This window comes from Entelurus aequoreus, linkage group LG02, assembly GCF_033978785.1.
Source record: "Entelurus aequoreus isolate RoL-2023_Sb linkage group LG02, RoL_Eaeq_v1.1, whole genome shotgun sequence".
Lineage (NCBI taxonomy): Eukaryota > Metazoa > Chordata > Actinopteri > Syngnathiformes > Syngnathidae > Entelurus > Entelurus aequoreus.
In genome coordinates, this window is record NC_084732.1 from 65013500 (window position 1) to 65082701 (window position 69202).

The 69202-nt window shown below is 42.0% G+C and overlaps 1 protein-coding gene across 1 annotated transcript; it reads left to right on the forward strand.

The window, feature by feature from the left end:
* The first annotated feature begins 4048 nt into the window (after positions 1 to 4048).
* On the forward strand, positions 4049 to 15199 carry LOC133664223 (low choriolytic enzyme-like). Its single transcript, XM_062068724.1, has 10 exons — positions 4049 to 4057; positions 4126 to 4191; positions 4276 to 4303; positions 4424 to 4471; positions 5467 to 5598; positions 9060 to 9180; positions 9428 to 9606; positions 14331 to 14412; positions 14678 to 14802; positions 14983 to 15199. Coding segments are annotated over exons 2-10 (771 nt in total). The 5' UTR covers positions 4049 to 4057; positions 4126 to 4137; the 3' UTR covers positions 14985 to 15199.
* Positions 15200 to 69202: the final 54003 nt, after the last annotated feature.

Genomic DNA, 69202 nt, shown 5'->3' on the forward strand with positions numbered 1-69202 from the left:
TAAACATGTCTGTTACTACATTATATATATACTTGCACTGTGTATATAAAACATAGATGGATGGTTTTGTAGTTGTTATAGATAGATAGATAGATAGAAAGGTAGATAGATAGATAGATAGATAGATAAATAGATAGATAGATAGTACTTTATTGATTCCTTCAGGAGAGTTCCCTCAGGAAAATTAAAAATCCCAGCAGCAGTGTACAGAAAATATAAATGTATAAGATCTAATAAATAATAATAATAAATAAAGATACAAGATAAAGATAAAAGATAAGTTTAGAAGATCTAGAACTACAGAGCTACTGGAGATGCAGCCGCCTTCCACAGCGCAAGTCAATAAAAAGAAATAAATAATTAAAAAACAAAGGGCTTCGAAGACTACAACGGTGACTCCCATTCACCGCAATTTTCAAGCGCTTCTTTATCATCTTTAAAACTGTAAAAAAAAAATAAAAAAATGTGTGTCCTTGTTTTTCATAATGATTGTGAATGACAGGCAAAATTCCAAAAAACTGCAGTTCCCCTTAAAAATGTATATTTGTGTGTACTATTATTGGACATGTTGTGGGGGGATCAACAAAGACTGTTGGCCTGATTGACTAAAGGTTTGCGTGTACTAAAACTTGTGCAAACTTGAAACGTGTGCAAAGTGGATTGAGTTTGTTATGTGAGCAGAATGAAGCGTGCAATCCATTTTGCGTCTCCGTCTTCATAATATGCAGAACATATGCTAAATAGCAAAACGCCACTGGGAGGAGAAGATGCAATTTTATTATACAGCACGTGCAATGTGATTCATCAACACTCATCACTCTTTTGCAAGCGCTATTTACAGTTACACACACACGGTTGCAGGATCAGTGCTCACTCTGTGCTTGCGCCGCAAAGACAGACAAGGAACAGAGAATGTGTTTGTGTCAACATATTTGCATGGTCTGTCAAAAAAAAAAAAAGAAAACACATTATACATAATGTCTGTACAGCAACATCCTTTTATATTGTTGGGTGAGATAAGGGGTTGATTAAAACCAATTCAATGGACGCGTTTTCGTGTCTCCAGGTATTTTTAAATTTTTTTCATTTAGAATATATATGATCATATCACCTACATGAAAAAAACTCCTTGAAGTATGCGTTTTTGGCGTCTTGAGCACAGTAAGTGCAGCCTCTCTCACACATGCAGCGCACAAAACATACTAGTGAGTTTAATTGTGGATGCCTTGGACTGCTTATAAAATGCCCATAAAAAGTGGTTAATTGCTGCTGTTTGATAGCAAACCACCACAGATAAGAGCATGACAACATGCATGTGCAGTGAATGATTTAGTGTCTCCATGGTGAAAGCTACATAGTATATGCAAAGACCTCATTTAGGTAAGGCGGTCTTCACGAGTTATAAATATCACGTGCAATATTAGTAGATCGCATGCAACACGCTGTATAGCACGTGGTATTTGGATCTTAGTATTCAGGCCGTGTGTACAATTAATAAGTATACTTAAATGAGGTGTCTGTGTGTGTGTGTGTGTTACCGTGGAAACACTCGTATCCCTCCACATTTATGGGATTATGGTCCAACCATGGTGGTGGCAGCATCATGCTGTGGGGATGTCTTTCAGTGGAAGGAACTGGGAGACTAGTCAGGATATAGGGAAAGATGAATGCAGAAATGTACAGAAACTTACTGGATGAAAACCAATGCTTCTCATCTAACCTGATGGAGCTTGAAATGTGCGGCAAATAGGAATGGGCGAAACTGCCCAAAGATAGGTGTGCCAAGCTTGTGGCATGATATTCACACAAAGACTTGAGGCTGTACACTGCAAAAAGTCAGTGTTCAAAAACAACAACAAAAAATACAAAAGTTAGGGGCATTTTACTTGAACTAAGCAAAATTATCTGCCAATAGAACAAGAACATTTGGCTTGTCAAGACTTTCCAAAACAAGTGAAATTAGCTAACCTCAATGAACCCCAAAATACCTTAAAATAAGTATATTCTCACTAATAACAAGTGCACTTTTCTTGGTAGAAAAAAACAAATATGAGACCCTTTTTCTCAATATGTTGAAAAATATTCTTAAATTAAGTAAATGCTAGTGCCATTATCTTGACATAATGATATGTGCTCGGCATTACATTTCTTGCATTTTCCCATCGATAACATGACATCATCGCGCCAAGTGCGTGCTCTTTCAGTCAATTAGTACGCAAGGAATATACATATATATATATATATATATATATATATATATATATATATATATATATATATATATATATATATATATATATATATATATATATATATATATATATATATATATATTTACAGCCCGGCCCCCGACCAAATTTTTTGTTATTGTAATTTTTAAGAATTTATCTGAATGTGCATGAACTATTTCTGTTCAAAATTGTTTGAAATGTCACATGTTAAATGTTTGAATATTAACTGTCTGTTTACTGTACTGTGCCAACTGTACTACTATATGAGTACGTGTTTTCTATCGTTTCATTGAAAATAAAACAGCAAAGTCCATTTGGCTGTCATCCGTTTTAATTATGAGACACAATTGTGTCAAAGTCATGATTTTTTATTTCATGCTTGAAATAAGAAATTGTTACTTAAAAAAAGCAGTTTTATACTTGTGAGTGTTGATGACACAGCTTTGCAACAGTTGATATTCTACTTTCAAGCATGTTTTACTCAATATAGGTCATAAAATCTCAGCAACAAGCTGTAATATCTTACTGAAATAATTTAGGGCCAAAACACTTAAAACAAGTGAAACACTCTAACATACAATCTGCTTAGTGAGAAGAATTATCTTATCAGACAGAAAATAAGCAAATATCACCCTTATTTGAGATATTTAATCTTACTTAGATTTCAGTTTTTGCAGTGTAATTGCTGCCAAATGTGCATCAACAAAGTATTGAGCAAAGGCTGTGAATACTTACTGTATGTACAAGTGATTTTTTTTTAAAGTTTTTTATTTCTAATAAATTTGCAAAATCAAAAAAAAAACAACTGACTTTGTCATTAAGAGGTATTGTGTGCAGAATACCAAGGATAGAAATGAATTTATTCCATTTTGGAATTAGGATGTAACATGCAATGTGGAAAAAGCGAAGCTCTGTGAATACTTCCTGGATCTACTGTATTTCTATTCACAGCCTATTCAATTTCCCTAATTGATGGTTGACATTTACCTCAAGGCAAGTGAGCAAAGCGTAAAAGCTTGACTGAGATCACTGTCATTACTAAAAACTGAAAAAAATAGAAAAAATACCTTCTGCTGGATTCCTGGATTCATATAGGGTGTAGGCCTACCCTACTCTTTGTGTCATATTATTACTTAAAAATAGGGCTGTAAATCTTTCGGCACCACACAATTTGATTCAATTAGATTCTTGGGAGTAACGATTCGATTCATAATCAATTCTTGATTTAAAACGATTCTCAATTCAAAATCTATACTTTTTTTTAATAACATTGGATGCCAGTTCTACAATGAACTACATTCCTCCATAAAATAGATAAACAGCTCTGATAATTTTTTATATCAATTAAAAGAAAACTGGTTTTGTTTAATAAAATGCTTACAAAACATTTTATAAAGTCAAATACAAATAAAGCAACAAGAGAAGTATCCAACACTTTTTTTTTTTTTAAAGTAAATCTGTAGAGCAGATATAGGCAATATGATTTGCCTGAGTGGCTGGACAGGAGAGGTTGAAAAAAACACAAACAAATTATTTTTAATTTTTTGTAATCGATTAAGAATTGTTACAAATAAGAATGGCAATTATTCTGAAAATCAAAATGTTTTGACACACCTACTAAGAATTATCTTTTCTAAGTAACCTTGCCTGCATATAATTGTGGCTCTTATGCAATCTGATTCCTGCACAAAAATGTTCCGACAATATTTGTTTTTCCGCTTCAGTTTGATTGACAACATAAATGAACGGAAATACCCTTTGTGGAACTTATATAAAGCGTTAGAACTGAGCACCTGCATTCAAGCATCGGGGCCCAGTTGGGAAAGGTAAATATTGCTTTCTGCATAAGACATAATACTCCCTTAATACTCATACTTTTTTTTTTTTTTTACAGACTTTAAGAACCATGACTTCAATCCGTTCTATCATCCTGTTGCTGTCGCTGATAAACGCGTTTCCAGTAAGAATATCATAACAATACCTGTATAAACAGAAAACATAACATATTTTTAGAGAAAACAAGTTTTATATTTTTGTTTTTCAGACAGCGTCCAAGGCTGAAGATGACACCGGTAAGTAAACCTGTGCAGAAAAGTGTTGACCCGTTCCAGTCTTTGAGATATATAAACCTCACAAGGACAGTCCATATTGTTCTTGTATTTTTGATATGTTGTCTTTTCTTTTTCATTTAGATAACATGGATGTCAATGAAATGATTGCAAGGACAAATGAAAACACAAGTAAGAGCTTAGACACACACACACACACGCACACACACACACACACACACACACACAATGTTGTAGTTAACTAATTATTCATTGATGCTAAAATTATATAAAATGTTTGTTTCAATTATTGAGTTATATTTTACAATTAGAGCTGTAAACTTAACCCCTTATTGCATGCGACTGTTAGGCAAGCAAACTGTTTATACTCATTATATTTTAATTTTTTTATCCTGTAAAGCATCTTTGAGTACTTTGAAAAGCGCTATACCAAATAAAATGTATTATTATTTATTATTATTATTATTATTATTATTATTATTATTATTATTATTATTATTATTATCACAAAAAAGTATCGCATTAATCATGTATAAAGAGAAAAATCACACAATTTATTATGACTGCACATGTTCCTTTACTTTATTTTTGGATGTTTACCTGAAAGGCGGCGTGGGTTGCTACCTGAAAGGCGGCATGGGTTGCTATACGCTCAGTGATCAGGTCAATGCATTCAAATAAAACATTTAAAAAATATATGATATTCTGAAAATATCATTGCAAATATTTTGCAGAACCTACTCTGATATTAACAAAAGAAACAATAATGTAATACAAAATTATGTCTGTTTAGATAAATAAATAAATAAATAAATAAACAAATTGTGTCAAAATAATGCGTAATTTCTCAAAGTATATTATAAAAGCAAGTAATTACCTACAATTAATCACCATAAATTACAATTTGTAAGTGTGATTACTCTGATTTTAGAAAATAATTGCTTGACCGCACTACTTATAATAAACCCTAAAGCCATTAATTTGACTACATGACTCATTTTAATTTTCCTGAGGGAACTCTCCTGAAGGAATCAATAAAGTACTATCTATCTATCTATCTATCTATCTATCTATCTATCTATCTATCTATCTATCTATCTATCTATCTATCTATCTATCTATCTATCTATCTATTATGAGTGTTGCTTTTGTTTGCTCTTTGCCAGCATCACACCTGACATTTGGCGACATTGCGCCGACTCTGCAAAGGAATGCTGATCCCTGCACAGCCACAGGATGCAAATGGCCGAAAACGGGAGATTTTGTCTACATTCCCGTCGATATCTCCCGATCATTCTGTAAGTAATCATCCATATCTCAATCAATCCCATGTCACTTTCTTCAAAATTTTCATATTGAAAAAAACAACATTCACGCAGAGAGCACAATTCACACTGTTTCAAGCATATGTAAAGTAACATTACATCAGCTTGTTGTTAACTGGTGCTTAAAAGGGAGTTCACTTTGCCTGCCTGATTAGGTTCATTAAGTGCCTTATTATACCACATGCTTAAATCAGAGGTGTCAACCTGCCCAACAGGTTAAATATTGCCTGCAAGATGAGTTTGCTAGGTATAAAATTGAGCTGCATTTTTTTTGGGAAAGAAACTTCTGTTCTAGATGTGTCCACTGGATGTTGCAATAGCAATTCTGTTAGGCAAGCAAACTGTTTATACGGGGGCCAAGCAAATAAGCCTAGAAAGAGGTACACAGTAAAGCAGAGCTGCGGATCCTCTCCCTTGGCATAAATGAAACATAAAACTTGCAGTTTTACATCTTCTGTTTCAAACACATCGTGCTTTGGCATCCTCATCGTTCCAAAATCTCAGAGTGTAATTTAACTTTACTGAATAGTTTCTACCCACCTTTGTGGGGTTTGTTGAGTTAGCACAAGATTAATGCGTGGAAATGACAAATGAGGTATTTGCTACCGAGACAAGTTTTTTATCTATTTTGTATTTTGTTCAATCCATGATAGGTTGCGACTTCAAGTTTAATGACTTTGTAGATACAACGTTTGTTGTGCTTTTAATTGTGTTTTTGAAACTCCACCCATTTTTACCTCAGAATTTTAAACTAACTTGAAATGTTTTGTCAAGACGCTTATTTGTAACATGCATACATTTTCAGAATGTGCTCGTTCTATTTTTGGCCAAAGTCAAACAAAGAAAACAATCTGAAGTTTTTTAGGTTTTTTTTAGTTACTTTGCCGTGGTTTTACCAGTTTTACCATTTTCCTCCATGTGGCCCCTTGAGCTAAAATGAGTTTGACTCCCTTCTGGCTTAAGTGAAAAAAGATGTGCAATTGGGTAGATTCTGGCTGTGCAGCATTCTCCGTCTCGACTTAAGTCTCGCAGTGTGTGCCTTCATCCAACACAGCAAAAAGTCAGTGTTCAAAAACGAGAAAAAAACAAAACAAAAATTAGGGGTATTTTATTTGAACTAAACACAATTATCTGCCAATAGAACAATACAATTTGGCTTGTCAAGACTTTCCTATAAAACAAGTAAAACTAGCTAACATCAATGAACCCAAAATTACCTTTAAAATAAGTATTTTCTCACTAATAACAACAGTACTACTATATGAGTACGTATTTTCTATTGTTTCATTGAAAATAAAACAGCAAAGTCCATTTGGCTGTCATCTGTTTTAATTATGAGACACAATTGTGTCAAAGTCATGATTTTTTTTTTTACATGCTTGAAATAAGAAATGATTACTTTAAAAAAGTAGTTTTATACTTGTGAGTGTTGAGGACAGCTTTGCAACAGTTGATATTCTAGTTTCAAGCATGTTTTACTCAATATAGGTCATCAAATCACAGCAACAAGCTGTTATATCTTACTGACATCATTTAGGACCAAAACACTTAAAACAAGTAAAACACTCTAACATCAAATCTGCTATGTGAGAAGAATTATCTTATCAGACAGAAAATAAGCAAATATCACCCTTATTTGAGATATTTAATCTTACTTAGATTTCAGTTTTTGCAGTGAAGATGCACACTTTAAGTTTGTATTTGTTTATTTGAAGGACACTGTGCAGTTACATTAAAAAGAGGGCTGCCCCAGATTTAGCACCATGCTAATTTCCATCTGTAGTCCTTTTATGGTGGATCTTACATCCACAATAAAATTAAACATGATTGAAAATACACAACAATATAAAAATGACATAATGATAAACAATTTAAAATACAAGTACAATACATAGAGGGTATGTGAATTACAAATCCGTGGGCGGTCAAGTTTCAGTATTTTAACAGCTTCATTTAAAGTGCAGAAGTATATAAAGTGCAGCAGTTTTGATCAAAGTCCACATACAGTGCAGTAGCCATCAGATGATACCCATAAGGGTATTACTCAATAGCCATATACCCCATTGATATTGCATACATAAAAAAGTTTGCGATGTTACCAGACTGGAATGGTACTCTGGTGGTTATCAGACTGCTCCCGCCAGGGTATCATCTGATGGTCAACTGCCTGACTGGTATTACTAATATAAGCAGGACTGGTGGTCTGAACGCCAGTCTTTGACTGCTTGTGAGAAGCTGTGAAAACTAGAGTTGTTCTTTAGATTCTCTGGGTGGAGCAACCCTCAAATGTGGGTGCTCCCTGTCTGCATATTCCCCCATCAATTTAAGTACTTCTGCTCCTACACGCTTCTGATGATGGAATAAGTCCAGTTTGGTTGCAGTGAACGCCACATGTACTAATATGACAAGAGACTCTCAGAAAGGTATCAAATCGATTCTGATAGCTTCAAAGGAGACACCTGGAAACATCCATTGAGATTAAGTTAGCCTGAAGGAATGCAGCCACATAGGCCGGCTGGGAAGCTAAAAAAAACTTATCAGCTTCAGCAGCTAGTTCGCGGCAGTCCAAAATGGTGGTGTTGGCTAAAGCAGCCCGCACCTGAGAAGGCAGGAGTCTCAGGAAAAACTGCACGAAGAAGAATCCAGGTCTGTGCTCACCTAAGAGTCCTAGCATGTTGTTCATTAGTTCAGAGGGCTTGCAATCGCCAAGCCCCTGCAACGAAAAAAGGCGGTTAGCTCGCTCCGCGTCGGAAAGTTGAAATGTCTGTAAGAGGTGAGCCTTCAACGTGAGGTACTTGTTCCTCTCCGGTGGGTGCGTAAGGGCGTTAACCACTTTGGTCGCCGTCGCGCTGCCGAGGGAGGACACGACATAATAAAACTTAGTGTCGTCCTCGGTGATACCACGCAGGGCAAACTGTGCCTCCGCCTGGTCAAACCATGCGGTCGCGGAAGTTTCCCAGAACTCGGGCAGCTTTAGAGAAACCGCATTCGCCGTCATGGTCGATAAGAATCACTGAATCCGTACAGTGAAGCGTCGGGGTCACCAGTGTTGTGCTCGTAGCGTGAAAGATAGACAACTTGACGTATAGTTGACACACAAAAACGTGTGCGTCGTTTATTTATCAAAGCACAAGCAAGAATGAACGCTTTCATCACAAACACTCAAATATCGCGGGAACAACAAACCCCCATCTTTGTGAGAATCTACTGACGGCCACTTAAAGGGGCCGCGCCGAATTACTCGCTCTTAACTGCACACAAAGAACAACATTGTCATGTACACAATAGAACAGTACGGTGAATGATGATGACAAAGTCAAATAACAGGTGTGGTGAATTATGTCCTTAAATCAACCGCTGCACTATCCCTTAATAATAATGTCATTGTTTTCTGCCTTGAGAGAGCACTGATGAGCATTACAATGTGTCCACAGCCTCAGCACAGCGCAGAATCATCATCGATAGCTTGGTGAGTTTCTACGAAGACACCTGCATTCGCTTCCAGTGGAGACATCGGGTTCATCGAAACTACTTGTACTTCTTCTCAGGATCTGGGTAGGAACACACAAACAAAACATTGAATTCATTATTATAGACTGGTGGACAGACTCAAATCTTTGGGGGGATGTGTGCTACAAATAAGATGGGGTTATCTGTTTATCCTATGGCAAGGAGGAAGTGGTAATGGTCATTAAAAAGTCGGTGGTTTGACTTTCAACAACTGACAGCAGACAATGTAGTTATTTGGTCTTTGGTTAATGAGCTCCCGAAAATAACCCGTGTCTGTCTCTGTCTGCGTCAGGTGTTGGTCGTACTTGGGTCGTCAGTCGAGAGGACAGGCAATCTCCTTGCAGAGCAACGGCTGTGTGTTCCTGGGCACTGTGCAGCATGAGATTCTTCATGCTCTTGGATTCCACCATGAGCAAGTTCGCTCTGACAGGGATGAGCATGTCACGATTGAATTTGATAACATCATAGCAGGTTAGCTCGACCTCGAAAGATCATATTTTTCACATTTCAAGATGCAAAGGGGATCAATGTAATGCACACTGTGGAGAAATGATAACGGTGCTAAATGAAAACAATTCACATCTGAATCGCCATTTTTATTTATTTGGATTGTAAATCAATTCATATATATATATATATATATACATATATATATATATATATATATATATATATATATATATATATATATATATATATATATATATATATATATATATATATACACGTATATCCATCCATCCATCCATCTTCAACCGCTTATCCAGAATCGGGTCGCGTGGACAACAGCTCCAGCAGAAACCCCCAGACTTCCCTCTCCAGAGCAACATTAGCGACTTCCTCCTGGGGAATCTCGAAGCGTTCCCAGGCCGGAGAGGAGATGTAATCCCCCCATCTGGTCCTTGGCCTGCCGCGGGGTCTCCTCCCAGTGGGACGTGCAACTAAGACCTCCCTAGGGAGACGTTCGTGAGGCATCCGCACGAGATGCCCGAACCACCTAAGCTGGCTCCTTTCCAAGCGAAGGAGCAGTGGCTCTACTCCGAGTCTCTCTCGGGTGACTGAACTTCTCACCCTATCTCTAAGGGAGATGCCAGCCACCCTTCTGAGGAAACTAATTTCGGCCGCTTGTATCCGCGATCTTATTCTTTCGGACATGACCCACACTTCATGACCATAGGTGAGAGTAGGAATGTAGATAGCTCGGTAGACCGAGAGCTTTGCCTTCTGGCTCAGCTCTCGTTTCGTCACAACAGTGCGGCAGAGAGACTGCAATACTGCCCCAGCTGCTCCGATTCTCCGGCTGATTTCCTTCTCCATCTTTCCCTCACTCGTGAACAAGACCCCAAGATACTTAAACTCCTCCACCTGGGATAGAGTCTCGTCCTCTACCTGGACTGTACAATCCATCTGTTTCCTGCTGAGAACCATGGCCTCAGATTTGGAGATGCTGGTCCTCATTCCAGCCGCTGAACACTCGGCTGCGAACCGATCCAGTGAGAGCTGAAGGTCACGAACCGAAGGTGCCATGAGGACCACATCATCTGCAAACAGCAGTGACGCAAACTTTAGCCCCCCGAGACGTATACCCTCTCCGCCATGGCCACGACGCTGCCTAGAAATCCTGTCCATGAAAATCACAAACAGGATAGGTGACAGAGCGCAGCCCTGGCGGAGACCAAGCCCCACTGGAAACGTATCTGACTTACATCCAAGCACCCGGACACAACTCTCGCTTTGGTTGTACAGAGATCGGATGGCCCTTAACAGGGTTCCCCTCACTCCGTACTCCCTCAGCACCTCCAACAAGATCTCCCGGGGGAACCCGGTCATACGCCTTCTCCAAATCCACAAAGCACATGTTGACTGGATAGGCATACTCCCAGGCCTTCTCCAGGATTCCCGCAAGAGTAAAGAGCTGGTCAGTTGTTCCACGACCAGGACGGAATCCACATTGCTCCTCTTGAATCTGAGGTTCGACTATCGGCCGGACCCTCCTTTCCAGTACCTTGGCGTAAACTTTCCCAGGGAGGCTGAGTAGTGTGATACCCCTGTAATTAGCACACACCCTCTGGTCCCCCTTTTTTAAAAGGGGAACCACCACCCCAGTCTGCCACTCCCTTGGCACTGTCCCTGACTTCCATGCAATGTTGAAAAGGCGTATCAACCAAGACAGCCCATCAACACCCAGAGCCTTTGGCCTTTCTGGACGGATCTCGTCAACCCCCGGAGTTTTGCGACTGTGGAGTTGTCTAACTACCTTAGTGACTTCACTCCGAGAGATCGACGTTGATCCCCCATCATCCTCAGGCTCTGCTCCTAACAGGGAGGGTGTGTCTGGTGTAATTGGGTTCAGGAGTTCCTCAAAGTGCTCTTTCCAACGCCCTACGACTTCCTCACTTGAAGTCAGCAAAGTCCCATCCTTGTCGTACACAGCTTAGATGGTTCCCTGCTTCCCCCTCCTGAGGTGCCGTATGGTCTTCCAGAACAGCTTTGGTGCCGCCCGATAGTCCTTCTCTGTGGATTCCCCGAACCGCACCCACACCCTCTGCTTAGCCTCGTCCACAGCCACGGCCGCTGCCCTTCGGGCCTGTCGGTACCTTGCAACTGCCTCCGGAGTCCCCTGGGATAACATACCCTGGTAGGACTCCTTCTTCAGTTGGACGGCTTCCCTGACCACCACTGTCCAACAGGGTGTTCGAGGGTTACCACCCCTTGAGGCACCTAAGAACTTCTGGCCACAGCTCGCAGCTGCAGCTTTAGCAATAGAGGCTTTGAACATTGACCATTCCTGTTCAATGTCCCCAACCTCCACAGGGATAGCAGAGAAGTCCCGCCGGAGGTGGGAGTTGAAGTCCTTCCGGACAGAGGACTCCTCCAAACGTTCCCAGTTCACCCGCACTACACGCTTGGGTTTGCCAGGTCTGTCCAGAGGTTGCCCCCGCCATCTGACCCAACTCACCACCAGATAGTGATCAGTTGACAGTTCAGCCCCTCTCTTCACCCGAGTGTCCAAAACATACGGCTTCAGATCAGCTGATACGATTACAAAATCGATCATTGATCTTTGGCCAAGGGTGCTCTGGTACCAGGTACACCTAAGAGCATCCTTATGCTTGAACATGGTGTTTGTTATCGCAAGTCCGTGACTAGCACAGAAGTCCAATAACAATCCACCACTCAGGTTCAGATCAGGGAGACCGTTCCTCCCAATCACGCCAGTCCAAGTATCCCTGTCATTGCCCACGTGCGCGTTGAAGTCCCCCAGCAAGACTATGGAATCCCCTGCCGGCGCCCCATACAGGACCCCATGCAAGGTATCGAAGAAGGCCGAATACGCTGAACTCTTATTTGGTGCATACGCACAAACAACAGTCAGAGTTTTCCCCCCTCCAACCCTAAGGCGAAGGGAGGCGAACTCCAGCGTACAGGCACTCAGCCGGGGACTCGTGAGTATCCCCACAGCCGCCTGTGCCCTCACACCCTGAGCAACTCCAGAAGTGAACAAGGTCCAGCCCTTGTCCAGGAGTGTGGTTTCAGAGCCCTTGCTATGTGTAGAGGTAAGCCACACCAGATCCAACCGATAGCGCTCCACCTCTCGCACCAGCTCAGGCTCCTTCCCCACCAGCGTAGAGACGTTCCACGTCCGGAAAGTCAGCCTCTGCTTCCCCGAATTGGTCCGTCTGGAGCCTCCAATTTCACTGCCATCCACTTGGCAGCGCACCCGACCCCACTGGTTCCGACCGCCGGTGGTGGGCCCACGTGGCAGAGAAGATGGTGTGTCCACGTAGCTTCTTCGGGCTGTGCCCGGCCAGGCTCCGTGGCTAGCCCGGCCACCAGGCGCTCGCTGGCGAGCTCTGCCTCCGGGCCTAGCTCCGGAGGAGGGCCCCGGGCTTCCTCTGGGCCGGGTAACGCATCTTCTCTTTGTGTTTTTCATGGGGGGTATCGTAACCCTGATGGGGGGGAGGGCATTCGGGTGCTACACCTTGCCCAAAAGTGAACCGGAACTATGTAAAGCAGGGGCGTTCAACTCCATCCATCCATCCATTTTCTACCACTTATTCCCTTCGTCGCGGGGGGCGCTGGCGCCTATCTCAGCTACTATCAGCCAACTCCCTGAGGCTTAATACAGGTCCACATACCATACGTATATATATATATATATATATATATATATATATATATATATATATATATATATATATATATATATATACATATATATATATATACATATATATATATATATATATATATATATATATATATATATATATATATATGTATATATATATAAAAATATATATGTATATATATATATATATATATATATATATATATACCTGTATATATATATATATATATATACACATATATATATATATATATATATATATATATATATATATATATATATATATATATATATATATATATATATATATATATATATATATATATATATATATATATATATATATATGTATGTGTATATATATATATATATATATATATATACATATATATATATATATATATATATACATATATATATATGTATATATATATAAATATATATAAATATATATATATATATATATATAAATATATATATATACAAATATATATATATACATATATATATATATATATATATATATATATATATATATATATATATATATATATATATATATATATATATATATATATATATATACATATATAAATATTATATTAAAATTATAATCAAATATTTTTTTAATAGGTTAGAGGTTACAAATGCTCATCTTGGCTGCTGAAGTATGACGTGTATGCCAGAGATGGTCTAAAACGTCTTTATAAAAATATATTTTAAAAAAATTGTGTTTTAAATATATATTTATTCAAAACGCAACTTTAAAAAAAAAAAAAAAAGTATATATAAAGACGTTTTAGACCATCTCTGGCATACACGTCATACTTCAGCAGTCAAGATGAGCATTTGTAACCTCTAACCTATTTTAAAAATATTTGATTATAATTTTATGCCAAAAATAAATGCGAAAATGTATCTAAATCAAGAATAATGTTGAATTCTGAATCGATTCTGATTTTAATATTCACCATCACAATCGTTAGTTGTTGTAAGATTTACATCCCTAATAAGATTGTATTAAATAATGTCTTTGTTTATTCCGGACTCATCTTATGTGCAGGAACTGAAGGAAACTTTCAGAAGGTGAACACAAACAACTTGGGAACTCCGTATGACTTTGACTCTGTCATGCACTACAGCAAGTGAGTGTTTGAGGAATTTAAAAGTAATAACACAACACAACATCCCCTTAAAGTTGCAAAAATTTACAAAAGATCAACAACTTTTACTTTAAAAACCCCTGCTCCAACGGCTGTAACCTGTAACCTTTATTACTTAATTAGAAACTTGAGATGAGTTTACCACCGCAATGAATAACAAATATGAATTGTTAACTGGCTTCACATTTTAATAAAGTTATAGTTCTGTATGCAAAGCTGTTCTTTTTTAATGTTATTCTTCTTCCAGCCGGGCCTTTTCCAAAAATGGACTACCAACCATTGTTGCCAACAGCGATCCTAACCTTATTTTTGGTCGTGCAAGAGAGATGAGCAGCAATGACATTGCACGTATCAATGAGCTATATGATTGTTGTAAGTCAATTTATTTTCAGGTTATTCATGGAGATTTTCAATTTTGAAATTATTTGACAATTCTCAAACATACAATGAGTAAAATTGTGCTGTATTTCAAATATTATGTGGATACAAAATTGTTGTCAATGATAACACGTTATGATCTTGATTATTCACAATTTGATCATTTCCTTGCAGAATGAAAAACAAATGGAGGGAACGTGATGACCTTCAGATTCTCCAGCTCTCATTCCATCGTTCACACTTTTGAATATAAGACAAGGAAAAGGGAATTCCAGTTATTCTTTCTGATCAACTTCTTTATGCCATTTTCTTTACAGGTACATAAGGTAAAGAGAGAAATATTATTAAAAGGCAGTTATAATGTTTTTCTTCACTTTTGTCCAATTACAGAACGGCATATGTTAATTTATTTTTTATTCATGTAACTGGTGATGGGGGTGTGCACAAGAAATTTGAATAAAAAAGTAAAAAAGTGTAATTTATCATTTTTACTCTGTAGAGCAGGGGTCACCAACCTTTTTGAAATCAAGAGCTACTACTTGGGTACTGATTAATGCGAAGGGCTACCAGTTTGATACACACTTAAATAAATTGCCAGAAATAGCCAATTTGCTCAATTTACCTTTAACTCTATGCTATTATTAATAATTAATGATATTTATCTTTGTGGAAACCCTGATCATCTTAATGATTTCTCACAATAAATATATATAGAAACAGATAAATATCAATATGCAACATTTTATTTTTATATTTTCTCTAAGTGCACATTTTTCAAATTGAACATTTTCAAATCACTTCTAAGACAGTCTTGTGAAATCACAATATCCCATTTTAACTAGCTAGCCACTAACATTTTTTAACAAATCATGAATTACTTTGCACCATGTTTGTACAAATAATAACTCATGTAAAATACAAAAGTCAAATCTCAAATTTTTAAATAAATCATGTCACACTTTGAACTGGACATCCCCTTACTGTAGAGACACCACCTCACCAGGAGTTAAATGACCTGTACATGGCATTCGCTTGTCCTGCACATGCAGTACCTCCACCTCAAAGCCTCCATACTGAATTATGTGGTAATTTGGTAACTTTTAAAACATTTTTTTAAAACACAACTCATTTTGGACTGGTGCTGTTGAACAACGACCTTTCTTAACAATATTAATTACACTTTAGAATTTCAATTTACCATGATTAATCTCAGTTAATGACTTGTTTGCATAATGTATTAATTTTTTTCTTTTACTTTATTTCAATGATGTGCATATCAACAAGAGTAAGGGGGATCCGAAAACACAACACATAGAACACAAGACAGGAAACGATGGTCGATGGTAATGGTCAACAACTAGTGGCAAATGAGAATGGAATGACTGAGGAGAGAGAAAACACAAAGGGAGGGCAAAACGGATTGAGTTGGACAAAAGAAAAACTAAATGTAACGTGCATTGTTTTACTCAAAACGGGGGCAGAGACCACCACCCCAATCCCAATTCTCATCCTTTCCATTTTCCACATGTTTTCCCTCCCAAACTTGTGTGGAGTGCATCTGTCAGAAAGTGTTTTAGTCCTATCTTATTCTGACGCAGTTTTGAGATGTTAGATTTCCTGTGCTCTTAATTTGGCGATCTAGTCTGAGACATAATTTCCTGTTTGTAGCGTTTTCTGCGTGATACGGGTTCTTGAGTGATTGTGTAAACAGCATTGTGTGCGTTCCTGACTAAAATGTAAGTATATGTCGAATATAGCACGGTTATTAATGCTAAAATGTTTATAATGTGTTAGATGTAGCCTTAAACGAGTGTTTGTTTGCAACAATGTTTATGCTTGACGACATAATTCGCCAGCTCAACTTTCGCCCTGTTAATAATTCTTGTTACACAGTAGTTACCCTAGCCTACCACTAGATGGCGAGACAGACCACGTTTAAAACACTGTCTAAATCAACAGTGCTTATGTCACGACCTGAACAGGACTCTGGACACAGATGCAGGAGTTTGACAACACATATTTATTCCAAAGAAGGGAAAGGGTCAAAAAGGGGAGAAACTTAACAGGCTATCAAAAGCCAAGCTTACCTAACCTCTAAACTAACAAAAATCTCAATGAACTTAAAACGCTCCGGCTGCGGAGGGAAAAAGGTTGCAAAGAGAACAATATGCAAAATATAACAAAAGGCGCTCCAAGGGAGGCAATGCTAAACAACTAATCTTACCTGACAAAAAGGGTACAAAGAACGTAGCAATGACTGTGGACATGGAACGCTGGAGGTTCGCACAAAAGATACGAAATCACTCTGGCACAGGACAGAAGGAAGACGAGTCATTTATACACGTGAGGGTGGGTGACACAGGTGGACACAATCAGGCAATCAGGAGAGACATCAGACCAGTGAAACAGGAGGAAGGGCAAGTGACCTGAAACGAGAGGGAGAGTTAACCTTTCAAAATTAAACAGGAAATGACAAGACAACATGAAACCAGACGAAACTCAGACAAGACTTCACCCAAGTGTGACAGAACCCCCCCTTCTAGGGCCGACTCCTGACGGCCCAGGAACCTCAGGGTGGAGTCTATAGAAGTCCCGGATGAGGGAGGGGTCATCAATGTTCCGTTGGGGAATCCACTGTCTCTCTTCAGGACCATACACCTCCCAATCCAACAAGAACTGTCTACCTCCACCTCTGTTGCGTACCGCTAAGAGTTTCTTGACCCGGTACAGAAGTCCTCCGTCTGCCGCTTCCAGTGGTGGGGGGGGAGTTTTGGTGGCTGGGACCATGGGGTTTTCTTTGGCAGGCGTGACTTGGCTGACATGGAAAGTAGGGTGGCCGTGGAGCGACCTGGGTCGGCGTAGGCGTACTGCTGCTGGACCGATGACCTTGGCGATGAGGAAGGGGCCGACGAATCTGGGCGCCAACTTTTTGGATGGCACCTTGAGGTGCAGGTCTTTGGCAGCTAGCCATACTCGCTGTCCTGGCTGGTAATCAGGTGCTGAGCGGCGCTTCCGGTCGGCTGCTTTCTTGACCCGATCACCTTGACGAGCGAGCACTTGTCGGGCCGCAAGCCAAATGCGACGGCATTGGCGCACCAGGGCGTGGGCGGAGGGAACGGAAACTTCTTGCTCTGAGTCCGGGAACACTGGCGGTTGGTAGCCGTAGACACACTTGAAGGGGGAGAACCCAGTGGCAGAGGTAGGCAAGGAGTTATGGGCATATTCCACCCAGACCAGGTGGGAACTCCACGTTGTTGGGTTCTGGGACACGAGGCATTGGAGGCCGGTTTCCAATTGTTGGTTGAGGCGCTCGGTCTGGCCGTTTGCCTCCGGGTGGTATCCTGATGTCAGGTTGGCTGTAGCTCCAATGAGTTTGCAGAACTCCCTCCAGAACCGTGAGATGAATTGGGGCCCCCGGTCCGATACAATGTCTGTGGGAAATCCATGAATTCTAAAAACATGCTGCATCAGTATCTGAGCAGTCTCCTTGGCTGTGGGCAACTTTGGCAGGGCAATACAATGTGTCATCTTAGAGAATCGGTCGACCACGGTGAGCACCGTGGTGTTACCTTTTGAGACCGGGAGGCCCGTGACGAAGTCCATAGAGATGTTAGACCACGGTCTGGAGGGAATGGGCAGAGGTTGTAGCAGTCCAACACGTGGCCCGGAGGATGTTTTATTGCGAGCGCAGACCGGACACGCCTCGATGTACTCCCGGACCCCCGCCTCCATGGATGGCCACTAGAACCGCTGTGAGATCATAAACATAGTTCTCCGGACCCCCGGATGGCAAGTAAGCAGCGAGGTGTGAGCCCAATGGATCCCCTGTAGGCGCAGATTGACCGGGACAAACAAGCGATTCTCTGGGCACCCACTAGGTGGAGGGTTCTCACCGTTGGCGTGTCTTACTTCCTGTTCTATCTGCCAAGTGACCGCTCCAACCACACAGTTCAGTGGAAGGATGGGCTCTGGTACCTTGGCAACAGGCTCAGGGTCGTAGAGGCGGGACAAGGCGTCTGACTTGACATTGCGGGACCCCGGCCTGTAAGACAACGTGAAGTTAAAACGGTTGAAAAACAATGCCCACCTGGCCTGGCGTGAATTCAGTCTCTTGGCCTGTTTGATATATTCAAGGTTTTTGTGGTCTGTCCAAACTATGAAAGGATGCTGTGCCCCCTCAAACCAATGTCGCCACTCTTCAAGTGCTGCCTTAACCGCCGACAGTTCCCTGTTGCCAACATCATAATTACGTTCTGCAGGGCTGAGCCGGCGAGACAGAAATGCGCAGGGGTGGATCTTCCCATCTGCCTCCAATCTTTGGGATAGAACCGCCCCAACTCCCTCATTCGACGCATCCACCTCAACCACAAACTGGCGATGTGGATCTGGCAGCGTGAGGATGGGTGCAGTCGTAAAGCGGTGCTTGAGATCCTGGAAAGCCCCCTCTGCCTCCGGAGACCAGTAGAAGCGCACCTGTGGAGAGGTCAGAGTATGGAGGGGGGAAGCTATTGCGCTAAAGCCTCTGATAAATCGTCTGTAGAAGTTCGCAAAACCGAGGAATTGCTGAACCTTCTTACGACTATCAGGTGTTGGCCACTTGGCCACCGCGCTAACTTTAGCCGGATCCATTTTGACTCTTCCAGGGGCTACAATGAAGCCCAGGAAGGAAATTGGAATTGGAACTTGCATTTCTCAGCCTTTACATATGATTTGTTTTCCAGGAGCCGTTGCAAAACCTGGCTGACATGTTGCCTGTGAATGTCCAGATTGTCAGAATAAATTAATATGTCATCAAGATAAACAAAAACGAAATGGTCCAAAAAGTCTCTGAGCACCTCATTAATCATTGCCTGGAATACAGCAGGGGCATTAGTTAGACCAAAAGGCATTACCAGATATTCATAATGGCCACTAGGGGTGTTAAAACCGGTCTTCCACTCATCACCTTCCCTAATGCGAATAAGATGATAAGCATTGCGCAATTCAAGCTTGGTGAAAACTTTTGCCTGCTGGAGCTGATCAAAGACTGATGACATTAATGGAAGGGGGTACCGATTCTTTATGGTTATGTCGTTGAGAGGACTATAGTCTATACATGGTCGCAGGGTCCCGTCTTTCTTATCTACAAAGAAGAACCCTGCTCCAGCAGGTGACGATGAGGGACGTATAAGTCCTGCCTTAAGTGAGGATTCTATGTAATCCTTCATTCTATGTAATCCTTCATGGCTTGTTTCTCGGGACCTGAGACCGAGTACAGGCGCCCCTTTGGGGATGGTAGAGCCGGGAATGAGGTCTATTGCACAATCATAAGGACGGTGTGGTGGAAGCGATGTAGCTTTAGCCTTATTAAAAACTTCCCTCAGGTGGTGGTAGCAGGGAGGTATGGAAGTCAAATCCGGGTTCTGTTCTGTGGCAAGATGAGCAGAAATAGAGTTAATATTTGTAGCGGTCTTAGCTGGAGCTCTAATCTCTATACACTTCCCAACACAGTTCCTTCCCCAGTCCCTGATCATGCCTGTTGGCCAGTCTATGTGAGGGTTGTGGTGAATGAGCCATGGAAGTCCCAGTACCAGGGTGCGAGCAGGTGAGTGGAACAAAAAAAATGTCAATAGTTTGTGGTGATTATCTATGTCTATGGCTACAGGTTCTGTGATATGGGTAATAGTGAATAAGGCGCTACCGTTAAGTGCGCTGGCTCTAATGGGTGGTGTGATGACCCTAGTTTTCACTCCCAATCTTTTGGCTAACCCCCAGTCCATTAAGCGCTCATCGGCCCCGGAGTCAATTAAAACATCCAATGCTAATAGAGTCATTGGTTACCTTAATGGGTGTCAAGGTACGCGCAGTAGCACTTGAGGCAGGATGCTGATTCCCCACCTTGGACTTGGACGGGCAGGCGGCCACGAGATGCCCCACCTCTCCGCAATAGAAACATCGCCCCTCCTTGAGGCGACGTTGGCGCTCTACCAAAGGGAGTCGTGCCCGGCCCATTTGCATGTGCTCCTCTCCGCTCTCAGGCATGGAATAGGGAAGTCGTCCTGTTGGTTGAGGATCTAGTGCATGACTGGCGGTGAGGGAAAACTGCGGCTGGTGATCTGGATCCGTCAGACGGCCTCCTTGGAGAAACTTGAACTTCCGTAGTCGTTGGTCTGTCCGGGTGGCAAGTGCGATGAGGTCGTCCAGGTTCGTGGGTAGATCTATGGGTAGCAGTCTCTCCAGAACAGGGCTGGCCAGCCCCTTGAGGAAGACATCATGGAGTGCTGTCGAGTTCCATCCGCTCTCTGCGGCCAGGGTCCGAAAACGAATGGCGTAATCTGAGGCTGATTCGCTCCCCTGACGAATCCCGCTGAGCTCTCTAGCCCTTTCGCGCTCGGAAGAGACAGGGTCAAAAGTCTTTTGTAGAGTTTGTGTAAAGTCTCTGAGTGAGCTGCATATGTGTGAGCCCCTGGCCCACTCGGCCATGGCCCACTTCCTTGCTCTCCCAGCCAGATAGGAGATCATGAAGGATACCTTAGCACGATCGGTGGGAAATGCGTGGGGCGAGAGCTCAAAGTGCATCTCACAGTTTATGATGAATTCCTTACATTGTCCAGTTTCCCCCGCAAAGCGTTCAGGAGGGGCCAATCGGGCTCCCACTTCAGTATGAATAGTGGGGAGTACCTGAGTCTTGGGGGCTGGCTGCGGCTCGGGTTCAGGGGGTGCGGGACCAGGCCTGGTCATCCGGGTGATCAAAAGTTGCACCTGTTCCGCAAGTTGGCCCACCTGAGTGGTAACAGCGGTCCTGAAGTTCTCCTGTGTTCGAGCGATCCCCTGGATTCCCTGACCCAAGACTGCCACCCTCTCCTCATGTGCGGAGAGGCGGGATTCCTGCGCTTGAAGTGCCGCAGCCAACTGCTTCGCTCCTGCTTCGCTCCTGCTGTGTCCATACTGGCCAGAGTGTACTGTCACGACCTAAACAGGACTCTGGACACAGATGCAGGAGTTTGACAACAAATATTTATTCCAAAGAAGGGAAAGGGTAAAAAAGGGGAGAAACTTAACAGGCTATCAAAAGCCAAGCTTACCTAACCTCTAAACTAACAAAAATCTCAATGAACTCAAAACGCCCTGGCTGCGGAGGGAAAAAGGTTGCAAAGAGAACAATATGCAAAATATAACAAAAAGGCGCTCCAAGGGAGGCAATGCTAAACAACTAATCTTATCTGACAAAAAGGGTACAAAGAACGTGGCAATGACTGTGGACATGGAATGCTGGAGGTTCGCACAAAAGATACGAAAACACTCTGGCACAGGACAGAAGGAAGACGAGCCATTTATACACGTGAGGGTGGGTGACACAGGTGGACACAATCAGGCAATCAGGAGAGTCCTCAGACCAGTGAAACAGGAGGAAGGGCAAGTGACCTGAAACGAGAGGGAGAGTTAACCTTTCAAAATAAAACAGGAAATGACAAGACAACATGAAACCAGACGAAACCCAGACAAGACTTCACCCAAGTGTGACAGCTTATTCCCCACTCATCTCTAATGGACTGCTTTAATAGTCCATGTACATTTGTTTGTGTATTTGTTTTATAACACATTGTAGAGTATAATATATTATATATGATGTTATACATATCCTGTAGTAATATTGCATATTATATTGCCTAAATGTATCCTAATCATTATTTGTATGTGTTCCCTTTAGACCACACATCACACACACACACACCACACACACCCATTCTACAATTGTTCAACTTCATCATTAAAGAGTGCCTGAAAACCTCTCTGTGCCCTACTCTCTGACCGGAGTCCTTGTCCTAAGAAGCTATCAGACCAGCATTCCGCATCTAGAGTAATCTACTCTATCACATGGTCCTTCGAGCCGGATTGATAATCATCTGAAGACAACATGGAGTCAGAACAAGCCTCTGCAGATCCAGCAGCACGTTCTAGACCCCAGCGAGAGAGACAACTGCCAGCACATCTTGATGATTATGAAGTTGGATATCAATCTCAACATACATCAACCATAGCCGTTGATATTGGAGCCCCGCCCACTGGGTGGAGAGCATAATTTCCACGATGCTCATCACCTGCCTCTCAACGCAGTAGAGCCAAAACTCAGTGTAGTTCCTGCTCGTCAGCCAGGAGGTCCATCACTGAGGGATTATCAGACCTACAGACTGCAATGTTGGAGGAGAGAGTAAAACAAATGGAACTAGCGGAAGTGCACAGACAAATAAGAGAGGAAAACCTAGCTGATGAGCAGTACCAGCTTCTGGACAAACAATCCAGAGAAGCTCTCAGTCAAAAGGAGGAACTTCTGAGAGAACATGAAAGGCAGCGACGTAAACTGGATGAAGAGGCGGAGATGGTCTTAAAGACGAAAGAGGCAATTACAAGACGTCTTATGCTGCAACATAAACTGGTAGAAAAGGAAATGGAATTGGAGAAAGCTGCTCTAATTACATCCTTCTTAAAGGAGGACCAACATAGTTCTGTCTTATCCAGGCCACTTAGCGAAAGTGAGTTCAACCTTCGGTTCCCAACTGATCTAAAAGGAGCACCACCATACTCACAAGGTGAGCTTGGATCTCGACACACTAGTCCAGCAGCAAATGCTCTACCACCAGCCCTTCCAGCCACAGCGGTTGATCCCACCGTCGCAACCAGTCCGCCTTTACCCCAAGTCCAGCTTGTTCCTCCAGATTACCAGCCTTCTACTCTAAGGTATCAGCCACAGCCTACTTTTGCTACCATATCTCCTCCTACCATAGTCCCTGCCACAGTTTACCCACTGCAACAGCCAATTAAGCAGAATGCAGTCTTGCAGCCTTACCCTTATCCTCCAATGCCACCTTTACTGCAGCCGATGACAGCACCGCCACTAGGCTCCGGGACAGCACCTGGTACCGACCTAATGGAACTCTTAATAGCTACTTCATATGGGCTTCCAAGGCCTACCTTGCCCCAATTTACATCTGGGAAAGAATCAGACTTTGCACTGCTCAAAATGGCATTGGATAACCTGCTAAATTCACATGCCCACCTTACAGAGCAGTTTAAGTATCAAGTGCTGTTGGACCACTTAAAGCTGCCAAGTGCCTACAAGTTAGCACAAGCTTATATGTGTGATCCCAAGCCATATTCATCCGCTCTACAAGCACTTCAAGATAAATATGGACAACCTCGACAGCTGGTGCAGAGTGAGTTAGGAGCCATGTTGAACTCCCCTCCAATCAGATATGGAGATCCGGACGCATTTGACAATTTTGCCCTGTCAGTCTAAGCGCTAGTGGGCATGCTTCGTTCCCTAGAGGGTCAAAATGGCTATGAACTTAGATGTGGCTCTCACGTTGATAGACTACTCAGCAAATTGCCCGCCAACTATAGAGACAGCTTTGTTGAGTACAGCTTGAGCAACGGTATTCTGAGAACTGGAACAGACAGAACATACACGCTGTCAGACTTCTCCACCTGGCTTCAGTTAAAGTCTCAAGCAAAGCGAATCTCATCGAGAGCAGCCTACATGTTCCAAGACCAGCCAAAGTCAGCTAAGAACTACAACAGACCACAAGGGCATCCATCTAATGTGTATTACAACACAGAGAGCCAAGTTCAAGCTACAACGTCTGTTCCAGCTCACAGTATCAATTCAGCCAGGCCTAAATCCAGCCCTAAGCCATATTGTCCATACTGCGACACCAATGAACATTATTTGAGCTTGTGCCCCAAATTCAAAACCCTTTCTGCATCAGACATTGCCACATGGATCAAAGACAGAAACTGTTGGAGATGCGGCAGGAACCACGCACCTGAGGCATGCACTCTTAAGAAGCCCTGTAAAGTATGCAAGCAGAAACATCTTACTGTGCTCCACAATGTGTGCCATCAAGAAGCCAAGAAGGTGCTGATGGTCAGCACCACCCCAGACACTGTCTATGTTAACTGTCCAAACCGCCCACAAAAGGTCATGCTAAAGTTAGTCCATGTGTGTCTCTACAATGCTGAACAGTCCTTAGAAGGCTTCGCTATCCTCGATGACGGATCAGAGAGAACACTCATACTTCCATCAGCTGTAAAGCAACTCCATCTGACTAAAGAGCCAGAGAACCTTCTGTTGCATACTGTTCGACATGAGGTGATCTACCTACAAGGAGCTGCTGTCTCATTCGAAATATCCACAGCTCATGTGCCCAAAGAAAGATACAAAATCCACCATGCATTCACGGCTGACGAGTTAAGTCTTTCCGAGCACAGCTATCCTGTCAAATCACTCATGGGCAAATATTCCCATCTGCAAGGACTTCCACTTCCACCGGTAGACAGAATCCAACCATTGCTTCTCATTGGGTCAGATTTCCCACATCTACTTATCCCCAAGCATCCAGTATGAGCTGGTCCACATGGAAGCCCTGTAGCAGTGTGTACTCCTCTTGGATGGTCATTACAAGGTCCAGCCAACTTAAACCAACTTCCTGGTGAATATCCCCACTGCTACTGCACTATGGCTCCCAGCTCTGAGCTCCAGCGCCATATAGAACGTCTGTGGGAAGTCGACATATCCCCTTATGTGAACATTAAAACTGTTACTCTCTCTAAAGAAGATCAACAGGCTCTAGAGCTCCTAGAGCAATGCACTACTAAAATAGAAATAGACGGAGTGACAAGGTATGCAGTGCCGCTGCTCCGGCGCAAAGAGAGCCCTCTCCTATGGGCTCCAAAGAATGCCTTGCTCCCACAGCTACGCAGCACTGAGCGTCGTCTGTCTAAAGACCCAGCCCTGGCAGACACCTACTGTCAAGAAATCCAGAGACTAGAACAGCAAGGCTATGTTAAACCTCTGCTTCCATCCACAGAAGACAACTCCAAGGAATCCTGGTATCTGCCGCACCACGTGGTCCACCACAATGGTAAGGCCAGGATTGTCTATAACTGTTCTTACCAACATAACGGACAGTGCCTTAACAGCCAACTCCTGCCTGGTCCATCCCTAAGCCCTTCACTCCTCGGGGTACTTCTTCGCTTCCGGGAACACAGTGTGGCTGTCAGTGGTGACATCAAAGGGATGTTTCACCAAGTGTGCTTGCTACCAAAAGACAAAGCCCTCCTCCGTTTCCTGTGGAGAAGTATGAAGAGAGAAGAGGAGCCCACCGTGTATGAGTGGCAAGTATTGCCGTTTGGAACTACTTGTAGTCCTTGCTGTGCAACATACGCCCTCCAAAGGCATGTGAAAGACAACAAGACGGGGTATGAAGACCTCGTGCACACAGTTGAAACCGCATTCTATGTGGACAATTGTTTAACCAGCCTCACCACTGCAGACCAAGCTAAGATCCTAGTCGACCGACTACGCACGCTGCTGGCCACTGGAGGATTTGACATAAGGCAGTGGGCCAGTAATGATCCAACTGTAATAGCACACCTTCCTGCTGAGGCCAAAGCCAAGAGTACGGAACTTTGGCTGTCTCAGCCCAAGCAGGACCCCGAAGAACCAGCCTTGGGCCTTCGTAAGAACTGCCTCACATATCGCCTTGGATACCGTCACCGACCAGTAGAGTATTCCAAGCCCACTCTACGAAACGTCTACAAGGTTATGGCAACACAATACGACCCACTGGGGTATCTTATCCCATTTACCACTCGAGCCAAGATTCTCATTCAAGACCTGTGGAAAGTCGGCGTCGGCTGGGATAAGCAAATTCAACCCAAACCTCTCTTGGAGATATGGACACAATGGGAGAGTGAGCTGGTCTACATCCCACAACTAGAAATACCCAGGTGTTATATACCAGCTTCCATAGACACAAAAACGCCTTGCCAACAAGCACATATCTTTTGTGATGCTTCCGAGAGAGCTTATGGGGCAGTGGAATATCTGCGTACGCAAGACGACAAAGGCAATATCCACTTGGCATTTGTGATGGCCAGATCACGTGTTTGTCCCCGCAAACAGTTGTCCATGCCTCGCCTCGAACTATGTGCAGCTCTAACTGGAGCACAGTTAGCTAAAGTCACTATGAACAAACTGTCACTCTCGCCTCAGCAGATCACATTGTGGACTGATTCAACCACAACTGATTCAACCACAGTCTTAACCTGGCTGAAATCGGACTCATGCCGATACAAGGTTTTCGTCGGCACAAGGGTCGCCGAAATTCAAGATTTGGTGGAAGGGTCAACATGGCGCTATGTCAGCACCCATGAAAATCCCGCCGATGACCTCACTCGTGGCAAGACCCTCCTTGAGCTTACCCAACCTAACCGATGGGGTCAAGGCCCACAGTTTCTCCTTCGGCATCCCGACACATGGCCGGAGCTACATTTGAAGGAAGCTCAAGAACAAGATGAAGAGGAACTCCGAAAGACAGTGTTTTGTGGAGTCACAACCTGTTCTACACCCACAATACCTATCTCCAACATAGATAACTTGGACGATCTTATCAAAGCCACTCATGAGAGCCTTCACGGGGCGGCTAGCAACCAGGAAACTTCCGCCATGACAGCTGCAGAAGCACAGGAGGCAGAAGTTCATCTGCTAAGACAATCACAGAGCAAGGCCTTCCCTGAAGAAGTGAAAATCATTTCTGCTGGCAAACCTATCTCCGAGCAAAGTCGCCTCGTCATGCTCGCCCCTGAGTATGATAAAGAGGTCGGCCTGATGAGAGTGGGAGGCCGGCTCCGTAGAGCGGAGGAATTAGATCCCGATGCTATGCAACTTATCATCCTTGATCCCAAACACCATGTCACCAAACTCCTCATCAAAAGGTATGACAACCAACTTCTCCATCCAGGTCCTGAGCGAATGTTCGCAGAAATGAGAAGGAAATTCTGGATTCTGAGAGGAAGAGAATCCATTAAACGGCACCAGCACAGCTGTGTGGAATGTCAAAAGTGGCGCGCAAGCCCCGTAGCTCCTCAGATGGCCGATTTGCCCCCTGCACGACTCCGTCTATATAAGCCACCATTCTGGTCTACAGGAGTGGCCTGCTTTGGCCCCTACAACATCAAGGTGGGTCGGTGAACAGAGAAGCGATGGGGGATTATATTCAAGTGTATGACGACAAGCTGTGCGCATCTCGACTTACTTGAAAGCATCGACACTGACGCTTTCCTACAGGCACTACGCCGCTTTATTGCTCGCCGTGGCAAGCCATTTGAAATCCTGGCTGACAGAGGAACTCATATTCGAGGAGGCGCTGCTGAGTTGAAGGCAAGCTTTCAGACCTTGGAAGCACCTCTTCAAGAACAACTGGCAGGACAAAAGATCGAGTTACGCTTCAACCCTGCAAGCTCCCCACATTTTGGAGGAACCTGGGAAAGAGAAAATAAGTCAATAAAGGCAGCTCTCCAAGTGGTACTGCGAAATCAGACTGTGTCAGAACCTGTACTGCAAACTGTACTGGTTGAAGTGGAAGGGATACTCAACGCTAAGCCGCTTGGGTACATTTCCTCAGATGCTGCTGATCCAGACCCAATCACTCCGAATCTACTGCTTATGGGACGACGATATGCATCGCTTCCACAGGCCATATATGCATCCAGTGATCTACTGAGCAGACGGCGATGGCGACACAGCCAGATACTAGCGGACCACTTTTGGTTCAACTTCATTCGATACCATCTTCCTGACCTGCAGAAGCGTTCCAAGTGGCATAAGGACACGGACAATCTAACCACTGGACAAGTCGTGATGGTGGTTGACCCGCAACTACCCAGGTCCCAGTGGTCAATCGGCAGAGTAGTGAAGATCTGCCCTGGTACAGATGGCCGAGTCCGAGCAGCCCAGGTGAAGATCAAGGGACAGACTTACCTGCGACCGGTTGTACGCCTGGTGCGGTTGCCGGCTTGGGAAGATGAGAATGACACTGACTAACATAACACTTTCCTTAGAAGTTCAAATGTATAGCTAAATTTGGGGGCGGCTGTGTCAGAAAGTGTTTTAGTCTTATCTTATTCTGACGCAGTTTTGAGATGTTAGATTTCCTGTGCTCTTAATTTGGCGATCTAGTCTGAGACGTCATTTCCTGTTTGTAGCGTTTTCTGCGTGATACGGGCTCTTGGGTGATTGTGTAAACAGCATTGTGTGCGTTCCTGACTAAAATGTAAGTATATGTCGAGTATAGCACGGTTATTAATGCTAAAATGTTTATAATGTGTTAGATGTAGCCTTAAACGAGTGTTTGTTTGCAACAATGTTTATGCTTGACGACATAATTCGCCAGCTCAACTTTCGCCCTGTTAATAATTCTTGTTACACAGTAGTTACCCTAGCATACCACTAGATGGCGACACAGACCACATTTAAAACACTGTCTAAATCAACAGTGCTTATTCCCCATTCATCTCTAATGGACTGCTTTAATAGTCCATGTACATTTGTTTGTGTATTTGTTTTATAACACATTGTAGAGTATATTATATTATATATGATATTATACATATCCTGTAGTAATATTGCATATTATATTGCCTAAATGTATCCTAATCATTATTTGTATGTGTTCCCTTTAGACCACACATCACACACACACACACCACACACACCCATTCTACAATTGTTCAACTTCATCATTAAAGAGTGCCTGAAAACCTCTCTGTGCCCTACTCTCTGACCAGAGTCCTTGTCCTAAGAAGATATCAGACCAGCATTCCGCATCCAGAGTAACCTACTCTATCACAGCATCAAAATGAGCATAGCGTTTACCCTGTATTGTCATGTGTATTTCCTCAGCAAGTGTTTATGTGCTTGTGTAGTGCATGAAAAAGGATGGTCTGACGTGCAAACTGGCAGGACTGTCACCAGGGGCCAGCTCAGGGCAAAGGAGTGACGCCAGAAGTAGTCCGAGCCCCACAGGAGGCAGGTCATGGTGTTTGGAGATAAAAAAACAAAAACCTAACAATAACAATTATAACATAAACAAAACATAAATATGTATACACACATAGACATTACCTTCCGTCTTTTTTTATTTTCCCCTTTCTTAGGGATGGGAATTGATAAGATATTACCGGTTTCGTTTCCACTTTAAATTCTGCTTTAACGGTTCTCTTATAGAGTCTTATTTGGAAATAAAGAGAACAAAAAGGCGGATCCGCATCAATTTAGTTTAGTTTAGAGGTAACGTGACCTTACAAAGCCTACCGTGAGGTCTTAATAGACTTAGACTTCCTTTTATTGTCATTCAAATTTGAACTTTACAGTACAGATAAGAACACAATTTCCTTGCATTAGCTTGTTGTAGCAGGATAAAAGAGCAATAATGTGCAGATATAAATAAATAGAATACTATACAGATAAATATATTGCACTTTTGCATATGCATCCACGTTTATATGATCTATGTTATATTGTCTTTATATTCCAGCGAGTTCATCTGTTTTTGGGGGGAATTGAGGGAATTATTTTGATGTGTTCAATAGTCTGATGGCCTGAGGGAAGAAGCTGTTACAGAACCCGGAGGTTCTGCTACGGAGACTGCTGAACCTCTTTCTAGAGTCCAGCAATGAAAACAGTCCTTGGTGGGGTTGGGAGGAGTCGCTACAGATTTTCTGAGCCCTGGTCAGGCAGCGGCTATTTGCGATTTCCTGGATAGGAGGAAGAGGAGTCCTGATGATCTTTTCCGCCGTCCTCACCACTCTCTGAAGAGACTTCCAGTCTGAGGCATTGCAGGCTCCAGTCCAGACAGAGTTGCAGTTGGTCAGTAGGCCCTCTATAGTGCCTCTGTAGAATGTGGTGAGAATGGGGGGAGGGAGCTGTGCTCTTTTCATCTGATGCAAAAAGTGCATGTGCTGCTGAGTTAATATCACATATTAGTTTCACATTTTAAATTAAATGCTGACATGAATGGACTTTCACACAATATTAACAATGTTGGAGTTTCACCTGTGTAATGGAAATGACTGAGTGAAAATGTTGTTTGAGGAAAACATGCAACACATTCACTTACCGAGTATTAGGAGTGTCTACTGTAGCAAGTAGCTAGTCTGTGGTATCAATGATGATCGCATCCAACGTCGTTTGTTGTCTGAGGATGAGGAAAAATGTATTCTGACTCGGACCATTGACTTGGCCACATCGATGGAAACAGCAGTACACAAGATTGCCGTATGGGGTGTCTTCGGCACCAGGCATTTTCCAGCACAACATGGATGGTCTATTGCAGTGTTTCTCAAAGTGTGGGGTGTGCCCCACTGGTGGGGGATAGAGACATGACAGGTGGGGCGCGAAGAACGGGAGGTAATTTCACTTTAAATTTTTATTTTATTTTATTATATTCTTAGATTTTTTTTTTTTTTTACTATGCTTTAATTTTCTATACACACTGTAAATCACTGTGATTCTGTCTGTGAAATCTGCTATATAAATAAATGTAAATTACTTATTTTTCCTGTAGGCTTTAAATTTCTAGGTAGGAGCGAAAGTTTGACAGACATAGCAACAGTAACTAATGGGGGCGGGGCTAAGCAGGCTAAGAGTGGCATGTCAAGCCTGCAACCCCGACTTGAAAAGCTGTGCAGTGCAAAACAGGCTCATTGCAGCCACTAATGCTGGAGTACTGTAAAACTCATGTGCACTTGTCCTGTCTTGCCAAATACATAGCTCCTCCTTTTTTTTTTTGCAAAGATTGCAAAGTGGCACTTTTATTTTATTTATTATTGAACTTGATGCAAGTTATTTGAATTTATTATTGAACTTGATGCAATTTATAACACTTTTATTTGATGTATTATTGAACTTGATGCAAGTTATAACACTTTTTTTGATTTATTATTGAACTTGATGCAAGTTATAACACTTTTGTTTTATTTATTATTGAACTTGATGCAAGTTATAACACTTTTGTTTTATTTATTATTGAACTTGATGCAAGTTATTTTATTTATTATTGAACTTGATGCAAGTTATACCACAGCTGCACAGTTATTTTATTTATTATTGAACTTGATGTTATTTTATGTTATTGAGTTTGAATGTATACAACTTGATGTTACTTGATGTTCAATAAATTTGAAAATGTTAAGCTTGGCATTAGCATTCTGTTGGGGTGATGGGGGCAGGTGGGGCTTGAAAACAGCCCCCTTGTCCAAAGTGGGGGATGACAAAAAAAGTTTGAGAACCACTGGTCTATTGCAAGGACTGCCTCAAGTAGTGGTGAGAGTGGACGACATCTCAGTGACAGGGAAGGATGATGCGAGACAAAAATGTGTGTTCGTGGCACCCGAGGTAGTTTATCTCAGTTACAAAATCAACTGCAGCGGCATCCATCCAGTGGCAGACAATGCTCCTCAGCCAATTGACCAGACACAGCTAAAATTGTTCCTTGGAATGCTAAATTATTATCACAGATTCTTGCCAAACATATCCACCATTTTGGAGCCTTTACACAAACTGTTGAGAAAGGGAAATGTGTGGAAGTGGACGACAAATCAGAGCCAAGCATTCGAGGCAGCTAAAAAGTTTCTCCGATTTGATAAACTGCTGATACACTTTGATGACGGAAAGCCACTTTATCTGGCCTGTGATCCCTCGCCATACGGTGTGGGGGCCGTTCTATCTCACTGATTCCCAGATGGTTCAGAGAAGACCATTAGATACATGTCCCGTTCACTAACAGTGGCTGAGAGGGGTTACTCTCAATTCGGCAAACACTGCACCATTGTCACAGATCACAAATCACTGCTGGGTCTTTTGGGTGAGAGCAAAAGCATTCCACAGTTGGCTTGACCAATACTGTACTGTCTGCATTGTACAGTATGCTATTATTTTATTATGTTTGTAGTTTGTATTTCTTGTTTAACACTCAGCAATACTGCAACATGATGCTTAGTGTTTAACTAAACCTGGATCTGTTTAGCAGAGCTTCTAAAACGTGTTGCTCATCCTCCTTATATTCAGGATATATAAGGTTCTGGATCAACATTTTTCCCAAAAATGTTGTTGGCTCTCACAAAGTTTGCATGATTACCATGAATTGATTAACGTGGACCCCGACTTAAACAAGTTGAAAAACTTATTCGGGTGTTACCATTTAGTGGTCAATTGTACGGAATATGTACTGTACTGTGCAATCTTCTAACAAAAGTTTCAATCAATCAATCTGCATTGTTGTTGGTGATGAGGGGATCATTGGTTCCTACCACTACGTCACGTGATGATTAGTCTGGCTAGCTCATTATCTCTCAAAATGGCTCGGGAATCTCCGTGAGATTGATACTATTTTGATCATATCTATTTACTCGGAAACTTTGTAAGTCTTCGGTGTCATAAATCAGATATGTATGATAATAGCTTCAATATAGAGGCAACTTGTTTTTCCACTCTACTGGTACTTTAAGAGGTATCCTGTTTTTCCTGTGTCCATCCTGAAGCTCGTGGCTTCCTGTGATCTAAGCCCCCCGCTAGTGCTTCTTCCTTCTCCTCGGTTGATGGACGGCGATCTTATATCTTCTTCCGCCCTCTCCTGGCTAAAATCATATCTCACAAACCGACAACAATTCATCAGCATTAACAACTGCACCTCCTCCACCGCCCCTCTGTCACAAGGCGTCCCCCAGGGTTCGGTGCTTGGTCCACTTCTCTTCATCCTCTACATGCTCCCCCTTGGTAATATCATCCGCCGTCATCACCTCCATTTCCACTGCTACGCTGACGACGTCCAACTGTACATCTCCACCAAATCCCTCACCACCGTAACTCACTCCACCCTGACCAACTGCCTCACCGAAATAAAATCATGGATGCAATCAAATTTCCTCCAGCTCAACTGTGAAAAATCTGATATGCTCATCATCGGTCCCAAATCTCTCACCAAAACTGCTCACAACTTCACCCTCACTGTCGACAAATCCACTCTGTCCCCCTCCACTCACATCCGCAACCTCGGAGTTCTCCTGGACAGCAACCTCTCCTTTGAACATCATGTCAACAACATCACAAGAACTGCTTTCTTTCATCTAAAAAATATTGCCCGTCTCCGTCCATCACTCTCCTTCTCTGCCGCCGAAACCTTGATCCATGCTTTCATCACCTCCAGACTCGACTACTGCAATAGCATCCTCTACGGTTCATCTTCCAAAGTCCTCAATAAACTTCAATACATTCAAAACTCTGCCGCCCGCCTGCTCACCCACACCCGCTCCCGCGACCACATCACCCCAGTCCTTCAGAAGCTCCACTGGCTCCCCGTCCCTTATCGTATCCATTTTAAAATCCTCCTCCTCACCCACAAAGCCCTCCACAACCAGGCCCCCTGCTACCTCACCAACATGCTCCACCGCCACACCCCTTCCCGCAGCCTCCGCTCCTCCGACGCCAACCTCCTATCCCCACCTATCAGAACCAAGCACCGGACCTGGGGTGACAGGGCCTTCTCCATCGCTGCTCCCACCCTCTGGAACTCTCTCCCCAAACACATCCGTGACTGTACAGACCTTCCATCATTCAAATCACATCTCAAAACTCACCTCTTCAAAACTGCTTTTAATATATGATTCATATGTTGTGTCTTGTAATGTCCTCTCATGTTTGTCCCATGTTATGTGTAATTTGTCCTGCCTCCACTGCTTTTTAACTGTCCTGTGTGTACTGATTTTATGATTTTATACTATGTAAAGTGCCTTTGAGTTTTTAGAAAAGCGCTATATAAATAAAATGTATTATTATTATTATTATTATTCTATGAATGCTATTTTGGATGCCAGGAGACTGGGTAGGGGAATACAATATCTCATTGATTGAGAGGGTTATGGCCCAGAGCACCGTTCCTGAGTTTTGCGCACCCTTATTTGCAACCCATCTTTGTTGTCTGATTTTTATCTTAGATTTCCGGAGAAGCCAGGTAGACCACCGGAGAGCTAAGTTAATTTGGAGAGAATGATTACTGTCACACGATATTGTGACAACTACTACAATCCACCTTTCTGTCATCCTTTCAGGTGTTCAGTTGTTTTTAGGGCATTTAAATGTTTTTTTTTCCCTTGTGTGTTTCTTTGTTACTGCCCCTTTGTTTTCTGTTACAGACCTTGCCACTCCCTGAGATGGGCGTAATCACTAGTGGGTGCTGCAGGCGTGCTTAATTGATAGGTCTATTTAGTCACACCTGTACGACTAGGAAGGCACTGGACATGACAAAGAAGTAGAAGAAGAAAGACACAGGGAAAGAAGGCGAGCTAGAAAGACTGGCAAACTTCAAACAGCAAGTATAAACTTTTTGCACAAAGTTGATAGTGTCATGTCTTTTGATCATGTTTTGTTTGGCTATGTTCTGTTGGTTTTTGGACACTTTTAGTTCTGTTTTTTCACTCCCTTGTTTTGTTTCCATGACAACTCATTGGTTTCACCTGTCATGCATTTGGACTCACGCACCTGACTCATTTGGACACACGCACCTGTTGTAATCGAAATGTGATGGACCCGAGTGGTGGTATATTTAAAATCTAATAAAAATGTTGCTAAGAACAAATAAAATATTAAGAACCCTATGTAGTGAGAGCAGCTGTCCAAAATAAGGGACAATGATTATGCTTGTTCGCACTTTATTACAATAAAAATTAAAAACCAGTCCAGTTGACAACGCTAAAAATACCAATATTACTTTTATTATTTATTATTCACGCCACGGGAAAACAATCCACGCTGCGAGCTGCGAAAGCCTCACAGTAATTTGCGTCACCATAGTCCAAGTCTTGACAGATTTGGGGAGATGATGGCTGAATCTTCAGCAGGAAGAGGACATGATAAAACATGGAAAAGTGTGGGAGACAAACATCAGGAAATCCCTGTGTCAATGGCAGTTGAGCATGACTGCTCCGCGAATGGGTCAGAAATAGGCAGTGTGGTGGGAATGGACTCTGATGGCATAGCGGGGATGAGTATGTGGGAAGAATGAATGGGCAAAAGACCATAAAGCATAGATATAAACAAGTATGAGCTGGGGAGCATGTGAGAGATGAGAGGAAGGAAGAGGACAGGTGCAGCGGAAAACATCGGAAAAATGGTAGTCATAATAAGATTTAATGAAAAGGCTCAAGGAAACATTAAAACAATCAACCCGTTTATGTTAACTACCACACTGGCAAGCAAAGTAGGTAAGATTGAACATGCACAAATCTTAAACGATCAGAATTTTTTTGTGAAATGCACTATTAAAAAACAAGTTGAAAAGGTACACAATTTGAAAGAGATTGTAAATGTTAAAGCAGAGAGCACAAGTAGAGTAGGAGCACAAAATGGTGGAGGTGGTGCTAAAGGAGTTATCACGGGGGTTCCAATGACTGATGGAATGGAAGAGGAGGAGGAAGAATAATAGGTGTAGAAAGAATGATAACACCAAGAGAGGAGGTGAAGAGAGATACAGAGATGGGAGTGATTTTGACTCCCTGCTTACTTTTTATACTACATATTAAAAATATTACAAAAAAAGGTTTTAATCATCTTAAGAACATAGCTTGAGTCCGCCCATTTTTCTCTCAGGCCAACACAGAAATGCTAGTGCATTATTTTATTTCCTGTCTTTTTGACTAATGTTATACCCTGCTATCCTTCTTCCCAAAAATAATATCATAATTCTACAATTATTACAAAACTCTGCTGCATGCAGGCTGACGAGGAGCAAAGGGCGTGAGCACATTACACCAGTTTTAAAGTTGCTGCATTGGCTCCCCGTCCGCCTTAGGGTGTCACATCGTGGTGAGGGATGTCCTGTTTTGGGGTTGTCTGGCAAACTTCCTGTTTTATTTTGAAAATTCTAATCCTCCTCTCGTTTCAGGCCACTTGCCCTTCCTCCTGTGTCACTGGTCTGAGGTCTCTCCTGATTGCCTGATTGTGCCCACCTGTGCACCCTCCCTCATGTGTATATAGTCCTTGTCTTCCCCTGTCTTGTTGCCAGAGTATATCGTCTCGCTACGTACCTCCAGCCTTGTCCACAGCCTTGTTCACAGCCATCAACCAAGTTTGATAAGTATTGTCTGGCTTTATTTATTGATTCCTTTGTTCCCTCTGAGAGAGTGATTTTCTTTTGCTAAAGTTTTTTGGTCAAGTCTTTTTGTATCAATTTTCATAGTGCCTTGTCTTCCTTTTTTTCCTCCTTCTGGAGCGCTTTTAGTTTTCAGGCTTCTCAAACACTTTATACATACTTTCTGTTTATAGCGTCTCGACTTCTTAGCATGAGTGAATTACCTTTTTGTAGATTATTATAGATTGTTGTTTTTTTTTTGGATTCGACTCATATAAAACTTTTTGGCTATTGCCTGTTCCTCCTTTTGGAGTGATTTTCTGTTTATTGCCTTATGTCCGATGCTAATACCCTATAGTTGCTCGAATATATCATAGATAGATTTTGTAGCCACTTTCTTTAATCACTCTGTCCTAGAGATAGCAAGGAATTATCTAAATAAAGGTCTGAGTCAATTGTCACTCTTCTGCATCTGAGTCCTCATTTACGCCAAGACATAACAGTATACTCTGGCCAGTATGGACTCAGCAGAGGCTAAACAACTGACGGAAATCCTGCACACCCAGGAATCACGACTCGCCCGACAGGAGGAGTTTCAGACGGCGATGGCAGCAAACATGGGTCACCTTTCCTCCCAGCAACAAGGACTACTTGAGCAGCTTGCTCGACCGATTCCGGCGACCCAGTCCCCCACGCCACCCGCTGCTCCCACTGTGTCTTCACCTCCTTCCGGAGCCGGCTGCAAGCTGGCCCCTCCGGCGCCATATGCTGGCGCTCCTGGTTTGTGCAAAACGTTTTTGATAGACTGTGGTATTCATTTTGAACTGATGCCCCATGCATTCCCCACTGAACGTTCCAAGATTGCTTTCATGATTTCTCATCTTACGGATAGAGCTAAGGCGTGGGCTTCTGCCGAATGGGGGCGGAACTCGTCACTCTGCCACTCCTTCACAGACTTTCAAGCTGCGCTAACCAGGACTTTTGACCCGGTGACCTCTAACAGAGAAAAGGCACAAGAACTAAGCAGTTTAAAGCAGGGCACCGGGTCCGTGTGTGACTACGCCATTCACTTCCGCACGCTGGCAGCAGAAAGCGGGTGGGACGACACGGCTCTTTACGATGTCTTTTTGAAAGGGCTCAGTGCTTACATACAGGACCTCCTCGTTCCTCTGGACCTATCCGACAATCTAGATGCCCTCATCGCGCTTGCCATCAGGACGGACAATCGACGGGCCCAGCTCAAACGACAGCGAGGTGGAGGATCGGAAGCTGCAGAAAGAACCACCCATCCTTTAGCACCTAACTGGTCGACGACTCGGCGCTCACCCCTGGAGCTACATCCTCACTTACGCACCAACCAGGAGGGGGAGCCCATGCAGCTGGGGAGAGCCCGACTGACGCCAGAGGAGCGACGCAAGCGGCTGATGGAGGGGAGATGTTTTTACTGTGGAGAGGGCGTCCATCTTGTCGTTTCATGTCCAACCAAGAGACCCCAGGCGGTGAATCACATTCCGGCTGTTCCTCAGAGGCCATGCACTCATACCAAGATCACGTTAACTAATCACACAGTCACATTGCTAGAGGCGTTAATAGACTCTGGGGCAGATGAGAGTCTGATGGACTGGGGTTTAGCTAGGAGACTAGGACTCAAGTCAGAACCACTAGTTAAACCCATTAGGGCCAGGTCTCTGAATGGTAAGGAGCTTTTCACCATCACACACATCTTTGAACCTGTCCAAATGAACATTGACGGCCATCAGGAACAAATTTGTCCATATTTGATTAATTCTCCTTCTCATCCGTTGATCTTGGGGTATCCATGGCTGTACCAGCATAACCCTCGTGTGGACTGGAAGACAGGGAAGATCAGTGAATGGGGAAGGGAATGTACCCAGAACTGTATTTTTTCTACTATCCAGAAAGAAAGTGTCAAAGAAATTAATCTTTTTTCTGCTAAACCTGTCACAGACTCAGAATTTCCGGACCTGAATTCTGTCCCCCCCTGTTATCACCATCTACGACAAGTCTTCAGCAAGACAAAGGCCCTGTCACTGCCACCCCACCGTTCCTACGACTGTGCCATTGATCTACTCCCCGGGGCCACAATTCCCAAGGGGCGTCTGTACTCCGTCTCGGGTCCAGAAAAAGCTGCTATGAACGATTACATCTTGGCATCACTGGAAACCGGCCTGATTCGCCCGTCATCATCGCCAGCAGGAGCAGGGTTCTTCTTTGTGAAGAAGAAAGACGGGTTGTTAAGGCCCTGCATCGATTACAGACCCCTGAATGACATTACCATCAAGAACCGTTACCCTCTTCCCCTCATGTCTTCTGTCTTCGACCAACTCCAACAGGCTAAAATATTCACCAAGCTGGACCTACGCAACGCTTACCATCTGGTCCGAATAAGAGAGGGAGACGAGTGGAAGACCGGATTCAACACGCCCAATGGTCACTATGAATACAGGGTCATGCCTTTTGGTCTCACCAATGCCCCGGCCGTGTTCCAAGCCATGATCAACGAAGTACTAAGAGACTTTCTGGACCATTTTGTCTATGTTTACCTTGATGATATATTGATTTATTCACCTGACAGTGACACTCACCAAGACCATGTAAATCAGGTTTTAAAGAGACTCCTAGACAATGATCTACAGTATATGTTAAAGCTGAAAAGAGTGTTTTTCATGCCGACACTGTTTCCTTCCTGGGCTTCATTGTAGCCCCTGGAAGAGTGCAGATGGATCCGGCTAAAGTTAGCGCTGTGGCTGATTGGCCGACACCTGACAGCCGCAAGAAAGTTCAGCAATTCTTGGGATTTGCTAACTTTTACAGGCGGTTTGTCAGAAACTTCAGCGCAATAGCTGCTCCTCTCCATGCTCTTACCTCCACCCAGGTGCGGTTCCACTGGTCTCCAGAGGCAGAGAGGGCATTCCAGATGCTCAAGCACCGCTTCACCTCAGCGCCCATCCTCACCATTCCGGACCCACAGCGCCAGTTCGTCGTGGAGGTGGACGCTTCTAATGAAGGAGTTGGAGCAGTGCTGTCTCAACGCTCTCAGCAGGACGGGAAGATGCATCCCTGTGCCTTTCTGTCGCGGCGGCTGTCCAAAGCTGAAAGAAACTATGATGTCGGCAATCGGGAGTTGCTGGCGGTGAAGCTCGCCTTGGAGGAATGGAGGCATTGGCTCGAGGGGGGCGAACACCCATTCATCGTCCGGACAGATCACAAGAACCTAGAATACATAAAGAAGGCTAAGAGACTCAACTCTCGCCAGGCCAGGTGGGCGCTTTTTTTTTAATCGCTTTTCTTTCTCGCTCTCCTACAGGCCGGGGTCCCGCAACGTCAAGCCAGACGCCTTGTCACGATTATTCGACCCCGAGCCTGAGGCCAAGCAACCTGAGACCATCCTTCCACTGAACTGTGTGGTAGGAGCGGTAACTTGGCCAATGGAAACTGAGGTAAAGCAAGCTAACGGTGTGGCCCCGCCACCTAGGGGATGTCCTGTTAATCGATTGTTTGTCCCCACTGAGCTGCGTACTCAGCAGCTCAGTGGGGGTACTGTCACATCGTGTTGAGGGATGTCCTGTTTTGGGGTTGTCTGGCAAACTTCCTGTTTTATTTTGAAAATTCTAATCCTCCTCTCGTTTCAGGCCACTTGCCCTTCCTCCTGTGTCACTGGTCTGAGGTCTCTCCTGATTGCCTGATTGTGCCCACCTGTGTCACCCTCCCTCATGTGTATATAGTCCTTGTCTTCCCCTGTCTTGTTGCCAGAGTATATCGTCTCGCTACGTACCTCCAGCCTTGTCCACAGCCATCAACCAAGTTTGATAAGTATTGTCTCGCGTTACTTACTGATTCTTTTGTTCCCCCTGAGAGAGTGATTTTCTTTTGCTAAAGTTTTTTGGTCAAGTCTTTTTGTATCAATATTCATAGTGCCTTGTCTTCCTTTTTTTCCTCCTTCTGGAGCGCTTTTAGTTTTCAGGCTTCTCAAACACTTTATACATACTTTCTGTTTATAGCGTCTCGACTTCTTAGCATGAGTGAATTACCTTTTTGTAGATTATTATAGATTGTTTTTTTTTTTTGGGATTCGACTCATGTAGAACTTTTTGGCTATTGCCTGTTCCTCATTATGGAGTGATTTTAAATAAATAAATACATAAATGGGTTATACTTGTATAGCGCTTTTCTACCTTCAAGGTACTCAAAGCGCTTTGACAGTATTTCCACATTCATCCATTCACACACACATTCATTTTCTGTTTATTGCCTTATGTCCGATGCTAATATCCTATAGTTGCTCGAATATATCATAGATAGATTTTGTAGCCACTTTCTTTAATCACTCTGTCCTAGAGATAGCAAGGAATTATCTAAATAAAGGTCTGAGTCAATTGTCACTCTTCTGCATCTGAGTCCTCATTTACGCCAAGACATAACATAGGGTCGATTTTAGAGTTCTAATATTAGTTTTTAAAATTTCTTAATGGCCTTCTTATCTATCTGACCTGCTTTTACCGTATCAAACCTCGCGGATCCTGAGGTCCTCTGGCACTGGCCTTTTAGCTATACCAAATACCAGAACAAAGACCCACGGAATGTCCTAGGAATGTCATTAGGAGACATCAGTTTCCACAGTTGATGATACACAGTTGTACATTGACGTATCTCCTGATGACACAAAACCTTTTTTAACTGCATTGTAGACATCAAGTCATGGATGGCTGTAAATATCCTACAGCTAAACCAGGACAAAACAGAGGTTTTAGTTATAGGCCCTTAAGACCAGATGGAGAAACTTTTACCAGAAATACAATATTTTAAACCAACAACAAAGCTGAAGACACACCTTTAAATCAGTCCTTGATCGTTTTGAACTCTTATGTTTTTTATCATTTTGTTGTGTTGTTTACTATCTTAATAATTAATATTACTTGTTTATTATTAATGTAATATTTATAGTAAATCGGACACGTTTCCAGTGAGAGTTGGACTCCGCCAAGGCTGCCCTTTGTCACCGATTCTGTTCATAACTTTTATGGACAGAATTTCTAGGCGCAGTCAAGGCGTTGAGGGGATCTGGTTTGGTGGCTGCAGGATTAGGTCTCTGCTTTTTGCAGATGATGTGGTCCTGATGGCTTCATCTGGCCAGGATCTTCAGCTCTCGCTGGATCGGTTCGCAGCTGAGTGTGAAGCGACTGGGATGAGAATCAGCACCTCCAAGTCCGAATCCATGGTTCTCGCCCGGAAAAGGGTGGAGTGCCATCTCCGGGTTGCGGAGGAGACCCTGCCCCAAGTGGAGGAGTTCAAGTACCTCGGAGTCTTGTTCACGAGTGAGGGAAGAGTGGATCGTGAGATCAACAGGCGGATCGGTGCGGCGTCTTCAGTAATGCGGACGCTGTATCGATCCGTTGTGGTGAAGAAGGAGCTGAGCCGGAAGGCAAAGCTCTCAATTTACCGGTCGATCTACGTTCCCATCCTCACCTATAGTCATGAGCTTTGGGTTATGACCGAAAGGACAAGATCACGGGTACAAGCGGCCGAAATGAGCTTCCTCCGCCGGGTGGCGGGGCTCTCCCTTAGAGATAGGGTGAGAAGCTCTGCCATCCGGGGGGAGCTCAAAGTAAAGCCGCTGCTCCTCCACATCGAGAGGAGCCAGATGAGGTGGTTCGGGCATCTTTGTCAGGATGCCACCCGAACGCCTCCCTAGGGAGGTATTTAGGGCACGTCCGACCGGTAGGAGGCCACGGGGAAGACCCAGGACACGTTGGGAAGACTATGTCTCCTGGCTGGCCTGGGAACGCCTCGGGATCCCCCGGGAGGAGCTGGACGAAGTGGCTGGGGAGAGGGAAGTCTGGGCTTCCCTGCTTAAGCTGCTGCCCCCGCGACCCAACCTCGGATAAGCGGAAGAAGATGGATGGATGGATGGATGGATGGATATTTATATTTTATCATATGTTTTACACTATTTTTAAATGGTGTTAATGTTGTTATTCTCCAGTGTGGACGCCTCAAAAGAAGGTGTTTTTCCTCAAATCTTCAGTGCCATGCCATGTGTTGTTTTTGCTTTGTTATTGTCAGTAGTGCTTAGTGCTTAGTGTGTGTGTGTGTGTGTGTGTGTGTGTGTGTGTGTGTGTGTGTGTGTGTGTGTGTGTGTGTGTGTGTGTGTGTGTGCAGGTGAGTGTGTGTGTTTTCTTCTCCTAGTTTTTTTTTGTACAGCACTTTGTGTTTGCCACTTGCCTGTGTATGAAAAGTGCTATATAAATACAGTTTGATTTGATTGATTTGAGGTGTCCAGCGCAGATTTTTAAGGTTTTTAGGGGGTGAGGTTTACTAACATGTACATGGCACAGTCATACTGGCTGGCCTCCATTACACACACATTGTTCATTTTGCTGCAAAAAGACACATTCTTATAAAGTGCTAATGCTATGTTTGCTTTCTTAGTGACTTGTGAAGACTATTAGACTGTACCTTACCTAGTGATTATTATGTTAACTTAGGGGAATACCTATCTCTGTGTCCTTATATCTGTGTTGGATGTAGATAAGAACTTCTCAATAAGTCACACGACATTTTTTAGATACGGCCATGTTGAGTTACTGTCACGACGTGGACTTTGGCGACGCAAATTATTGCGTGGGTTGCTTTCCCGGAATGCAAGCAAACCAGACTGGACAAGGCGTGAAGGTAAATACATGATTTATTCTTAACTCTAACAAAAGATGTAAACAAAAGGCGCGCACAAGGCGGAGATACAAACTTGGCTAAGAAAACAAAACTGACACTTGGACAGAAACTATGGACATAATACAAAACTTACGTGGCATGGCATGAAGCATAAACTATGAACAGGCATGAGTATCAGAAGTAGCATGGGTAGCGGAGGTAATCTTTCTTTCTTTCTTTCATGTTTATTTCGAATATGTAGACAAAACAAAAACAAACAAATTTTGCAAAAAAACAACAAAAAAGCCATTCAAGAATGAATAACAAAAACAATAATAATAATAGTAATAATAAAAAGCAAAAAGAAACAAGAAATGAAAATAAACATTAATGTAAACATATCCGAAAAGGAGTAAGAAGAAGTAAAAACTTATGTACTCCCACCCCTCTTATTACTTACTGTATGTTTAATAATAATAATAATAATAATAATAATAGTATATAAAAATGTTATGTTATATAAATACATATACATATATAAGTATGTACATATGTATATATATATATATATCTACAACATACATTTAACAAGTAACTATGAATGTGACACAACAGCGTGTAAACATAGTATACATATACATACACATACAAACCTACTGACTCTTAGTGCAGTTCACTATATCCTGTGAACAATATATTTTTGTACATTCTTTTAAAAACATTGATGCTTGGACTTTGCTTATGTACTTCGCTCAGATTGTTCCACAACTTGACACCTGTGATGGAAATGTGAAAACTTTTCATGGTGGAATTTCTCTTCTGAATTTTAAAATTGAGTTCTCTCCTCAAACTATGCCCCCCCTCACGTTTACTAAACATTTTTTGAATGTTCAGTGGTAACAAATGGTTCCTAACCCTGTACATCAGTGGTCCCCAACCACCGGGCCGTGGCCCGGTACCGGTCCGCGGACCGATCGGTACCGGGCCGCGCAAGAAATTTTAAAAAAAATAAAAAAAAATAATATATATATATATTTTTTTTAAATTAAATCAACATAAAAAAACACAATATATACATATTGTGTATGTGTATGTCAATATAGATCAATACAGTCCCCCCCCCTGTAAAAATAGACTGTAGAAATAGTGGATTGGTGTGTTCCAGATAGCCGACCTTGTGAATGATCCTTACTGCTCTTTTTTGTAAAATGATTAGTGACTGTAACAAACTTTTGTAATTGTTACCCCAGACTTCAGTACAGTAGTTTAAGTATGGCAAGACTAAAGAACAGTAGAGAGTGTGAGTGACTTATGATCCAGAACCTGCTTTGCTTTGTTTATGACTGCTATACTTCTTGCTACTTTGTATTTTACATGTGTAATATGTGGTTTCCAGCTGAGCTTGTCGTCAATTGTTACACCAAGTAATTTGATTTTGTGCACTTGCTCAATAGCCACCCCATCAATTTATCAATTTCTATCTTTAACTGTGTGTTTAACCTGAACCTGCCAAAGAGCATAAACTTGGTCTTGCTCACATTCAAAGATAATTTGTTCCAGTCAAACCATAATTTCAGTTTATACAACTCTTCATTTATGTTCTTTTGTAACGTATCTAGATCATCACCGGAGCAAAATACATTAGTGTCATCTGCGAAAAGTACCCATAGACAGCAACTTGGATACTTGGCAAATATCATTTATGTACAGCAGTGTTTTTCAACAACTGTGCCGCGGCACACTAGTGTACCGTGAGATATTGTCTGGTGTGCCGTGGGAGATTATGTAATTTCACCTAAGTGGGTTAAAAATATTTTTTGCAAACCAGTAATTATAATCCCTAAATGTGCCGTTGTTGAGTGTCTGTACTGTCTTGAGCTCGGCAGAGTAACCGTGTAATACTCTTCCATACCAGTAGGTGGCAGCAGGTAGCTAATTGCTTTGTAGATGTCGGGAACGACGACAATGGTTTGCAGGTAAAAAGGTTTCTAATGCTTAAACCAAAAATAAACAAAAGGCGAGTGCCGCTATGAAAAGGCAAAACTAAAACTGAACTGGCTGCAAAGTAAACAAAAACAGAATGCTGGACGACAGCAAAGACTTACAGCGTGTGGAGCAGACGGCATCCACAAATGACATGACAATCAACACCAAAATAGGAGCGTAAAACGTGATTTATATTTATATAGCGCATTTTCTCTAGTGACTCAAAGTGTTTTACATAGTGAAACACAATATCTAAGTTACCGTAATTTCCGGACTATAAGCCGCAACTGACTATAAGCCACACCAGCTAAATTTAGGGGAAAATACAGATTGCTCCATATATAAGCCGCACCCGACTATAAGCCGCAGGGTTTTGATGTGTAATTAGCGTAGTATATAGGGGTTCCTGCTACCACGGAGGGGATTGTCGGGACAGAGATGACTGTTTGGGAACGCAAAGCGTCCCATTTATTAACTATAAATCTTTCAATCATTCAATCAAACTTTCACATCTTTGACATGGCGAACAGCATTCGTGCAGAGTACAAATAATACAACGGTGCAAAGTAATACAAAGTGCTCGCCTGTACGTTATCAAAATAACCAGTCTTTAATCATTGTGTCATCGTCTTCCTCCTGCGTACTAAAACCACCGAAATCCTCTTCGTCTGTGTCGGAGAAGAAAAGGCAGTGAATAAGCCGCACCATTGTATAAGCCGCACGGACCAGAACGAGGGAAAAAAGTAGCGGCTTATAGTCCGGAAATTACGGTACATTTAAAGCAGTGTGGGTGGCACTGGGAGCAGGTGGGTAAAGTGTCTTGCCCAAGGACACAACGGCAGTGACTAGGATGGCAGAAGCTGGGATCGAACCTGGAACCCTCAAGTTGCTGGCACGGCCACTCTTACCAACCGAGCTATACCGCTTTGAGCCACTAGAGAGAAAAAAAAGTGCTATAAAAATATAATTCACTTCAAGACAAGAAGTAAAACACTACACACAGGAAAACACCAAACAACTCCAAATAAGTCTGGGTGTGATGTGACAGGTCGTGAGAGGACACCTACTTTGAGACAAGAGCTATAGTGATGCATGCTTGGTTATGGTTGGAATTCATATCAAACAATTGCGAGAACGACTTTTTATTGTCAATATCGGCTGCTGGGTTTCATTTTTTAATTTTTTCTGCTGGTGGTGTGCCTCAGAATTTTTTCAATGAAAAAAATGTGCCTCGGCTCAGAAAAGGTGGAAAACACTGATGTACAGTATAAAACGTTTTGGTCCCAATACTGACCCCTGGGGGACTCCACAAGCAATGTCCAAGAAATTTGAGCAATGGTTTCCCAGCTTCACAAACTGTTTCCGTCTGTCCAAATAGCTTTTTATCCAGTCTATTGCCATACCTCTTATACCAATTTTCTCCAATTTATTAATTAATATATTGTGATTGATATTGTCAAAAGCTTTTCTGTGGTCAATGAAGATGCCAATTGCATATTGATGATTATCAATTGCGTCTGTGATTCTTTCAATGGATTCCATCAATGCCTGAGAAGTTGATCTTTTAGTTCTAAAACCATATTGACTCTCTGAGAGTACATTATATTTTTCCAGGAATGAATCTAATCTGCTATTAAATAGTTTCTCCAATATTTTTGAAAATTGAGGCAGTAGTGAGACAGGTCTGTAGTTTGTGAAGAGGTGTTTGCTCCCATTTTTATATAGTGGAATGACCTTTGCTATTTTCATTTGATTTGGAAATGAACCGGTTTGAAACGATAAATTGCATATGTGAGTAAGTGTCTTAGAAATCCCCTCAATAACCAGTTTGACCAATGACATGTCAATATCATTAAAATCTGTTGATTGTTTATTTTTACAGTTTTTTACTATGTCCAATATTTCCTTCTCTTCGACTCTCTCAAGGAACATTGAGCATGGATTTCTCTTCACCAGATCCCCCATATGCTCCCCTTCCACCCCTCGATCCATAATTTTACTCTCTAGATCAGGGCCTACTTTAACAAAAAAGTGATTGAAGCGATCTGCCACCTCCTCCATATTGTAATTTTCAATATCATCTTCTTTGAAATATTTAGGTAAGCTGTTTTGTTTGACACCATCTCTTATTATACTGTTTAATATGTTCCATATCCCTTTTATATTATCTTTATTAAGCTCTAGTTTATTCTTGTAGTATTCTTTCTTACTTATCCTTATAATACTGATTAACTTATTTTTATATTTTTTATATTTATCCTCAGCTTCTTTGGTTCTCTGTCTAGTAGAATTCCTGTATAATGCATTTTTCTTTTTACAAGCATTTTGCAAACCTTTCGTTAACCATGGACAGTTATCATATGCTCTTGTTTTGTTGTATTCTTTGATTGGAAAATGTTTACCATAATTTGACTTACCGTATTTCCTTGAATTGGCGCAGGGAATATAGTATTCGCACGTCTAGAATTACTGCCGGGTCAAACTCGTTTCTCAAAATAATTAACGCATGCTTGGCCTTATCGCCGGTTTATTATTGAAGCTGGATCAAATTCGTTTCGCAAAATATTAATTTTATTATCGCATGTCTATAATTTTCGCCGGGTCAAACTCGTTTCGCAAAATATTTAGCATATGGCTAGAACTTCCACCGGGTCAAATTCGTTACGTCACGAGTGACGCATCTGTCCTCCTTTTCAAAATGGAGGAAGCTGATTTCAGTAGTTTACAATCGCACAAAGGAAAAAAGATAAAGAGCTTTTCAGTAGGATTTAAGGTTCAAGCTATTGAATACCGGTACAGTATGCTAAAGAGAACAGTAGGCAGCTATGTTTTATTAATATACCGTAGCTGCGTGTGTGAAATACTGTATAAGTCATTAAATCACTCCCGCCTCCTGGTGGTAGAGGGCGCTGCCGCGCTAGTGATCCTTCTTGCGACTTCCTGTACTGCAGAAGAAGTGAACACACGCAGCAAGAGATTTATTTTTTCCCTCTGCCTGAACTTCTAACATGGAGGATCACATACAGGTATCTAAAATAAAACAGTTTTCTAAACTGGACTTTCAATCGAAGCAGGAGGTAATAATTAAAGGAATATCTCCATCGAAACAGAGACTTTTAAAACTGAAGAAAGAAAACAAGGAAGACTTCTATAAACAAGTTATCGATGCTTTTGGTCAGAAGGAGCTGCAAATGGACTCCATTTATAAGTACAGGTAAGACCATAATAACGTTTTTGTTAATTAAATGTGCTTTTCATGATGGTATGCTTACATCACACTCAAAGCGCACGCCTACATTTTATGGATTCCTTTTGGTAAACGCCGGAGTGAGAAGAGGTTTTAAAATAATTACCGCATGCACGGCCATCCCGCCGGTTTCCGGTAAACGCAGGTGTGACAGGAGGTTTTAAATTAATTAACGCCCCTGCGGCTATTCAAGGAAATACGGTAAATATTTCCAAAAATATATTATAAGCACCATCCACATCTTTTTCATTATAAATCATATCCCAGTTCAGTGATACTAGATCCTGTATTAACATATTAATTGATTTGTCTGTCTTTATTCGCCTAGATATTTTTTGTTTATCTGTCCTATTCTTATAAACATAATCAATTACCGTAAATACTGGCAGGTGGTCGGTAATATCGCAGACTAATAACCCACTTATTTTGTTATGAATTACATTGGTAAATATGTTGTCTATAAGAGTGGCACTGTGAGATGTGATTCTACTGGGTCTAGAGATTGAAGGAAGTAGGCACATACTGTGTATTGTATTTATAAAATCATCTGTGCTTTTATGATTGTTATGTTTCAATGTATCTATGTTAGTATCTCCACATATAAATATATTCTTATTACCTATTCCTGAGAACATGCCTCCCATCCAGTCCTTAAAAGTATCAATACTTGAATCGGGCGCCCTGTATACACAACTGATTAGCTTTTTTTTGTTTGTTTTCCATGCAGATCTCAATTGTAATGCATTCGAGAAGGTTATCAACCACCTGTGACATAGCCTCTACAATCTTGAAATTGAAATTTGTATCCACATAAATTGCTACTCCTCCTCCAGCGTTGTTAATTCTGTTTTTATAAGTAAATTCATAGCCATCCATCTCAAAGTCCATTCCCCTTTCCTTGTTGAACCAGGTTTCAGATATTGCTATGATATTGAATGGTTGTGAGAATGAGTACAAATAGTTCTTAATGGATTTAAAGTTTGTATATAGACTTCTACTGTTAATGTGAATAATAGATAACTTCCCATCTGCTTTGATGTTGTGATTATACTGTTCAGTAGTGTAGTATTTACAAGAGTTATTAATGTTGGAAAATACATTTATATCTGGGTCAATGTCCAGTTCCAAGTCCAGTGTGTTGTGCTCATAGTGATCCAATGTGTTAAATTCAGTAAATTGTTCATAGTCCATTATCCGCTGATTTAGATGACTGTCGTCACCCATTGTAGCGAAAGTCATATTGTTGTGTGTCATGGTGTGTTGTTACCTTAGTTCGGTTAGACCAGAATGCCAATAGCCCACCTATCCCTTTGGCTCTTCCCTACTGGTACTTGTCTAACTCCTCCATGCTTCTGATGAGTACCACTTTTGCATTCATTCCGTTCAACTTCACAAAGATCTTGCAACTTGTGGTCCAAGTATTCTGTATTTTCCCCTGCTTCCTGAGGTGGCGTGCCTTTTTTGAAATGTCTGTGTTGTGCTTCGTTAAGTGCTCGTTCAGAAAGACGTTTGAGCCCTTTAACTTTCTCCCCTGGCTCAGTAGTGCGGTCTTGTGCTTTCGGTTTACAAACCTTAAGATGACAGCTGGTTTGTCATTGCTGTCGTTGTTTCTCCTGGCAGGGTATGGCAAGCCTCGATGGTGTTAGTCCAGTGTGATTCCTTTGGACTGTAGAAAGGTAGCCACTTGTTGCTCCGTTGAGATATCCAGCTCACCGTCGGCGACACCGCTCGCCCCCGCGTTATTACCGGCGGTCACCGCCCGCGCGTATGTGGAGACCCGATACAATCACATCATTGATCCTGCTGTATTGCTCCAAAGCTTGGACCCTGCTCTCCAAAAAGTCGAATCGTTTGTCCTTCTCGGCGTTCTGGATCCGCAGCGTCTTGACTTCCGCAACCAGCTCCATGATCGTTTTCGGCTGTTTATTCACAACAGACATCTCCTCCGTCAGAAAGTCAAGCGACTTTCTAATTTCGTGGATGTCTTCCTTGTTCTTCTTGGTTCCCATGTTGCTTACTACCACACTGTCTACCACTCGGACACTGGCTAGAGACGAGCCACCCGATGGTAACACTTAAGCAGTGTTTGTAGCAAAAGTTTAGCAGCTGGGTAGCTTGTTGTAAAAAGTAGTAGCCTTGTGTAGGCAAAGTCCACACAAACTACACTAGTCCAGCACACTCACTTGACCATGCATTGGCGTTTCCAAAGCACAATATCCAATTGTAGAAACAGGGAAAAAATGGTTGAACTGAGAAATTAAACTGAGAAATCCGCAAGGACGCTCTCAGATTGCTGCTGCTGCTGTGTGCTGCTGCGTGCTGCTGCCCGGTTTGATGGCATGAAGTGAGCAGAGGTAATGTCGCCAGGACGACCAACAGAAAATGACAGGCTTAAATAATAGTGACATGATTGGCAACAGGTGCATGAGTCCAAACAAATGACAGGTGAAACTAATAAGTAACCATGGTGATCAAACAAGGGAGCGTAAACATGAACTAAAAGAGTCTTAAACAACCAGACAATAACAAAACATAATCCAAACCACAGAACATGACAGAATCCCCCCTTAAGGACAGATCCCAGATGTCCAAAAAAATACAATGATAAAGAGTCATGGGAGGGCGGGAGGGGGACTTGGCGGTAGGTAGGTCGCCAGACCACGTGTCCATGAATCCACCAGGGGAGAATCAGGTGGCGGCGACGCGTAGACCGCCGCTGAACCTGATGAGGTGGGCGACCCGGGAACGGCCACATCCGTGGCCGATGAGGAGGTCGACGTACTTGGTGTGGCGGACGACCCGGGAATGATCACATCCGTCGCCGACGAGGAGGTGGCATACCCCCAGAGAATAGCCACATCCGTGGCCGATGAGGAGGTGGGCACGTCGTCGTCGTAGCAGGCGGCGAAGCTTGGCGTGGTGCGGCAGGCGGCGAAGCTTGGCGTGGGTCTTGGCGGCTTGGTTCTTGGCTTGGGTCTTGGCTGCTTGGTTCTTGGCTGCTTGAGTCTTGGCTGCTTGAGTCCTGGCTGCTTGGTGCTTGGCTTGGTGTTTGGCTTGGTGTTTGACTTGGTGCTTAGCTTGGTGCTTGGCGGCGTGGAGCTGCTACGGGCAGCACTTGGCGGCGTGGAGCTGCTACGGGCGGCACTTGGCGGCGTGGAGCAGGTACTTGAGCCTGTCGTGGTGCAGTTACTGGAACCTGCCGTGGAGCTTGGCGTGGTGTGGCTTGGCGTGGTGCAGGTACTGGAACCTGTTGTGGTGCAGGAACTGGTGCTAGCCGTGGTGCAGTTCCTGGTGCTAGCCATGGTACAGCCACTACTGGTGCTAGCCTTGGTGCAGCTACTGGTGCTAGCCTTGGTGCTGCTACTGGTGCTAGCCATGGTGCTGCTACTGGTGCTAGCCGTGGTGCTGCTACTGGTGCTAGCCGTGGTGCTGCTACTGGTGCTAGCTGTGGTGCTAGCCGTGGTGCAGCTACTGGTGCTAGCCTTGGCGCTTGGCGTGGAGCTAGCCGTGGTGCAGGTGCTATCCGTGGTGCAGCTACTATTGCTAGCCTCGGAGCAGGTGCTAGCCGTGGTGCAGCTACTGGTGCTAGCCGTGGTGCTGTTACTTGTGCTAACCTTGGCGCTGGTGCTAGCCTTGATGCTGGTGCTAGCCTTGGCGCTGGTGCTAGCCTTGGTGCAGGTGGAGGTGACCTAGCTGGGGGTTGCGGCTTGACAGGCCGAAAGACCGGTGGTGGTGGCCGGCCCGGAGGTTGCGGCTTGGCAGGCCGAAAAACTGGTGGTGGTGGCCGGGCTGGAGGCTGCGGCTTGGCAGGCCAAAAAACTGGTGGTGGTGGCCGGGCTGGAGGCTGTGGCTTGGCATGGCGAAGAACTGGTGGTGGTGGCCTGGCTGGAGGTTGCTGCCTGGCTGGGCGCAGCTGAGCCACCCCACCAGCACAGCTCCCGGCCCCCCCCCCCCCCCCCTCAAGGAGCGGATACCAGATGCGCTCCCCGTGGTCTGGAACCGTTTTTAGGGGTGGGTGGAGGGAGGTCAGGAGGGGGGCAGAATCCTCCCCTCTGAATTGTCCAAAAAGTATTTTATTCTTCCCTACCTGTGCTTTTGTTGGTGAAAAAATAAAATAATTTTGTGATGTGGGCGTGGCCTGAGTCTTGGGGGGCGGGGCATGAAATCTGGATAACCTGGATTGACAAGCTCTAATTTCTAAAAACATGTCCTGATAATGTTTTATTATTTTGTTAGAGTCTTTTGTTGGCAGTGGCTGACAAAAAGAAAAAGAGTTCAGGGAAAAAAAATGTTGATCTGTGATGTCATCCTAGGGCTGCAGGGCTGGCAGCAGCCTGTTTCCGCCTGGAGGGGGAGGAGCCTGCGGGAGCGACGCGACCTGTCCGCTCGCGGAAGCCTTCCCTGGCGTCCCTCTTACGGCGCTGGGGCGACGTCTTCGGACCAAACGGAGCTTATCTGAATAAGTTTTCCATTTGGCCCAAAAATTAGATCTCGATCCTCCATGGCTCCTAACGCCTCCCACCTTCCTTCCTCCATCGAAAAGTTGCTTGCGGGTAGGCGATTTGCTGGCGACATTCTGTCACGACGTGGACTTTGGCGACGCAAATTATTGCGTGGGTTGCTTTCCCGGAATGCAAGCGAACCAGACTGGACAAGGCGTGAAGGTAAAGACATGATTTATTCTTAACTCTAACAAAAGGTGTAAACAAAGGCGCGCACAAGGCGGAGATACAAACTTGGCTAAGAAAACAAAACTGACACTTGGACAGAAACTAGTTTCTCCTCAGTAAAACACCGCCACTCATTAAACTTGACTACACACACACAATGCAGACATACTGCGCCCGTGGGATCTCAAACCACCTCGTCGCCACTTTTAAAGATTAAGATTAAAGTACCAATGATTGTCACTCACACACTAGATGTGGTGAAATTTGTCCTCTGCATTTGACCCATCCCCTTGGGGAGCAGTGGGCAGCAGCGGCGCCGCGCCCGGGAATCATTTTGGTGATTTAACCCCCAACTCCAACCCTTTGATGCTGAGTGCCAAGCAGGGAGGTAATGGGTCCCATTACTTGTTATATATGTCCCCATTATTTGTAGGTTTGTCTACGACCCATAAAGTAGACGGGCACGGAGCTATTTCGTAGCGTCTCTTTATTTCAGCCGGTACTTCAATACAATGACACAACATCCGGATTCCCATCATGCATTACTTACAACTACGGCAAGTTGCGATGTCCAAAAACATAACAATTTAGCTTGTCAGCTTCCTTTGTTGCTAATAAACAATGATAACTAGAGAGGGATTGAGTGTTATTGGAACCGGTGTTGTGTTACAAAATTATTACAAAGGTGGGCCTTATGCCTCATGGCTGAATCGCATCAACATGGAACAAGTACTAAAAGCCAACCAATAACAGCCTTTGCCGCATCGCTGCTGACCAAAGGTTTGACTTTTTTTAGGCGTACGTCATACTACTCAAGATGATTTGGAGGGGGAAGACAGAGCTCACTTTAGCACAGCTGCATAAAGAAGTTGTAGACTGGACTCTCACACTATTAACTAGATCCCCTCGACGTCCATTGCACCGGTCGCCCAGGGGGTTTGGGGGGGGAGGGGGTAGTTCCTCCCCCCACATCTGCGGTCCCCTTCAAGGTTTCTCATTGTATCCCATTGGGTTAAGTTTTTTCTTGCCCTGATGTGGGATCCGAGCCGAGGATGTCGTTGTGGCTTGTGCAGCCCTTTGAGACACTCGTGATTTAGGGCTATATAAATAAACTTTGGTTGATTGATGTAGATAAAATAGAGCAAGGAGAAACACGGAAAAAAAGATGCGTGACAACTAGGGTTATACATAATGCCGTTACATAATGATAGTGTTACTAACACACACACACGCACACAACTTTAAAGGCCTACTGAAATGATTTTTTTTATTATTTAAACGGGGATACCAGATCCATTCTGTGTCATACTTGATCATTTCGCGATATTGCCATATTTTTGCTGAAAGGATTTGGTAGAGAACATCGACGATAAAGTTCGCAACTTTTGGTCGCTGATAAAAAAAGCCTTGCCTGTACCGGAAGTAGCGTGACGTCACAGGTTGAAAGGCTCCTCACATTTCCCCATTGTTTACACCAGCAGCGAGAGCGATTCGGACCGAGAAAGCGACGATTACCCCATTAATTTGAGCCAGGATGAAAGATTCATGGATGAGGAACGTAAGAGTGAAGGACTAGAGTGCAGTGCAGGACGCATCTTTTTTTCGCTCTGACCATAACTTAGGTACAAGGTGGCTCATTTGATTCCACACTCTTTCCTTTTTCTATTGTGGATCACGGATTTGTATTTTAAACCACCTCGGATACTATATCCTCTTGAAAATGAGAGTCGAGAACGCGAAATGGACATTCACAGTGACTTTTATCTCCACGACAATACATCGGCAAAGCACTTTAGCTACGGAACTAACGTGATAGCATCGGGCTTAACTGCAGATAGAAACTAAAGAAATAAGCCCCTGACTGGAAGGATAGACAGAAAATCAACAATACTATTAAACCATGGACATGTAACTACACGGTTAATGCTTTCCAGCCTGGCAAAGCTTAACAATGCTGTTGCTAACGACGCCGTTGAAGTTAACTTAGCAATGGGACCTCACAGAGCTATGCTAAAAACATTAGCTATCCACCTATGCCAGCCAGCCCTCATCTGCTCATCAACACCCGTGCCAGCGATCGACGGAGCGACGAAGGACTTCACCCGATCATCGATGCGGTCGGCGGCTAGCGTCGGATAGCGCGTCTGCTATCCAAGTCAAAGTCCTCCTGGTTGTGTTGCTGCAGCCAGCCGCTAATACACCGATCCCACCTACAGCTTTCTTCTTTGCAGTCTTCATTGTTCATTAAACAAATTGCAAAAGATTCACCAACACGGATGTCCAGAATACTGTGGAATTTTGCGATGAAAACCGAGCTTTTTGTATTTGATACAATGGTGTCCGAATACTTCCGTTTCAACGATTGACATCACGCGCATACGTCATTATACATAGACGTTTTCAACCGGAAGTTTCCTGGGAAATTTAAAATTGCACTTTATAAGTTAACCCGGCCGTATTGGCATGTGTTGCAATGTTAAGATTTCCTCATTGATATATAAACTATCAGACTGCGTGGTCGGTAGTAGTGGGTTTCAGTAGGCCTTTAACTACTATGGGGGAACAATTAACAATTCGATGAAGTGATATTCATGTAATCCCACAATACCCTCTTTGTGGACAAAGAGAAATGCAGCCACCAAAGCACATTCAATCCCTGTATGAACAATGTTGAATTACTTTATCAAAGTAATTTTCTTAACACTGGTGACAACACAACAGATTGTAAAACAAAAATCCAGCAAAGTTTTCCGAGTACACAAAGCAACATTTGACCAGTTGGGCATACTCCCAAGCACCCTCCACTACCCTTGCAAAAGTGTAGAGCTGGTCCAGTGTTCCGCAAACAGGACAAAGACCACATTGTACCTCCTGTAGCAGACCTTCGACCATGTGGTGTTGTGTGTAAAATTATGACCGAAAAAAACTATTTATTCAAATTTGAGAATGCACGATGGCCTAGTGTTTAGCATGGAGGTCCCACAGTCATGATATCTAGGATTAAATCTCATATACAATCTCAATACATCTGCAAACTGAAAATCATTAGCAATATTTGTTTATATCTGTGCACAATATACACTTGTTATATTATTCATATTTATAGGGTGGTTTGTTTTTTTAAAATAATTTTGTTTAAAAAATATATTTATTACATTTTGGAATAAGACTGACACGTAACAAAATGTGGTAAAAGTACCTGTACGTGTGCACTAAAAAAATTATCCAAAAAAGATGAGATCTATTTTGTAAAAGTTATTTGTAGTCCCTCACCACAATAATAATATGGTGAATACTTTAGCCGATTGATAATGTCATCAACTGGCGACTGATCAAAATAACTGCAGTACTAAAACACAACAGCAGATGGTAATAATAACAAACAAATAAAAGACTGGAAGAGGGCATTCCTGTACTCCCAATTTTGAGCTAAATCCAATACTGATAGTAACACTTGTTTTACTTGAAAATTTTCAGAATCATTGTGTTAATTTTCACTTGTTGTTTCTCATAATGACCCATAGTTAACAGTGCTGATACGTTTTGGTGTTTTTACCTGTTTAGAATAAAGAGGTGCGTGTTCTTGTTGAGTTAACTGATGCCTCAGGGAGTTTATTCCTCCGAAATATATATTAGTTATAAGCAAACCAACAGTCTGAGTCGGCGTGCAAGAACTGCTGCACACATACATCTGCTAACATGTTATGGGCCAATTGATTGGATCATTATTGTCGTGTTACCACGGAACTGCATAGTTGCTGAGACATAGGAGGCCAAGCTAAGAAAATAAGAGGGCGAAACAAAGAGTCAAGCAGCTGTTGGTCAAGACTTGTTTTTGATGGAGATGAGAAGAACAATGACAAGAACAATGACTTTAGCCATACTATATTCTTGGGCCAGCTGAGGTTACAACCGAAAAACACTATTCTTTATGAGCCTCAAGACAATGGGGAAGAAAAAGTAGAGGCCTATGCAAAACTTACTCATGTTCTGGACGATACAAGTTGGTCACTCATGGGAGAAGCAGCAGATGATGGAAGAAGAGTGTTGGTCATACTGAAAGACGATTATGCTGGCTAAGGCTACCAAAGGCAAACCAAAGCTAATCTCGCTCCAGAATTCAGGCGGTGAAAGTGTCATGTAGTACGTTAAATTAGCATTACTGTGCAGAGAAATGCCGTAGAAATTTTGAGGGGCGATCTACTCGTAGTGATGGTTATAAAGGGACTTTCAGAATCTTTAAACCAGGAGTGTCAAACGTACAGCCTGCGGGCCTGAACAAGTTTTATCCGGCCCGCGGGCTGAGTTTGCCAAGTATAAAAATGAGCCAACATTTTTGAATGAAAGAAACTGTTGTTCTAAATGTGTCCACTAGATGTCGCAATAGTAATTATTTGTATCTTTGTAGATTATGCTACATATGTAAACAAAAAATAAACCACATGGTGTTAGTGCATCACATGACATTATATGGACAAAGATTAGACCTTCTGGAGGAAAGTTTTGTGGTCGGATGAAACAAAAATTGAGCTGTTTGGCCACAATACCCAGCAATATGTTTGGATGAGAAAAGGTGAAGCCTTTAATCCCAGGAACACCATGCATACCATCAAGAATGGTGGTGGTAGTATTATGCTCTGGGCCTGTTTTGCTGCTAATGGAACTTGTGCTTTACATAGAGTAAATTGGACAATGAAAAATGAGGATTACCTGGACGAAGTAGCTGGGGAGAGGGAAGTCTGAGCTTCCCTGCTTAGGCTGCTGCCCCCGCGATCCGACCTCGGATAAGCGGAAGAAGATGGATGGATGGATGGATGGATGGAGGACATTAGTAAAGGAAATATAAATGAGCTCAAATATACCTACAAACGAGGCATAATGATGCAATATGTACACACAGCTTGGCTAAATAGCGTGTTAGCATGGATTATTAGCACTCCACACAAGTCAGTAACATCAACAAAGCCCCCCTTTGTGCATTCACGCACAGCATAAAACTTTTGGTGGACAAAATGAGACAAAAAAGGAGTGGCATAAAACACGTCGTTCTGTGGCAGCGATGGAGAAAGTTGTGCATGTAAACCAACTGCGGTGAGTTCAAGGACCGCCAAAATTAGTAGGACAAAACGGCTACTGTCATCAGTGAAGCATAAACAGAAACATATTAAACAGTGAGCTTTCTAACAATCAGGCAGGTTTGTGTTATAATAATAATAATAATACCTGGGATTTATATAGCGCTTTTCTAAGTACCCAAAGTCGCTTTACATGTAGAACCCATCATACATTCACAACTGGTGGTGGTAAGCTACTTTCATAGCCACAGCTGCCCTGGGGTAGACTGACGGAAGCGTGGCTGCAATTTGCACCAACGGCCCCTCCGACCACTACCTATCATTCATCATTCAATTCCCCGGTGTGAGTAGCACCGGGGGCAAAGGGTGAAGTGTCCCGCCCAAGGACACAACGGAAACTTTTTCTTTTTTTTTGGATGGTAAGAGGCGGGGAGCGAACCTGCAACCCTCAGGTTTCTGGTTATGTTGGTCCTCCTACAGAAACATTATTAAAATAACAAATATAATTTACCCACATCTTTTTCCATTTTTGAAAAAGCTCTAGGGAGCCACTAGTGCGGTGCTAATGAGCCGCATGCGGCATGACACAATATGTCCTAGATATAAAACACTATAGCACACAGCACATGAAAAACAAGATTTTATTTGTTATTTTCATTTAAGTGGATCAACTCACTTATATTATAAAACAATGTCATGAAAATGACTGCTTTCATTTGATTATTATAATAAAACATTTATTTGTTATTAAGTCAGCTTTGGGACAAGTATGCTGCTGGTGTGGCCATAGTGTGTATGTCTGATGTCACCCACATGTGCTCCGCTGAATGCTCAGGGAGTTTTTGCGTTTGCTCACACACATGAACAATAAGGAGGGAACATTGCTCACAGCTATTGTATTTCTGCGCAACTGGGAGTTTGCACGTCCTTTCGAGATGTGCTTCATAAAGACGCACAACAGCTCTCCCAGTTGAAATGTAGTCTTGTTAAATCACAACGTGAGCTAAATAATTATATTTTGCTAACTTAAGTGACGCACAAGGTTGCACATGTTTTCGTAAAGGCAAACCGTTAGTAAATCAGGCCCTTGGTTTGGATACGATCAATATTAATACAACCTTTCTGGAAGGCCTACTTAGATTGCATGTTCTTATAAAAACTATGACTAATACTATTACATAACTATACATTGATGCAATTGAGAGATTATAATCACTTCAAATGATACATTTAGATATCAGTTTTAACAGGAAAAAATTTTTTTTTCTCAAAATGCTTTTTAAAGTAATATCAGCTAGCCTGTTTGTATCACAGAAAAGTAAATGACATCATGGAATGCATCACCTGTCATCTTTAGGCGATACATAAAAGCATGATTCATCTGTGTCTGGAACAGTGGAAAAAAAACTGACATCCTATACAACTTGTTCTATCTGGCAATTGTTCAAGTGTACTTCACATCAACATGAGTGTGACGTTGATTGCATGTTGGCTGTGTACTGTGTGCAGATCGGAACAGTGTGTACAACCAACATGATAGAAGAACAAATGAGCTGCACAAAATTCAAGTATTTTGATTTTCATGATCATAAATGGTATGCGTTAGAAAATAACATTGACCCAGATATTCACTTCTATCAGGACTCTAATGTGGACTGTGAGTATTAAGAACAGTTTAATTCAAATGTTAAAATGGAAGGCTTTTCAGTGATTCATTTCAACAACAGGAATCTTTACAGTAACTTTTCCAAAATTAAAGAGTATCTTAAACAAATACAGCAAAGGTTTACCATAATAGCAATTTCAGAGACTTGGTTGAGTGATACTAAGGAATTACTGGATGGATTAGAGGGATATGAAATGTTTTGGCAAAACAGGATGAACAAAAGGGGAGGGGGTGTTGTATTGTTTGTGATGTCCTCTCTCAAATATAGGCTGATTGCTGACATGACAAATGCTATTGACAATCTGATGGAATGTGTAACTATTGAAATCAGTGTTGAAAGATCCAAAAACATATTAATTAGTTGTATTTATAGAACTTCAGGATCATGCATTGATCAATGTAATAAGAACATTTTTGAGTTATATGGAAGACATAATGATTAGGTGATCTTGATTTGTGGTGACTTCAACATTGATTTGATGAAATTTAATGATCACATGAAAGCCACTGATTTTGTTAATCTTATGTTTAGCTTGAGTTTATTTCCACTAATTGTAAAACCTAGCAGAATAACAAAGGACAGCTTAACACTGATTGACAATATTTTTTATAAATGTATTTGATGGGAAGAGAAAAAGTGGACTCTTAGTGACTGATGTAAGTGATCACTTGCCTGTCTTTACAGTGATCCAAATGAACAAGGAGCCAAACTTACAAACAAAAAGACAAATAAATAACTTTGTTAGAATAAAATCACCAGAAGCAGTTAAGACATTCAAGGCTGATCTTTTAAATCAGGATTGGCAAAATGTTTTTGTGGAGGATACTAATGAAGCATATGATACATTCCTGGATACATTTCTGACACTTTATGACCGTCATTGTCCATTGAGAGAATATAAGCAAAATACTAAAAAGAGGGAGAAACCATGGATAACAAAGGGTTTAGTAAAAGCCTGTAAAAAGAAAAATAGGCTTTACAAGGAATTTATTAAGCATCGAACAAAGAAAAATGAGGACAATAATAAAAAGTATAAAAACAGATTGACATGTACCATGAGGCTGCAACAAAAAAACTATTATGAACAATTGCTGCATAAACATAAAAATAATATAATTGAAACTTGGAATGTGCTTAATACTATGATTAAAAAATCTAGCAAAAAATGATTTTACAGCCTATCTGGTAAAAGATGACAACTCAATTATTGAAAATATAGAAGAAATAGCTGAGGAATTAAATACGTTTTTTGGGAATGTTGGCCCAAATTTGGCAAAAAATATTAATTTTAATATGAATGATGAGAAAAAGTTAAAGCGTGTATCTGACGTTAAAAATTCTATGTTTCTTGGCGGAGTTTGTGAAAGTGATGTGTTAGAAGTGGTCAGAAAATTTAAAAACAAAAAATCTGTCGATGGTAACAACGTGGATATGTCACTTGTTAAAGAAGTGATGGATTGTGTCCTGAAGCCTTTTACTTATATATGTAATAAATCTTTGTCAACTGGAACTTTTCCTGACAAAATTAAAATTGCTAAAGTTATTCCAATTTACAAAAATGGGGATAAACATATGGTCTCAAATTATAGACCTGTGTCTCTACTACCTCAATTTGCAAAAATTCTTGAGAAATTATTTGTAAATAGACTTGATAAGTTCTTTGACAAACATGAGCTATTGAATGATCATCAGTATGGGTTCAGGAGTAATCGATCTACATCCCTAGCAGTGATGGACTTTGTAGAAAACGTAGCTACAGCAATAGAAAAAAAGCAACACACCGTTGGAGTGTTTATTGACTTATGTAAAGCTTTTGACACAATCGATCATTCCTTACTTCTGCAAAAATTGGAAAACTATGGCATTAGAGGTGTTTCACAATATTTGGAAATTAATAAGACTAAATCACAGCCAAGAAGAGTATCTTGTGGGGTTCCACAAGGCTCGGTATTGGGACCTAAGTTATTTATACGCTATTTAAATGATATTTGTTCAGTATCTAATAAATTGAAACGTATTATGTTTGCAGATGATACAAATGTATATTGTTCAGGAGAAGACTTGAAGGAAGTGTTGAGGATAATAGAGGTTGAGTTGATTCAGCTAAAAAAATGGTTTGATATTAATAAGTTATCATTAAATGATAAGAAAATTAAATGTATGGTGTTTAGTGGTGCAAGGACAAATTGTGAAGCAAAATTAAAATTAAATCTAGTGAAAATTGATAGAGTATATCAAACTAAATTCTTGGGAATAATAATTGATCATAAATTATGTTGGAAACAGCATATTGAATATATAAAGGGAAAAATATCCAAATCCATTGCTATTCTTTATAAAGTGAAACACATGCGGAATAAGAAATGTCTGCATATGTTATATTATTCTTTTATTTTTCCATATTTAACATATTGTGTTGAAGTTTGGGGAAATGTTTATAGAACAAACATAGACCCAATAATTAAACTTCAAAAAAGGGTCATTAGAATAATACACAAAGCGTGCTACTATGAACATACCAATCCAGTATTTATAAGTTCTAATGTGTTAAAATTTTCAGATATTGTGTTTTTAAAAATAATGGAAATTATGTTTCGAGTAAAGAACAACAGCCTTCCAGCTTGTATTCTTAAGTTATTTCAATTAAGAGGAGAAAACTATAATTTATGGGGGGTATTGATTTTTGAAATAGGTAAAGTAAAAACGAATATAAAATACAAATGTTTTTCAGTTTTAGGAGTTAAATGGTGGAACAAGCTCAGTGATGAGCTGAAGACATGTAGTTCTTTGTTAAGGTTTAAGAAAACCTTGAAAGGTGAAATAATAGAAAATTATAAAATATAGTAACAATTACTTTCATCCCATTGATTTTTTTTTTTTAATGTTGATGTTCCAGACAATCTTATTTTCAGTTGAGGTATAGGATAGGCAAATATAAGCTTTGGCTTCAGCCTATTCCTTTTTCGGTCATTCTTTTTATTTTATATAATTTTTGTGTGTAAATGTGTATGATTGTTAAAAATTTATAATCTGTACTGTTAAACTGGTCACACAAAATGGTTAATGGTTGATGGTTGATTATATGACCGAAACAAACTTATTTCATCCATTCATTCATTCATGTAATATAACATCCTAGCTGTATAAAAGAAAAACAATCTATTAATTTTTCTTCATGATGAGATATCAAGTCCTGTTGAGAATTGGGTAATACAGATGCCAAATGGTACATTTCAGATTCAGATTCAGATTCAGATTCAGATTCAGATTCACCTTTATTGTCATTGCACTGGGGGATTACAGCGAGATAAGAGCCACTATGCACAGCACAGGCAAAAAGACACAAGATAAACACAAAGACAAAAACATGAAAATTGCACTAAAAACAGAGAAACGCTATAAAAAAAATGCTGTGAATAAATTGATACTGAAAGTGTGATGAGGATAAAAACTGAAGGGTAACGGAATACATCTAAAAATATAAATACTGAAGGTGCAATGGATATACAGTTCATAAAGAGTTTGCAATAAAAGGTGTAAGAGTTCAGGATGAGGTTGGAAAATTGTCTTGATATGTGCAAGAACTGGTACTTAGAAAATACAGAAATTGTGTTTATGCTCTTGATATTTACAGAATTTTGTGACACGCAAGCTGAACAGAATGGTCATTTAAATACTTCATTGATATAAATCAAACTAAGTAATAAAATCACCAATATGAAATTAGATTCACAAAGAATTCAAAGTCAAGCAAAATAGCAACAACTTCCACTTTTTACAGAACTTTCGGTGCACGAAACATAAAGTTTAGCAAACCAGTCACAATTAAGTGTATTCCCGGGGCCAGAGCACCTGACATTGTAGCTAATCTTAGGGAGCTAACTCGCAACAGGCCTAGTAAACACGTACGACAGGCTAATCGCACCACTAGCTATGCGAACATAGTTGTACACGTTGGCTCCAATGACACTAGGATGAGACAGTCAGAGATTACAAAGAGGAACATAGCTAGGACTTGTAATCTCGCTAGAAAGATGTCCAGGCATCAAGTACTTTGTCTCTGGTCCCCTGCCTGCGAGAGGCAATGATGAGAGGTATAGCAGATTAGTCTCGCTTAACAAGTGGCTGGCTAGTTTTTGTAGGCAACTAGGACTAACGTTTATTGATAATTGGTCCTCTTTCTAGGGCAAACCGGGCTTGCTGAAGAGGGATGGCCTTCACCCTAACCAGGAAGGGGCCATTATCCTGTCTAGGAACATAGATTATTGTTTGAGTCACACTTGACTAACTACACTAGAGCAAGCCCGGTCACAGGCAATTACAGTATCTGTTAGTCCGGGTGAGGAGTCAGTTAAGATAGAACTAGCCAGCGCCAGGCTGTAAAATACCTGCACACATAGCATTTCGCCTAGAATAATACACAACTCACATAATGCTTTTTCTGCAGTGACTGTGCCAGATGTGGACATGCATTCTACTGAGGTGGCACATTTTGACGAGTTCAGTGTATCGCAGCACCGAGTAAACAATCTGAAGATTCCCCTCATATCAATTCCTAGATATGGTCGAAATTATTTAAAGCGCACTATGCAAAATAAACGCAACATTATTAATATTCCTACTACGGATAACTTTAACAAAAAATTCTCAAAACAGCCCACTATTTATAATATGGGCTTTTTAAACATAAGATAATTGTCTCCCAAAACGTTATTAGTTAATGAGGTCATTAGAAACAACAATCTTAACGTCATTGATAACCTCGAAATAGTCTCTCTCTTTTTGAACTGTTTGTAATATTAGGATCATCAGTGCTAAACATTATAAACGTATCACTTTCCTCTGGCACTGTTCCTCTAGCATTAAAAAAGTGGTTATTCAACCTCTGCTCAAAAGACCTAACCTCGATCCTGATCTCATGGTAAACTACCGGCCGGCGTCCCACCTTCCGTTTATTCCGAAAATCCTCGAAAAAATTGTTGCACAGCAGCTAAATGAACACTTAGCGTCTAATATCTCTGTGAACCCTTTCAATCAGGTTTAAAGGCAAATCACTCTACTGAGACAGCCCTCACAAAAATGACTAATGATCTATTGCTAACGATGGATGCTGATGCATCATCCATGTTGCTGCTTCTTGATCTTAGCGCTGCTTTCGATACCGTCGATCATAGTATTGTATTAGAGCGTATCAAAAAACGTATTGGTATGTCAGACTTAGCCTTGTCTTGGTTTAACTCCTATCTTACTGACAGGATGCAGTGTGTCTCCCATAACAATGTGACCTCGGACTATGTTAAGGTAACGTATGCAGTTCCCCAGGGTTCGGTTCTTGGCCCTGCCCTCTTCAGCATCTATATGCTGCCGCTAGCTGACATCATACGCAAATACGGTGTTAGCGTTCACTGTTATGCTGATGACACCCAACTCTACATGCCCCTAAAGCTGACCAACATGCCGGATTGTAGTCAGCTGGAGGCGTGTCTTAATGAAATAAAACAATGGATGTCCGCTAACTTTTTGCAACACAACGCTAAGAAAACGGAAATGCTGATTATCGATCCTGCTAAACCGACACTTATTTAATAATACCACCTTAACATTTGACAACCAAACAATTACACAAGGCGACTCTGTAAAGAAGACTCTGTAAAGAATTTGGTTATTATCTTCGACGCAACTCTCTCGTTTGAGTCCCACATTAAGAGTGTTACTAAAACGGCCTTCTTTCATCTCCGTATTTTCGCTAAAATGTGTACCATTTTGTCCACTAGCGACGCTGAGATCATTATTCATGCATTCGTTACGTCTCGTCTTGATTACTGTAACGTATTATTTTCGGGTCTCCCTATGTCTAGGATCAAAAGATTACAGTTGGTACAAAATGCGGCTGCTAGACTTTTGACAAGAACAAGAAATATTACACCTGTACTGGCTCACCTGCACTGGCTTCCTGTGCACTTAAGATGCGACTTTAAGGTTTTCTACTTACGTATAAAATACTACACAGTCTAGCTCCATCCTATCTTGCTGATTGTATTGTACCATATGTCCCGGCAAGAAATCTACGTTCAAATAACTCCGGCTTTATAGTGATTCCCAGGGCCCAAAAAAAGTCTGTGGGCTATAGAGTGTTTTCTATTCGGGTAATGCCCTCCTGGTAACAGTTAGAGATGCTACCTCAGTAGAAGCATTTAAGTCTCATCTTAAAACTAATTTGTATACTCTAGCCTTTAAATAGACCCCCCTTTTAGACCAGTTGATCTGTTATTTATTTTCTGCTCTACCCCCCTCTCCTTCATGGGGTACAGATTCGGTGACCACAGATGAAGCGCTAGCTGTCCAAAGTCGGGACCCAGGGTGGACCACTCATCTTTGCATCAGTTGGGGACGTCTCTGCACTGCTGATCTGTCTACACTCAAGATGATCTCCTGCTGGCCCCACTATGGACTGAACTATCACACTATTATGTTAGATCCACTACAGACTGGACTCTCACACTATTATGCTAGGTCCACTCGACGTCCATTGCACCGGTCGCCAAGCACTTGCTGCAGGGGACTGACTGCATTTTTTTTAAGGTGTACAACCAAAGTTCCATGCCCCTGGGCCAAGAGCATTTTAGCTAGATGCTCATTGGGCCCCATTCAGCAATAAGTTCCTAACTTTTCCTCTTATCTTTCTTCCTAAGTGATTTCTTAAGAGAAGTTCATTTAAATTCATGACATGTTCTTAAACGATCAAATTGTTCCCACCTGCTGTTCTTAAGTCGCTGAATGCCAAATGGTTAGCGTGTGCGTGTCTATCATAATGTGCATATAAACACACCATTATTATATGCAAATATACATATGTTAACACCCTTAATTCTGTAATTTGCATAGGTAAGCGCCCTTAATTCCCAATATAAGGGCACAATTCCAGTGGAAAAGTCAAACATCAAACACACGAAGAAAACAAACAGATTAAAGAAGAGAAATTTGTATTATCCCGCGGGGGAAATACATAATGTCAAAACGTAAGTTTAAGAAAGGAGGGACTGCTCTCAGTAGCCTAAAGCGTTCAAATAAATATTTGTCACTTCGGGCAAATAGGTCTACATGGTCGTGAAATATGCGCTCCCTCCCCAGGGCACAATCTGGGGCATCTTGCAGTAGCAGCAAAAGCATTGCCATTGTGTGAGTTGAGTTGCAACCGGGTGTGAGAGGCCTGTTGATCTTTTAAAGAGTCACCAATCACTAAATTTTTAAGTGTACCAATGATTGTCACACACACACTGGGTGTGGCGAAATTATTCTCAACGCCCTGGTAATTGATAATTGTGTGTGTGTGTGTGTGTGTGTGTGTGTGTGTGTGTGTGTGTGTGTGTGTGTGTGTGTGTGTGTGTGTGTGTGTGTGTGTGCGTGCGTGTGTGCGAGTGCACACAGTATTTTGAAATGTCTATATATTGCTAATTTTGCTATATGTCTGTCTGTCTGTCTTATCTATCTATCTATCTATCTAGCTATAAATAAATAAATAATAAATGATAAATGGGTTACACTTGTATAGCGCTTTTCTACCTTTAAGGTACTCAAAGCGCTTTGACAGTATTTCCACATTCACCCATTCACACACACATTCACACACTGATGGCGGGAGCTGCCATGCAAGGCGCTAACCAGCAGCCATCAGGAGCAAGGGTGAAGTGTCTTGCCCAAGGACACAACGGACGTGATCTATCTATCTAATAGATAGATAGATGGATAGATAGTATCTATCTATCTATCTATCTATCTATCTATCTATCTATCTATCTATCTATCTATCTATCTATCTATCTATCTATCTATCTATCTATCTATCTATCTCCATCTATCTATCTATCTATCTATCTATCTATCTATCTATCTATCTATCTATCTATCTATCTATCTATCTATCTATCTATCTATCTATGTATCTATCTATCTATACATCTATGTATTGTTGTGTCTGACCAGTCTTCCTCTCAGGGAATAAAAGTCACTGGTCAATCACAAGTTCTTTCGGATGACATATATGTTGAGTAAGAAGGACCATCAAGACAGAATAGGAATATTATCAAGTTTTACTAAAGCTTTAGGAGACCAGTCTTACAGTGCGCTAATAGCAACATCTAGAAGCGGTCTAACAATCAAACGGGAAGAGACAGCTTATTGAGTACGAAAACAACTCCCTCCAGCCCAGAAAGGAATACAGCCTCATTGTTCTAAAACAGATAAGGTAAGTACATCATACTCCCAATACACATTCCAACGCCTTCAAGGTAACGCACAAGAGTTTACTTGCGGACATAATATTCAAGCACAAAGTGTACACATGGGAAAATAGTATCTGCTTTAAACATGACTATGAAATAAGAAATAACTCTTAAAAATATATGTATTCTCCACATTATCTATCCATCTATCTATCTATCTATCTATTGATTTAACATTAGACAATAGAAGTAAGGCAACTTGTCACACTAAAGAACAACTAGGCCACCCTACGAGTGCTTTGGAGCACTCGTAGATTTTGTTCTTACCTACGAACAAATCCTAGCTAAGAAAACATTGGTGAATACAAAAATCTCCTTAAAAACTTCGTAAGTGGGCCTAAAAACAAAAAATGTTCTTAAGAAAGGTTGCTGAATGGGACCCAATGTCGTCTGTGCAGGAGAAAAAGTAACATCAAGCAAAACACTGCCACAACAGTTGACTCGGGGGTAACTACAATATATCTCATTCGCTACACTTCAGTGTTCAGTGCCACTAATTTAATAGTAACTAATACTAGTTACTTTTATTTTAGCACCAAAATGAAACACCGATACCAATGTAGATTTTCCGCCTGGTTACAACTTGGCACCAGTGCCATTATGGTACAGACGCATCCTGAGTTGAAATCACATTAATGTTTGAAAAATGGTAAATGGTCTTTGTTTATACAGCGCTTGACTATACCTGGAATGATACCCAAAGTGCTTGACAATATACATTGCATTCACCCGTTCACACACACATTCACACGCTGATGGCGGAAGACCAACGGAACAACTGTATGCCGTGCACAAAACATTTAATTATATAGTGAATAGATAATAATTTGTGCTATGGATTGTGTATTACC

Bases quoted from the DNA above. Each gene is read 5' to 3' on its own strand.
- LOC133664223 (XM_062068724.1), top strand. From the start codon at position 4,138: ATGACTTCAATCCGTTCTATCATCCTGTTGCTGTCGCTGATAAACGCG. The intron at 4,304-4,423 runs GTAAGTAAACCT...TTTTTCATTTAG, and splicing joins CAAGGCTGAAGATGACACCG to ATAACATGGATGTCAATGAA. The intron at 9,181-9,427 runs GTAGGAACACAC...TGTCTGCGTCAG, and splicing joins TACTTCTTCTCAGGATCTGG to GTGTTGGTCGTACTTGGGTC.